Source organism: Ascaphus truei, chromosome 3 (genome assembly GCF_040206685.1).
Source record: "Ascaphus truei isolate aAscTru1 chromosome 3, aAscTru1.hap1, whole genome shotgun sequence".
Taxonomy (NCBI): Eukaryota; Metazoa; Chordata; class Amphibia; order Anura; family Ascaphidae; genus Ascaphus; species Ascaphus truei.
The window spans coordinates 36,652,447-36,724,535 of record NC_134485.1 but is presented as its reverse complement, the minus strand read 5'-3'; positions in this window follow the sequence as shown (position 1 = coordinate 36,724,535).

The following is a 72,089-nucleotide window of genomic DNA, read 5'->3' as shown; positions in this document are numbered from 1 at the left end:
GATGATGAGATTCCACATATACCAGGATTCAGAGGGCAAAGGCATCTAAAGGTAAGAAAAATATTGTATGTATATGTAGGAGATGTGTGCAGAGGTATATTTAATGGAGACCAGGTAAAATTAAATCCTTGCTTTATTGCACCTGTTCCTTTAACAAGGCAAAACATATAAAAAGAAACAAAATAAAGGCCTTCTCCACTGTGGAGAATAACTAAACTTTTACTCAAGCCCTTTCTAACTGGGTGGGTAGCTTAGCTGGTTACAACACTAAACATAGATATCTAAATAAACAAATGTCCACCAAGAAAGTCTCTTATCTGTTTCTGTTGTTGTTGCTGTAGGGGAAGGCCTCTTTGTTCTCCTGTGTCAGCATCCTTGTGTGCTATGACACTCTCTGTGTCTAGGTATAGAGGTCTTGTCCCCCTATCTTGCTGACAGCATACAGTCCTTCTGTGTGCATCAAGACATATTTTCCTCAAGTCAGACCAGTTGTGGACTAAGGAAATCTCTGCAGTCCTCTTTCTCCTTATGTCAGCCCAAATATGAGGTACGGAATCTCTCTCCTGTTTCTCACATCAGGATTTTTCTAAGAGTCCTAATCAGCCAGGTGGAGTCTGGTTGATTGCCTGTGTGCAATTAACAAACACTGCTGGATTTAGAGGCCATTTCTCTCAAACAGTGATAAGTCCCTTTTAGAGTGTCATTTTTGTTTTTCAGGTTTTCTGATTGTATTTTTAAATTTTATATTTTTGCTTGCACATTGACTGCTAATGTATTTATCTGTGCCCCTTTAGGGTATAGATAAATACAGTGACAGGCAATGCATATTTTGGCAAATGGTTGTTTTTAATTCATTGTTATGTGTTGTATTTCTGTTTATTGTTTTGAGTTAATTGTTATGAATTTAAGGTTTGTTTTTAATAAATGTTTGATTTGTTTAGGATTTGATTTCTTTTATTGATGTGTTGTCTAGGCTTTTTATTTAATTTATTCTTCTGGTGTTTAGGATTTTTAGTTATTTTATTCTTCTGGTTTTTAGGCTTTTGATTTCTTTTATTGTTGTGTCTTTTGGTGCCGTTTTTATCATGCCCATATTATATGGACATGTAATACCACTGTGCCAATCAATGGGTAGTGTGGGGATTGTTTCCCCAGGTTGGGTGGTTAGGCCACCTGGGTGGGTAGCAGGGGAGAGGGGTTAATCCCTTAGCTACTAACCGCTATGGTGAATAAGGGGTTAGGGGCCATTAGATTTTATTTTTTATTATTGTCTTCTTGCCAACTGAGGACGTGGAGGATGGTGATGAGGATGACCTTCGTCCTGGCATGGGTAAGTGCAAGTTTTATTTACTTCATACTGGCTTGGTAATGTTTTATTTTGAATTGGCAAATTAGCTACTGTATTACAGTATCTAGAACAGAATAATATAATTTTTTCTTCCCATTACAGTACTGTATGTGTTGGGGTAGAGGAGGTGGGTATTAGGGTTGTTGTGTTTTTTTAATGTTTTTTGGGTGTAGAGGGATTGGATAAAGGGACTAGTTGCCCCAAGGTTGGGTGGTTAGGCCAATCGGATGGGTATTGGGAGTGGTTAACAACTTCATTACCATAGCAGTTCCCACTCCTATGGTAGTGAAGGAGTTGACCACTCCTGTAACCTTCCCGGCAGGCCAAACCACACACACTGTGGCAACTACCCCTTCATCCACCTCCTCTACCCCCATTAAACATTAAAATACAATACAAACATCAATACATTAATTGATTGCCAATGTGGTTATCCAAATAAACAGGCTGTTCAGGTGTAACCCCTTCATTGCCTTAGCGAATAGCCACTAAGGTAATTAAGCTGTTTTTATTTTCATTTTAATACTTGTGTGTGTGAGGAGGGGGTCTCTGGAGAAGAACCATGTTGATTTCATGTGCGGGGACCCCTTCTTCCTGAGATAGAGGCCCCGTTATAGGGTGCCGGTATGCCCATGCAATATTTAAATGTCCTGCGTCATGTGACCTGGATATTTAAATGCATAGGAAATACTGACACCCTATACAGGGACCTGGATCTCGTGAAGCAGGGGGAAATCATCACTGTTCTGCTCCGAAGACCCCCTGCTCTCACACACTAGTATTCAAATTTTAATAAAAACACTGCGATCGCCTGCGAGAGCTGTGAGGGAGAGGCGGGTCTCCCTGTGCATCTCAGACTGCGATAAAATAGAAGGGGGGAGAACTTGGAAAAAAATCTCTGATAACTTTGTTGCTAGGCCATACGATTTTGGCATTTTCCTATCACACGGTTTGAAAGGGGTTCAATTTCTTTCTGAATATCGTGATAACTCAAATGACAGACCGTTCAGCGAGAACATGCCAAACCTTGCGAGATAACAGCAAACTGATCGAAGCAACTAGAATAGACCCCTTAGTGTTTTGAGTAAAGTGTAATAATGCAGTAGTACAATACTTCTGATGAAAAGTACAAGGTTGTTAAACAAAGAAAGGCAGAGTTTAAAGCAAGACATTTCTACATTGCGTCTTGTATTGAAAGACCTGGCATGCAAGGGCACAGATACTGTACAACATCATCTTAGTACTGTAATGTATGCAATAAATTAATTCTAAAGCACTTTTGAACAAAAACTGATCCTAAAAGCATCAGGTTAAGTACAGTACAGATGTAGCTATCCTTACTGTTCTCTATGCCGCAAGACACAAACTGTATATCCCTGGCATATGTTTGCCATATGCGGCTCCCCTGTGGCTCATGAGTATCATAGGCGATGATATTCAGTGAGCCACCTGCCGGCCACACATACTGAACTGCACTAACATAAATAACCTCACAAATAAATGCCGCCTGACTGCAGTCGAGCCGTGGACGAGCCAAGGCTTTTCCCGCCTTTTTGTTTTTTGTCGTAGAATAGGTACTTTGCAGGGATATACAGTACTGATAAATCTCAGACTCAGTGCTGACACGGCTGTACTCTCACACCTCACAAAGAGAGTAAGTCTAGCTACATCTGTTTCAATACAGCACATAAGGAATACAATATTTTCATCCTTTCATATTTTTTTATCTACATCTGATATAAAGAATTTCAGTCCTTAGTCACAAACTAATATTGAGAAGAAAACGATACTGGTCAAATGTCAAAAAGTTAAGCACCTTGCCTCTGGGCTCTGCAGATGGGTTGTATAAAATGCTGGCATTCACAGGCTGCTAAGGGCAAGCTGAAAGTGTATAGTGTGATGAAATGAACTATATTTAATGAGCCTTTCGAATAACAACTTATAAAATAGTATGTTATTTGATAGTTCACACAACACAATTGCCCTTGTGAATGTATGGTATAAATCTTTAAAGATTGCACCATCTGTATAAAGATGATTTGTTTTTATTCACTGTACAGTTTAAAAAAAACCTGTACTGACTCATATTATTTATACTGTTAATACCAGTTTGTGTAAATAACAATAATAAGGTAAACATTATTGAGCTTCTTAGAAAGTAATTTTATTGGTTACTCTAAATCATTGTGAAAGGGACTTTAGCAGTACATATGGCATATCAATAACAAATAATAACAAATATGCATGTATTATTATTTAGTGAAACAATGTTGGTCATATTGTTCAACTGTCTATTTAAATATGGAGGGATACTCTCTTTTTTAATAGACCAATAAAGAATTGTTACAAGTCCTTGCAAAAATGTGTCCTTCATTCAAAACAAGTCAATCAAGCCTCATTATTTTTCATCTCAAATCTCTCATCCAAGCCAGTATTATTATTGCCAAACTGTTTTTGCTTTTGCTTTGACTGTCTATCACACCCTTTGTGTGAACTTCTGGACTATTAAGGGAAACATAATGCAGACATAATGGAAGTAAAATGCACCATTCATTTAGGTTACAACATTTCTTTACATTTCTAGGATGTCTTAAGAAGTTATGTAAAAAATGACTTATTTATTCATTAAGTTATTTTACATATCACTGTCAGTTTAGTTTTTAATTGTACTGAACATTGAATTGAATTTCCTAATCCAGGATTACAGTTATCATATGATTTTTCACACTTGTTGACATTATACGTTTGTTATTGAGTTTTTCTCTATATTTCAAGTTACATTTTTGCATATGTAAGGCTGAGATTATAGTCCGTGCCCAGGCACTCACACATGACAAGCACAAATTGCATAATCCCTATGAGACCGCCCCTAGTGTCTTTTCACGTGACACTGCATAACGTCCGCATCACGTGAGCGTTCCAGCCAATGAGGGCGAACCAGCTTTGTGACACGTCTGCCATGTCTCCGTCATGCCTCCCGATGCCTTCCCAATCGCCTGCAGCTCAGTTCACATATCGCTCGTGCAACAGGCGTTCACGAGGCTATGAGTTCTGTCACGCGCGCAAGTGAGAACTATAATTTTAGCCTAATTCTTATTTAATAAAGACACTGTAGATTTTCATTATTTTATCTAACCTTTACCCAATATCACACCATTTTTCCATACTGCATTTTTATGAATAAGACCTAAACAGTATGTTAAATTATTATGTATCATTCAATACAGTTTGTAAATATACTGTATAATGAAACCGGCACAATTTGTTTAAATGTCTGTGCTAGTACATTCAATACATTCTTGATTTGTCCTTGTATACAATTATCCCATTCTACCTATGTGGACACCCTTATAAATGTTAAGTGATGGTAGTATTGCTGGAAGAAATACCCACTGAATCCGTTGGGTACTCCTGGAGATAAGAAATGGGTTTAACCGTCACCCAAATTCATTATTATTGCTAATTTTGGACATTTGATGTGGAAAAGTCTAAAATATACAGATGCAATCCGCTTTATCTCAAACCGGCCGTGTACAGTGTTGCAGTGTTGCATTTGAAGTGGGCATTTTAAGTGGATATGTAGTTAGATAGTAGTGGACTTGAGGTGGACTGGAGACTGGAACTTTGGCAAATTCTTCAACACAAGGCAACAAATGGTATGACCCCACTATTATCCCATGCTTGCTAATCTGCACAATGAACCCTTTATACACTTTATTTAGTGCAGCCTCTCCAAACACTTGACTGCCTCTCCCACTCCACCCCCCAAAATCCCTTGCAATCCTTGAACAGACTTTAGTATTACAAACGCAGCAGAACTTTTTGCCAACGCAAAGGCATACCTCTGCTGTTTACTCTGCTCATACTCACTTGGCCCACAACAGCTTTATGCAACATTATATACCTCTGTGATAATGATGTGTGAAGTAAAAAAGACAGCGCACAACCTCTCACAGTGTAAAATACTACAGATATAATCATAAATATTAAAGTGGTATAATATGCACGTATAGCAAGGACAAATCAGTTGGAAAGGGCATGTTCAGGGTACATGTTAAGCTCTGTACTAATGAACCTGCTACTCTGTTCTTTCTTGTGGCCTCATGTTACTCTCTCTATCCAATACAAACTCCTCCCTCCTGGTCCACACCCAAAATCACCATACACCTAGGATTACTCAAAAGCCTTGCACTATCTACTGAATGTTGGTGGAGAACTCTGAAAATCAGCACACCAACCACTACTCATCCCTATGGCAAATATCAGAAATTTACTACTTGAAAACTACTCAAAATTCTATTTTTACTGTTACTCTCTTTAGCAGGTGATATTGAACGTAACACAGGCAATCCCTTTTCAACTCTGTCCCATAACCTGAGAATACTGCATTCAAATTCCAAAAAGTTCAGTCACACATATAAATATCCAGAGCCTGCTGCCCAAACTGGATGAACTAAGGGCATAGTGCCTTATGCATAAACCCAAAGTCATCGTAATCCCAGAAACATGGCTAACTCCTAAAACCCTCAATGCAACTATCGCCATTCAGGGATACTACATTTCGAGGAAAGACAGGTCAAAGAGAGGAGGATGGGTGTTATTTTATATTACAAACACCTTACAATTTACGCTCCTAAATTGCCTCCCAAGCTACCCTCTTTTGAAATCCTTCTTGGCAAAATCTGCCTCTCCTTTTCTAAGCCCGTTCTTATTGCTGGAATCTACCGGCACCCTAAAGCCCCACTACAATCCCTGACTGATACCCAGTTTATTGGCTCAATTTCCTCTCAGAATGAGAAGAGTGAGCTGCTAGTTCTTGGCGATTACTACAATTGGCTCAACCCTAAAAACAACAAAATCCAGATACAACTCAAGTCCCTTAACCAAACGCAACTCATTTCCCAACCAACACGGACAAATCTGAAATCTCAAAACCATTCATTGCTAAACTGGATTCTCAACTCTAGTCATAGCCGAATCCAATCTTATGGCATCCTACCTGACATTTTCAGTGATCATGCAATAGTGTACTGTGTAAGGAAAATCAGACCATCCAAGTTAAGCCCTGAAGTTCTCCTCACTAGAATATTTAGAAAATTTAACCCACGACAGTTTCTGGCTGAAGTTACCAGCTGCCCTTGGTACAAATTCAACTTAATTCCCGACCCCGATTCTGCACTCGACTATTTCCAATCAGAGTTCTTAAAACTCTGTGATACCCATGCTCCACTACACAGAATAAGAGTATGGGGGCCACCTTGCGTTGGTTAAAACAGATCTTATAGCACTCTTCCATCTTAGGGATCTTATTAATTTCAGATACTGTACCTGCAGAATATGTGCACAAGGCAAACAATAGTCCAAAGTCCCTAATAGAGTCCAAACAGATGGAAGGGAAGATAATCCAAATGCTCCAATCACTGGAAGATCTCCAATCCGGGGGTCCATGACATAGGGACAGAAACAAAGAAAAATAATAGTGTAATACGTAATGTTAAAATGGGACAAACAACATGAAACACTTAACAGAAGACAAACATAAAACAATCAAGCTGAAAGAAAAATAACTATTTAATAAAACAAACGGAGCCTGCTGCAGCGGGTCATAAAGGGGTTAAAACCCAAAACCCTACTTACAGCAGGACTGGAATAAACAAGCATGTGTGACCAAGTGGGGCAGATGCCTGCAGCAGTGGGGGTCCTCACGGGCTCCCTTATGTGTAGTTTCTTTCCCTCTAGCTTTAAAACACTCTCCAAGATGGACACCGAGTAAGGGAACACCACACTCTCCTGCTTGCCAGCACTGCAGCTTCGATGATGCTGCTTCCTGCTTCACTTGACTGACACTTCTCACAACCAGTGTTGCTCCAAGGTACCGTGACCTTTGACCCTACGCGTTTCGTGACTGACGTCACTTCCTCAGGGATTGATTCAGTGAAGGTGAAGTCCCAGTATATACACTTCACTTATCACTGATTGGATAGAAATATCTAATACCAATTAAGTTTAAAACTTCAGCTCTAGACAATACAACACAGACTAAGACTACCAAATACACACATACAGACCTACAAACATATTAAAAATGAAGATGAATTCACATCAAAGACTGCATAGATAGCAGTAACAAAATATTAATGCAATAATAATAATAATCCTAATATAATAATCTATAAATATATAAATAATAAAATATTTAATTATATTAAAATAACAAACTCATAATTATAATCATTGCTACAATTAAACATAAAAATGATAATAACAATCGTACAGAAAAAAGGTCTTTCTTATCAAATAATATAGGGTCTCTTAATATAGTGTATAGTGTATAGTGTATAGTGCGCCTATAATATATAATATCTTTAACTGTGCATGCAATGTCTTGTATGTAATGTACATGTTTTGTTTGGGATAATGCTTTGTCAGGTCCATGCTCAGGACATGTTGTATCTGGATTATATAGTGCTTGCTATTAATTATTCAATCAATAATTATAGTGCACTTTTTAATTACATTATATTCCCCTGGTTTCCTTTTTTCTGTAATAATTTTTCTTATACTGCACTCTCAATACCTGCAGTTTCATTACTCTATAAAACATACGTTCATATCTGCTGTTATTAAAAATATATCCTGGGCATTCTGTTTAGCACAGATGTCTCGTTGTGTTACTGGAATCAGAGTTGGTCACTCATAATGATGACCTGCTTGACATAGCTTGTCATCTGAAAACAATCACAGTAACAGATTTGAGTAGAAGTTATGGTTGCCCACTACTTGTATCTGTATATAACAAAGAACAAATAGGTAGCGCTAATAAAATATATGGTAATACAATGAAGAGCTGGCAGCCTAGAGATAACTCTGACCCCAGGTCAGATATAGTGCAATGGAAAGGGTATTATATCTCTGGCGCTCGGCAAGGCTGGGTAAATATAAATAAAAAGAATAAATACAACCAGATGATGGTGCTGGCAGATCCAAAGATGAACTCCACGAGGGGGTAGTCAGATATGAAATATAAAAAAATGAAAAAACATAGTGTAATACTTTAAAGTTCCTAGTACACGCACAGACTAAACAAGACTGACAACTGTTGCTGAAAATGGACAGGTGACTGATATACTGTATAACACATTTAATAAATCACATAAAATAAGCACAGTAAATAAATGGCAATGAATAGTCACAATGAATGATTATCAAGAAAGCCCCAGCAGGATTATTTCAGTGGGACCAATGTCACTTTCTAGATATTCATTCATTGTGACTATTCATTGCTATTTATTTACTGTGCTTATTTTATGTGATTTATTAAATGTGTTATATATGAGTCACCTGTCCGTTTCCAGCAACAGTTGTTTGTTTAGTCTGTGCGTGTACTAGGAACTTTACAGTATTACACTATTTTTTTCATTTTTTTTATATTTCATATCTGACTACCCCCTCGTGGAGTTCATCTTTGGATCTGCCAGCACCATCATCTGGTTGTATTTATTATTTTTATTTATATTTACCCAGCCTTGCCGAGCGCCAGAGATATAATATCCTTTCCATTGTATCTGTATATATTACTATGCACACAGTCCCTGAATGACACATTGGAATACTGAAATGCCCTACAATAACTAATCAGCACATACTGTAGTATGAAATTAAAATCATATACAAAGTTAGACACACATTGCTTAAAAATCATGGATAAATTAGATGGCATATTTAACACATTGATGCATAAATGAAATAATTACAGGTGCGCCGACGAGTATTCTAAAACTTGCCTTCGAAAATATGGGGCTATCACCAACAAGACCAGGTACATGCTGGGTACATGCTGCAACATTTCAGTGACATTTCTGCAGAAATAATAATGGCCCATCGGATTAACACGCAGGGGTCCCTGGCAGTCCCATTCACTTTGAATGGGACTGCCAGGGACCCCCGCTGTGCTAATTCGATGGGCCATTAGTCTGTCTGCAGAAATGTCACTGAAATGTTGCAGCATGTACCCAGCATGTACCTGGTCTTGTTGGTGATAGCCCCAGATAATTTTAGAATACTCGTCGGCGCACCTGTTCCTTGTATCAATATGCAAACCGTCCCTAAATACAGTATATTCAAATACTAAAATGCCCTACAATATACAATGAGCAAATAGTATGTGATTACAATCATATACAATGTTAGACCCATAGTGTATACAAATGATAATAGGCTATTCGGATGTCATACCTAACACGGCGGAGCACAAATAAAAGGTGTATCCAACCGCTATGCAATATTCCATTGCAACATGTTTACAGACAATTATAATGTAAATATATAAATAGAGTTCTTATATTTGGTTGACAACTTCTGAATAGTTCTGAATATTCTGATTCAACCACTAAGCAATATTCCATCATAACATGGTTAAAAATAATTCAAATGTAAATATATATAATAAAAAATGTATATACTATTCTTATGTTTGGTTGAAAACTTCTAAATGGGGATAAGTAATAGTCATTAAATGATTCCATGTACAGCTAAACCCCGTTATAACGCGGGTCTCGGGGTCCACCCCGAGACCACCGCGTTACTAACGGGGTCGCGAAAAAAAAAAAATGGCCGCCACGCTTTAGCGCATATTCATCCCGCGGGACAGGAGATGGGAGCGGGCATGTCCCTCCGCTCCCCGCTTCCCCCTGTCACCGCGGGACAGCCCACGGGGCAGGAGATGGGAGCGGGGATGTCCCTTCTGTCCCCGCTTCCCCCTGTCACCGCGGGACAGGCCGCGGGGCAGGAGATGGGAGCGGGGATGTCCCTCCTGTCCCCGCTTCCCCCTGTCACCGCGGGACAGGCCGCGGGGCAGGAGATGGGAGCGGGGATGTCCCTCCTGTCCCCGCTTCCCCCTGTCACCGCGAGACAGGCCGCGGGGCAGGAGATGGGAGCGGGGATGTCCCTCCTGTCCCCGCTTCCCCCTGTCACCGCGTGACAGCCCGCGGGGCAGGAGATGGGAGCGGGGATGTCCCTCAGGTTGCCGCTTACCTCAGATCCCGCTGCCTGCATGGAGGTGGTAGCGGGGGGTTTCTTCTCCCCACCGCTGTCCCCGGTGCTCCCGCTGCCTGCGCGGGAGGAGGGGGGGGAGCGGGTGGTGGTGCTGGTCGCGGCCTTTCCTCTGCTCCGACCCCACCCCCCATCTGTGTAGAGTGAGAGAGTGTGTGTGTGTATGTGTGTGTGTATGTATATATGGGAGAGAAAGTGTGTGTGTGTATATGGGTGTGTGTATGTGGGTGTGAGTGTGTGTAAGTGTCTGTGAGTGTGTGTAAGTGTCTGAGTGTGTGTGTAAGTGTGTGTAAGTGTGTGTAAGTGTGTGTGAGTGTCTAAGTGTGTCTAAGTGTGTCTGAGTGTGTGTGAGTGTCTGTGAGTGTGCGTGAGTGTGCGTAAGTGTGCGTGGGTGTGTGTGAGTGTGTGTGAGTGTGCGTGAGTGTGCGTAAGTGTGTGTGAGTGTCTGTGAGTGTGTGTAAGTGTGTGTGAGTGTCTGTGAGTGTCTAAGTGTGTGTAAGTGTGTGTGTGTGTGAGTGTGTGTGAGTGTCTGTAAGTGTGTGTGAGTGTGAATAAGTGTGCGTAAGTGTGTGTGAGTGTGCGTGAGTGTGCGTGAGTGTGCGTGAGTGTGCGTAAGTGTGTGTGAGTGTCTGTGAGTGTCTGTAAGTGTGTGTGAGTGTGTGTGAGTGTCTGTGAGTGTGTGTAAGTAAGTGTAAGAGCCGGAGCGGGAGGTGGGAGGTTTGACAGGGAGGGGGGGCGTGGCTTGAGCGGAGGGACCCGCTACTCTCCCCCCCCTCCCTCCACGGACTGCAGGAGGGAGCTGCTACTCTCCCCCCCCCCCCTCCCTACACGGGCTGCAGGAGGGACCCGCTACTCTCCCCCCCCCCTCCCTCCACGGACTCGGGCTGGAGCACTCATACATACACACATACACACACACACACACAGGCACTCACGCACTCATACACACACACGCGCGCACACACATGCAGGCACTCACGCACTCACACACACACACACAGACAGGCACTCGCACTCACACACACAGACCGCTAACCCCCCCCCCCGCCGCAGTACAGGGCCCGCCGTAGCCGCAGCGCAGGGCCCCGCCACCCCCCCAACCCCCACAGCACAATGACTTCCCACCCCCTTAACTTTGTGAAACAAAAGTCACAAGACGTTGTACAGGCAAAATACATCTGTTAAAGTGCAGTTGTCTGTTTATTTCTATATAATAATTGTGTGCAGTGTGCAGTGTGTGTGCAGTGTGTGTGCAGTGTGTCAGTGTGTGCAGTGTGAGCAATGAGGAGTGTGTGTGCAGTGTACAGTGTGTGTGCAGTGTGTCAGTGTGTGCAGTGTGAGCAATGAGCAGTGTGTGTGCAGTGTGCAGTGTGTGTGCAGTGTGTCAGTGTGTGCAGTGTGAGCAATGAGCAGTGTGTGTGCAGTGTGCAGTGTGTGTGCAGTGTGTCAGTGTGTGCAGTGTGAGCAATGAGCAGTGTGTGTGCAGTGTGTGTGCAGTGTCAGTGTGTGCAGTGTGTGTGCAGTGTGTGTGCAGTGTGTGTGCAGTGTGTCAGTGTGTGCAGTGTGAGCAATGAGCAGTGTGTGTGCAGTGTGCAGTGTGTGTGCAGTGTGCAGTGTGTGTGCAGTGTGTCAGTGTGAGCAATGAGCAGTGTGTGTGCAGTGTGTGTGCAGTGTGGCAGTGTGAGCAATGAGCAGTGTGTGTGCAGTGAGTGTGTGCAGTGTGTGCAGTGTGTGCAGTGTGTGCAGTGTGCAAAAAAAAATGTAAAAAAAAATTTTAAATTTTTTTTTTTTTTTTTTTAAACGGGAGCCACGGGAAAACCGCGTTATAACCGAATCGCGGTATAACGAGGCGCGTTATAACGGGGTTTAACTGTATTAGTAATATGTAAATACATAAATTGACGTCGATTGATGAAGTGTTCAATTTAGGGGTCTATAATTAGAAAGGTTACCTATTAATGCTTGCACCTCATGATGGTGTATACATGTAGGTCTGATGAACCTCACAAATAGGTTTAGTGGGATTGATAAGACAGACATGCAACAGCACAGAAAATATTTAAATAGGCTGCCAAAAGCTACAAGAAACTGCAATTGATGTAGAGGGCTACAGAAAAGGGGGGATAACAAAGGTGGCCTAAGTGAATGCCCCTATATCAAAATCTACATTAAGGCCCAATGGTGTTAAAGTTTTAAGTTTATATATCCAATAGGTCTCCTTTTGAGCTAATTTTACTGTAGAAGCTTAAAGCCCCAACCACCCCCCCCCCGCCCCCCACACGCCAATTATCAGGCACTGCTTCAATCGACCTATATATAAGGCCTGTTAGGTCTCCCCCATGTTTCATAAAAAAGTGTTTTGACACATTGTGTGACATTAATTGCCTTCTTACATTGGCCATGTGCTCAAGTATGCGGACCCTCAGTGGTCTACTGGTGCATCCCACATACTGGAGACCACATGGGCACTGCAACATGTACAGTACAAATTTCGTGTGGCAGTTAATAAATTATTTCATTTTAAAAGTCTCTCTTATCACTGATGATCTATAGTTGAGTTTGTCTGTCGACCCTTGTGTGCACGCCTTGCATGATAGACATCTATAAAAACCATTTTGTTTGGATAGCCAGTTAGAGGACTTTGTAACTATCGAAGATTTAAAAACACTTGGAGCCAATCTAGTTTTAATATTTCCATCCTTTAAAAAAATAGCCCTTGGGTGTTGTGGTAAGTGGTCCTTCAAAACTGGATCTTGTTTGAAGGAAATGCCAGAGTTTATTAATGTTTTTATTTTATTTTATCAAAATCTCGATTGTATTTTGTCACAAATGGAACCTCATATTCATTCTGCAGTTTTGACTTAGATTGTAATAGATCCTGTCGGTTAAAAGAGCTTACTGTTGTTATACAATTTTCTAATGTTTCTTTATCGTAGTTCTTTCGATAAATCTGTCTTTTAGTATGGTTTCCTGTTCTCTAAAGACTTTCTCATCAGTACAATTCCTACGGATGCATCTAAACTGTCCTAGCGGAATGTTGTCTAACCATAAATTAAGTGGCAGCTACTCTTCAAAAGGTAATTATTACAATCTACCATCTTAAAATATGTCTTTGTTTTTAGTGTATGGTCTTCAATATAGATCGTTAGGTCCAGAAAATCTATGGACTGCCTGCTCCATTGTGAAGTGAACACAAGGTTTACATTGTTGTTATTGATGTGTTCTATAAAATCAGTTTGGCTCTGTTCTGTTCCCTGCCAAACATAGAACACGTCATCGATGTAATGTCGCCATAGGACCAGGTCTGCGCTGAATACGTGGTTGGACCAAATATTGTTCTTTTCCGAGACATCCATAAAAATATTAGCATAAATTGGTGCAAACCTAGTCCCCATCGCTGTATCACACCACCGTAAATAATAAGTGCCATCAAAACTAAAGACATTATGTTCCAAAACAAAGGATATACTATCCAACAAAAACTTCCTTCTGTTCGATATGCATATCAGGATGTCCCTGCAATGTCCTACTCACATCCTCACATCCATAAACATGCCCTATGGAAGTATATAATGAAGTGCATGTCACTAGGATGAATTCTTGTTTCGACTCTATTGCTGCCAGCATGTTCAAAACATCTGTGGTATCTCTGAGATGGGATCTCATCGCCATCACATACGGTTGGAGAAAAGTGTCAATATATTCTGATAGAGTTGAGGTGGGAGATCTTATCCCAGAGATGATGGGGCTACCTGGTGGTGTCGTCTGGTTTTTTTTATGAACCTTCGGCAGAAAGTAGAAAACTGCCATGACAGGATGCTTATTATTCAAGTACTCATATTCTCTATCTGTCAGGATTCCAATTGACTTGCCTCTATTTAATAACAATGAGAGTTCATCCTTAAACGTAGTGATCGGGCCCATGGTAAGACGTTCATTTGTTAACTGATCAGAGAGAATTCTGTTTGATTCTCCCAGATAGTTTTCTACTACCATTATTACCACCCCACCCCCTTTATCGGCTTATTTGAAAACAAAAGATATATTGTCAGTCAGTCATTTTCGGACTTTTTCCTCTGAGCTTAAATTATCACGAAAACTACTTTGATTTGTAGTCATGGTCTCAAAGTCCTCCTGGATCATCTGTTGGAAGACTTTGAGAAAGTGTCCCTTGCACCCACTAGAGTAGAATTTGGATTTAGACTGCAGAATACTATACCACTGCAAAATTCTATTTTTCCGCAGTGACGTAGTTGCAGTCGCAGCATGCAAATAAATGCTGGGAATTTACACTTCATTTTGTGCAACCCTGAAAACAGTAAGTTTGGCTACATCTGCACATATTAATATTCATCTTACACATTATATAATGTTTCAAATATAAAGTAATGTTTAGAAATTATAAATATAAATATTTATCTTAAACATTGGCTGTGATTCCTTACACATAAGGCCATCACATACACGATATACTGTAGAAAGTCAATAATTTATAATCTACAGTAACTATTATTATTATCATCATTTATTTATAATGCACCAACATATTCCATATCACAGTACAGTAGGGTTGGAGGATGAAAAATAATAAAATAAACATCAACATACATTGCTACAGTAGGTAAAAGGGCCCTGCACTAAGGAGCTTAATATCTATCAGGAAGGGTAAGTGGAATCATATAATACAAGGGGATGAGAAAGTTGGTGTGTTTCGGTTTGTAACAGAACAGCTGTAACATCAACAAATGGCTGTCATCCTTTGACTGCCACCTTTGGGCACTACAAATGTAGGCTGAAGAGGTTCTGAATTAATTCAGCTGTACTACAGTATGCAAGTCCTATAGTCCAGAGCAAAACAATTGCACAGAGAAGTGCTACACAACACATCAAGCAATCCAAGATGTTAGCTCTTAGTAGGTTGTTTCTGTGCAGAGGGGAGCAGCTCTTGGGGACCATTTTCAGACATCTGCCTTTGGGGTGATGCAGATGTTGGCTGAAGAGGTTTTGAATAAATTCAGCTCTGCTATGAAAGTCCTGTAGTCCAAAATACAAATTTCAAAGGGCTGGACTGGAGAACCACAGCAAACCATTCCAGAAGTTAACCCGAAGTATACTTTTCTGTGCAGAGGGGAGCAGCTCTTGGTGAACCCTTTTAGACGTCCGCCTTTAAGGCAACACATATATACTGTAAGCAGCTAATGCTGGTTTTCATCGTTTCATTCTTTTAAAGAAACATTTAGTTCCTTCAATCAAACTTTCCTATTTTATTGTATCCACAATATAACCAATCATCATTATGTATGTTTTGTTTTAGGTATTATTTGATTTCAACATAATTGTCTTTTATCTCACATTGTATTGCATTGCAACATATGTTGGCTCTTATTAATATTCTTGCAACTGACATAGCTTTTATAAATACATAGTTAATGAAACCAAAACATTGATCATATTTGTCACTTTAGCATTGGTAAGGGTTTAGCTCAACCACATAAACACAGTTCAATTAGTATTTTGATAATGGAGAAAAACACAAATGCTAAGAGATTTTAAATGGAAATTGTGACATTTGCTGGGCAATAATCTTATATTGTCCTTTACTAGAACCAGGTGGTTGTTTATTACCATTGCAAACAGATGGAAGTCCTGCTGTAGAATTATTTGCTGGTATGTAAATGAGTTTAAATAATTTAGACATGTTCTGTCTAATTTGTGTTTTATGTAAAATGAAAAGTTAAGCCCTTCCACTGAGAAAAATGTATATCTATGTGTTTTTGTTTCACTTGGGTGAATTTGAAAATGGCAATATTTTTAGTTGATATTTTCTTAAATAGCATACAATAGCTAGAGTTAGCTTTCCTGGACACATGTACTGTATTGTAAGCTTCTTTATAAATGCAGAAATTATCTCCTGTTGCTACGTTACAACCAACCTGTGTAAAATGATAAAATTGTAATATCCTCTTTCGAGTTGACTATTTCATAATAACAATCAGACATTGTTGCAATACATTTTCATATTAAAAAAAACAGATGATTGATATCCCAAAAACCTAAGCAATTTCATTTTGTAAATATTTTATTACTTCTACCCCTTGCCAATGCAGTAAATATTTCAATGTTATGATACAGACAGACTTTTCATGTGTACAACACAAAAACAATATTGCAACTGAGGTATTGTGCTTCATTCTTTTTTTGTTTTCTGAAAAAAAAATATTGTTACGTGCACTGATGTAGTTGTGTTAAAAAATGTAAAAACATATTTCTGAAGTGTATTTTCACAGGTTTTTTTTAATTTGTCACATGCTGTGCTAGTATTCTGAACTAAAAAAAAAAAACTTCAGTCAGCTTTAAAGTGGTGGAGAAGACCAATGCAGAAAGTCATCAAGAAAAGTAGTGCAACCCCATATTTTTTTTAATACCAGTGCTAATATACAAATTTAACTTCTCTAACTCCCCCCAATTGCTACATAAATCTCTCATCGCGTTGACAAGTTGCAACAAAATAATGACTTTGTGATAACTTTTTGGTTTTAGGTGTCTGGTGGGTGGGCTCCTGCACCATCTCCTCTCATTCTTGAGGTGGTAGATATTAAACCCTTGTATGTCTTATTGGTTACTACAACAAGAAGGAACCGGCACTCCAGAGGTCTTCATACAAAAAAAATAAATTTTAATCCACACAAATCAACGTTTCGGTCAAACACACTGACTACACTGACAAAGGTCAGTGTGTTTGACCGAAAGGTTGATCTGTGTGGATTCAAATTTTTTTTTTGTATGAAGACCTCTGGCATGCCGGTTCCTTCTTGTTTTAGGAGGATGTGTCCTGTATTATAGGTCTCCCTAGCGGGGGATGATTGCTGTGCACCTGAGGCAGTTACATAAATCCAGTGAGTGCACCTAATTATTTCTTCTTATTGGTTAGTAAGGCATTGCATGGCAACAAGTAGTTAGGATAAGGGGAAGTATCAGGATTATTGACTATTTTGTTTTTATAGCAGACAAAGTTATGCATAATACATGCCTTTATGACCATTACGGTTACTTAAGGGGTAATTCCATATAATCCAAAGTGTTTAATCAAACACCGAGATTGTCCGAGAACCCATATTCAAGTCATTTGAGTTTTTTCACAATTGTCTGCTTCTGAATATATTGAATACTCTCCTAAGTGGTTAATAATATTGTGAATTTACATTTGTGTATATTTTATTTTCAACTAGTTGAGGCTTCCCAATTTGATTTTTCAAAATGTCTTGTTTGTCACCCAGGACTTGCGGATATAAAGATTGAGAACCACAGGGCTGTTATTGCTGTATTGTAGCTCTTCGAATAGCATGTGAATGCATAATTTTTGCATGCTGATTTTAAATATTTAAGTTCCAGAAATGTTTCCTGTAGCTACTGTACTTGGGGTATCTCTTCAGTCTTTTTTCAATAGGGTGAAGAGGGTTTCAGCTGTTTTCAAATGTATTTGTGAAAAAACGCTATAAGTTAGTTTGTTGAATAGGAACCTATAGATATCGCCAATGTTATTGCATGCTCAATAGGGTGAAATAGCACGACAGCCACAACCCCTTATTGTGCATGACTGATTAAAAATAATAGCACTTACCACAATGGTACTTTGTGTATGTCCCGCTGCAATGCTTCAGTGGGTGTAATAAAGTTTACTACATCTGTAAGGGAAGCACATTGAAAGTACACAGGAAAATATTGATAGTCTTTCAGCAACTTACATCCTGTTACAGATACAGTGGCAGCCGATCTGAGTCTAAGATGGCTAGATCCGCGGTTCTCAGATTATCCCGGTTATGTGCGTTTTTTTGTCGTTTTCGCCCGGAGTGAACTGCGTTATTTTCACGCTCGTGATATTAGCATTTTATTCTCGCTGTCTGCAATACTGCAATGTCGTGTAAAAACTTAGGGGGGCGTTTGCGAGCTGTTGTCTTGGAAGTCTAATACCTTCGCGGTTCAACCTAGGTCAGTACTGTACACAGTCTGTGTGTGCGTGCGCAGTAATTGTAAATTTGCATATTTAAAGTATACATGCATTTGCGGTGATGTGCTGCTGTACAGTATGTCTCATTTGAAAATTGTTGAAACGCATAGGCATGTACTGTACTGTAACAGTGTCACATTTTGGCATATACAGCGCTCTCCCCTCGCTCAGGATAATTAACTGCACTACAGGGTATTGCAACTTCTTATCTTCTGTGCAATGCAGTACATCTCTCCCACACCATTCCTTTGAACGTGTGTCTGGTTTCAATCACATTCCTGCTTGATAGCAGGAATTTACTGCGCATGCGCCTGTAACTTCGCCCACCACTGCTTGCTTGAGTGAGTGAAAAAAAAAATTATTGTAATTTTTTTTTCTCCCCAAGCCTGCAAAAACCATCTTACTGTGTTACGATATTCAATCTGTGCTCTAGCTTTTGTCTGCGACCCTGTGCGTTTGACTGCACATGGTTGATTTGTGTGCTTTTTACGTAACGTATTTGGGGGTGTATTATTATGATGAACTGCCTTTTGAAATTAAAGTATGTCTTTAGCTTTGAACTTCATGCGGCTGTCTTTAATTTTTTGACCCAACCCCCCCCCTCTCCACAGAGTCGTTAATTTTTTGAATCTTGCCATTGTGTTCTTAATCCGTCCATAGCCGAGCTTCAAAGCCTAACTGCGCCTGCGTGTGATCCTTTTTCAGATGCGAGCTATTTAGCAGCTTAGCTGCTTACTGCGCATGAGTCACCCACCCCCCACCCCCCTCTCCACAGAGTCGTTAATTTTCTGAATCTGGCCATTGTGTTCTTAATCCGTCCATAGCCGAGCTACAGTACAAAGCCTCACTGCGCCTGCGTGTAATTCTCTTTGAGATGGGAGCTTTCAGGCTTTGTTTACGGCAATGTTTTGGAAAATCGCTTCTCGAATTTTATTTGCACAGAGCATCACCTTGATATTATAATAATAATAATAGCATGTTTTTGTATAGCGCTGTTAGTTACAGTATACATTACGTAGCGCTTTCCAGAGAGATTTTGCAAGCACAAGTCCCTGTCCCGTGGAGCTCACAATCTATGTTTTTGGTGCCTGAGGCACAGGGAGATGAAGTGACTTGCTTTTTATGTACTGTATTTGGGGGTTGTATTTGGGGGTTTATTGATCAAATTATTATGATAAACTGCCTTTTGAAATTACTGTACTCTACTCTACAGTATGTAATTTCTTTGAACTGCTCAACTTATCCTTTATTCCTCCTCCTTTATTCCTCCCCCCACGCACACACAAACTCTTTTCGACAGACACCTCCACAGAGTCATTCATTTTCTGAAGTTAGTCATTGTGTTTTTAATCCGTCCCTGGCCGAGCGTCAATCGCCTCACTGCGGCTGCGTGTACTCTTAGCCTCTTTGAGATGGGAGCTAGCTGCTTACTGTGCATGAGTCACCCAACCCCCCCCCCTCTCCACAGAGTCATTAATTTTCTGAAGTTAGTCATTGTGTTTTTAATCCGTCCCTGGCCGAGCGTCAATCGCCTCATTGCGCCTGCGTGTACTCTTAGCCTCTTTGAGATGGGAGCTAGCTGCTTACTGCACATGAGTCACCCAACCCCCCCCCCCCAACCCTTTGAGGCTTTGTTTACGGTAACGCTTTGGATAATCCCTTCTTGAATTTGAAATGTAAATCTGATTTGCACAGCATTGTGAGAATTGAGAGTAAATAAACCATTAACTTATTCATGTTGTTTTGTCATTCATTCTTATACTGTAGGGGTGGGGGTGGGGTTGTTGTCAATGATTATGATGATCAGGAATGTGAATAAATATTTATTTTATTTTTTCAGGAACAAAAAAATACAAATATATAAATAATCATGAATAATACATAATGCAGTCTTTATTAAGTTCTTCTGGCACATTGAAATTGGATAAACATTTAGAAAACATTTGTAAAACATGGACAAACATGAATTATGCACATTTATAAGAATATTATTTAATAATATATATACTGTAATATATAATATATATATATACTTGTTCCTCATTCCTTGTACAGTACAGTAGTTCATTGAGAGAGGAGAGGTTTTGTGTACATCAATACTGCTGTTTATATACTGTACATTTTACTGTACAAACAGATTAGACTGGACACAAAACCCCACCTCCCGCCAGGCCACCCTTTTTTCCTGAAATGACAATTAAACAAAAAATTAGTGCAGTTATGTGCGTACTGTATTGTGGCATTGTGTGATATGTAGTACTACTGTAGATGGCTGGTGCTGCTTTCTCTGGAAAGAAAAAAATTGAACAGTTAGTAGTCAGTTACTGTACTACTGTCAAACTAGTCTATACTGGAACCACTGTATACTCTGACTACTGTTAAATACTATGTACTGTAACATGATGGCTGGTGCTGCTCTCTCTGTAAAGAAAAAACTGTAACTACTGTATACTCTGACTATTGGGAAAGAAAAAATATGTGCCATACTTACCTGTATCATACTGTACATACAATACTACAGCACAGTACTGCTTTCCTGATGCTTGCCCATTATGCGCGATGACAATGGGCAACACAGTGGCAATATGGTCTATATATTTATTGCAGCGTTCCACGGTGAGTACATCGTTCCAAAAACTCATTATGCCTTTCAACAACTCGTCATTTTTGGAGGGTTTCGCCACTTCCGGATATGGTCCTTCAGCTGATGCCAGACCATTTCGATCGTATTGAAGTCTGGCGATCTGTCATTGGAAAAAAGGGACAATTAGTTTAAGAGATACAGTACACAGTAAAAACAGTGGGAAAAATGTGAGACACGGTTACCGCACTTACTCCGCTGGTGTCTTCACCCAGTTGATACCCCGCTCAAGGATATGCACTGTTGACGCGGTGTGCTTCGGATCGTTGTCCTGGTAGAAGCGGTGACCATTCGGGAACTCGCGTGTGATATATTGCACTATCTCAGAGACAATGTTGTCTTGGAAGAAAGCTTTATTCATGATTCCTATAGCAAGAAAAGAAAAGTGCTCAAAAAACTGCACAATAGTACAGTACAGTGCATAAGGCTACATTATATTTGATATATTTTACCTTGAAAGATGACAATGCATCCTGGTCCACGCCTAGAGATGGCACCCCACACATGCAGCTTCACAGGGTGTTTTGGCCGCGGCTTCAAAGATATGCGGCCTTTTTTGTGGAATGCAAAGCTTGCAAATCTCTCCAGCGACACAGTAGACTCATCAGTGAAGATGCAATCCTGGAAAGTTTCCCCACTGTCGATCCATGCCTGGGCCTGGACCACTCTTTTGATTTTGTTTGCATCCCGTATCATGGGGTATGCTCTGTAATGACAAGGAATAAATAATTTTAGCGGTACAGTACAGTTTCCTAAACAACACTTTTACCTCCTGTACTGTCCAGTACTAACCTCACACGTCCATATTTCCATCCAATGCTGCGTCTCATCTTCTTTATGCTGGTCTCGGATACAGCGAGATTGTGATTATCCTGCAGTGTGTATTTGACCCTTAATGCACTCCTCTCATCATTCTCCTCACTTATTTTGTCCACCAGAAGATATGTCTCCCTACAATGTAAAGAAAATATATTATTTTGTTAATATGCAGCAATATAAAAATTATATACAGTATACTGTTGTATTGTAATATAAATATAAAAAAATATATACTGTTATATAAATATAAAAAAATATATACTGTTGTAATATAAATATAAATATACAACATATACTGTATATACTGTTGTAATATAAATATACAAAATATATATACTGTTGTAATATAAATATAAATATACAAAATATATATACTGTACTGATATAAATATACAAAATATATATATACTGTTGTAATATAAATATAAAAAATATATATACTGTTGTAATATAAATATGCAAAAAATATATACTGTTGAAATATAAATCAATAGAAATAACAAAAATATTCAATTTAAATTAAAATTACAAATTTTTTAACGTTGTATAAATATACTTACGCGTTAGTTACCCTTGGTGCCCTTTTGCGGTCTCTGTTTTTTCCGTGTGCATGATAGCTCACGGTGGTTGCTGGCACAACAAGGCCAGAAGGAGCTAACCAGCGTTGGATAGCAGCAATCCGGTGTCCGCTTGTTTACATCTCCTTAATTCGCATACATAGATCCTTGAAAATCTTTTTAACAACAATTGCTGCGAGTAGAAAGAAATACAAACACAAGAATGTATAGTCGATGTTTAGTCGATGTGTATTCAATGTGCAGTGAATCCACAAAATGGGTGGTGTATTTATACAGTAATGACTCACATTAGAGTCACGCCCACTTTCAACACATGTACCTCGCTGCCATGCATAAAAGGTTATACACTTTGAATAGCCCTCCACTCGATGATCTTTATCTGAACTTGCCCTTGCCCTTGTCCAGATACTGCATTACTGTATGCCATCTGCTTCCATGGATCAACCCCGATTCTACGGACGCAGGAACACACTCACCTCTGCCGTGCCTGTCAAGCAGAAAAAGCGAAAGGCGGTTGCCGTTTCCACGCCAAGGCAAAAGCGACAGGCTAGGGCCAATAAAGAAAACCTTCTGCTGACCCCAAAGGCTAAGGGTTTTCATAGACGTCAGCCTTATATGTCAAGAAGATATACGGTGATGTACTCTCGACGCAAAACGATTGGCAGCCAACCCATTGAATCCGCAGACACTTAATCACATACGCTTCGACGACTCTGCCGCCGCTGTCCCGGAAATCTTCAGCCCATCTTCTCCACCCCTAGTCCTCGACGCTGCCGCTGCCCTCACGGAAACCCACAGGCTATCCTCTCCAGTTCTATCCGACGACGCTGCCTCTGAAATCCACGGGTCACTTTCTCCTTTGCTCTTAAACGACTCTGCTTCTCGCCCGGAAATCCAAAGGTCACTTTCTCCATCGCTCTTCGACGACGCTTTCGCTTCTCCTCTACCGGATATCCACAGGTCTCCTCCTCCACCCTTCTTCGACGTCGCTGCCGCTTCTCTCCATGGAACCCCCATCTCATCCTCCGTTGCACCCATCCACCCAGATTTCCAGATGTCATGCACAAGAAGCAGCTCGTTAGACCAGATGCTAAATGGGATAACTGTGGATCTCCCCGGGAACTGTATTGTGCTAGCAAAGATAGATTTGCATCTAGAGACCATGCAAAGGTGGAGCAACGGATGATACATATGGATCAACGGATGCTAGATATGGACCAACGGATGGATCGACGGATGGAGGCTGACATAGCGGGTATACATTATTTGCTCGGTGTTAATGCCCCTGTTTCCCCGACGCTGGAGCAGGGGGGTGACATGGATGTGATGAATGGGACCTTCGACCCCCTTCCATCACCAAGCGCACCCCCTCCACCAGAAGATGTTGTGTACATGTATGCCGTTGAGGAAGACATGACAACCCCGTCAAGACCACGCCAGGAGATAACACAGCAACCAAGACCGGAGGAAAGCTTCCTCCCAGACAACCTACCATCGCCCGTCGCCTCAAGCACACCCGCTCCCAAAAGACCTACATTCGCTCGCATCGATACGGTGCCCGACATCACCCTGTGCGATCTGCCACCGGCGCTCAGGGAGAAGTATAGGGTGAAGAGTGCTGGTGCACCCCACAAGTATGCCTTGTTACTTTTTAAGCACCATGTTCCCTACTCGTTGTACTGTGACTGGGCCTTCAAAGTGAACTACGAAGGAAATCGCGTAAAAAAGGCGCTTCCTGACAATTTAAGAAAGAACATTCTGGATGAAATGCGGTGCTTTTATCCAATTACAGATCCTGTAATGAAAGGCGTTCGAGACTGTATTAATGGCGTTTTGCGCCATGCAAGGAATCGGCCATGGACGGACAATGCGGAGGACTTTCTGTAAGACCATACGGTTGTGCTGAACTGCATTGTACTCTACATGATTTGACCTGTCAAACTTAAATAAAGAAGATGTTGTTGTGTGTTTTTTAACTTGTATTTATACAGAAATTTTTATTTTGCAGTACACACACACAGGACCTGCACAATTCCAGTCCTTGAGGGCCACAAACAGGCACGGTTTTCAAAGGTTACCCTGAAAACCCGCCCTGTTTGCTGCCATCAAGGGCTGTACTGGTGCAGACTGTTTTGCACACCATCCCACTGTACAGTATATGTTTCGACTTGCCGTTCTTTAATAAAGGAGATGTTGCGTTTTGTTTATTTTATGAATAAAGAATTTGTTTTTAAAACATGTGACTGTAAACCATACTGACTGACATAAATGTTTTCACAACTGTAGCAGTAAACCATTCACTTGTTCATGTTTTGAATTGCTGTGCACTTAAAATGTTTCAACATTGTACAGTATTTGTAAATAAATGTTTTTGTACTTACTCCACCAATAAAACAACATGTTTATTTGTTTTACATTGTTCCATTGGCTTCTTTGCTACTGTAACAAAATACAGTGTTTCTAGAATGTACACTACTGTCCTGGCACACTGTACTGTATACTGTAGGCATACTCAGTATAAGAGTAGTAAAAAAAATAGAAGACACATACTGTACTGTACTGTATGTACTGGCACTGTAATACATGTAGAATAAATGCATAGTTTTAATTTTTTGGGGTTTATTACACAGTATACTGTATATAAAAAAGTATTGTATACTGTATATAAAAAAATATTGTATACTGTACGGCCGGAAAACATCAGCATACTGTTTCAGGTACAGTATTCTATCCTAATCAATAACAACGGCCACTAAACTGTAGACTCCGGTACGTGGCATTTTATATCCGATTCAGCAATGTGCAGGCATTGTTACACAAAGCGATATTAGCCATAGAAATCCCTCCATTAGCCGTTTTCATTTCTGAGGAAAAACAAAAAGAAAAGTTTTACTGTAATGGTCAGCCCCCTAAAGACACTCCCAGCCAGTCCCACCAATAATTTTCTCGGGTTCACATGAGCACGCGCCTACCATCGATGTAATGACACGCATATGCGTTTCAAGAAGGTTCCAATGCGCATGCGCCTAGCGTTCCACCAATTGTTCAGTATCTGCAGTACAGTACTGTAGAAGCCGCTCAGCCAATGATATTGCTTCCTGGAGAATCGCTTGAATTTTGAATCGCACCGATATTGATACTGTATTGTCATAATAAAAAAAAACACAGAAAATAATACGGCAACAATACTAACAATACTCACCATAGAATTTCCCATTCAGCTGGCGCCGGCGCCGGACCACTGCCAGTCCAGCATTCTTTATCATCCACGTCGATAGTTTGCAGCGGGTCTAATCCACCTGTAGTCAGCTGATGAGGCTGGAAATTGCTTAGGTACATGCAAGCTTGATCGAAACTGCACGCGAAATCCGGCTCAGGGTTGTCACTGACGGTGGGACCGTCATTGGAAGCCGGTGCTTGTGCATTGCTTGGTAGCGACTGTCATTTCTTAGTTGGTTTTAACACGACCCTTCGCCTTTTTACCGTCTTCATGATCATAGATACAGGAAAAATCCGGTGATACACACCAATACCCTCCAACAAATTGTGGCTCAATACGATAAAAACAGGGATCGCTACATAACCTTTTCCTTATTGCACGCTTCCATGTATGAGGAGCTGGCGAAAATTTGTAAAGTCATAATTTTCGATAAAATACTGATAAATTTGAACAACTGTTGCCATCTTATCCTCTGTTGCATTAATCGCGTCCCATATCAAATACGCGTTACTTCTGTCGGGTTTTTGGAAAGAGGGCTGCACTTGAACACTCATGGTGGGCGGCGGGTCTCTGGAGAATACTGTAACCGAAACTTGTCTTTGTCTTTCTTTAATATGAAAAGCCTAAATTGATACATTTTTGCAACCTCTTCCTTCAGTCTCAAGGCCAAGTTACAATAGCACACTGTGGTATCTTTTTTAAACAAAACATCTGCAAGTCGACACATTACTGAAGCGCATGCTCATTACAATTCATGAATATCTGCCATGTGGTGGACACGCGAAGAATTGCAACCTATTAAATCCGAACCATTCTCAATAAACGCATCAACCGTGCGTCAGCCGCGCATGACCCATGGTGGGAATGCAAAATGAACGTGGCATGCGCCAGGTGAAGTGCGTCGCATTCCAGGAAAAAGCCATTGAAAAAACGGAGATATGTTAGACTCAGATGTGCCGCAGCAGTACTAGCCCAAATTCTATTTAATCATACAAATATTGCTTATAGTGTATAATAGCATTTTGAATACATTCACAATTCCTATTGTGAAATATTGACACATTTGATTCATACGATTTTTACATGCAGTAGACATTCTCTTAGACTCTTTTGTAAAGTTTATTGTCCAAAGCTTGGTGATGACATTGAAGTTGAGCTATTTTTTCTTTTATACTTGCCCATGCATAAATGATTCTGCCGTTTTATCCATTATAAATGGACTGCCTTTGTTTGAAAATAATGAAATGGGTCATTTGTGGTATGATGATGTATTTATGTATATCTTTATTTCTATAGCGTCCACAGTGTATTAAGCCCTTTACAATTCAAGACAATTCAGTAAAGAGAATTATAATACAATAAGTGCAACAAAATCAGAAAATAGGAATGGAAATCCCTTACCCAGAGAGCTTAAAATCTAAGTGGAATGTTGGGAGATTTACAGAGATAGTAGGTGAGGGAATAAGTGCAGTAGATGGCAGTGCTTGGCCACAATGGTTGGTAAGAGTGACTGTGGGACAATAGACAGGAGTCAAGGCTTGTGGAATGCTTTATTAAAGAGGTGGGTTTTCAGGATTGTTTTGAAGGTGGGGAGAGAAGGTGATTTGATGTATTCTGAGTGTTAGAGAGTACTAAAGATAAGGTGTAGGGAGGGAAAAGGGTTTAAAGTGAGAGAGAGCTGTAGAGGTGAAAGCGGTGGAAAGGAGACTGTTATGACGATATACAACTACAACCTTAAGTTTGCTTCATATAAAAGATAGAGTTCAATATTTATAAAAACTGAGAGGAGTGTGGTTTGACTAATGAAGGCACATGCAGTTTCTTAATCCATGGTAGTTTATTTGTCTTGATGTCAGGAAGTCTTGAGTTAACTCCTCAGTCCCTTAACCACACAATCCCCAACCAATAAGACTCAGACTCCAAAGGTAAAATGGCCACAGTATTTACTAAACAATATACCCAAAATACCAACAGTGTCAGATTTCACCCACACATGATATTAATCCACCTGCATCATATGACACCCAAAATCCACCAGCCTAGTAGGAAATATATAAATACCACAAGCCAAATTGGAATTACATCACCCGACAAGCCACAGCCCAGGAATACCTTCCATCACCTCGTTGATCCATTTTTACTACATGCAATCTGAACACTACACCAACTGCCATAAAATGGGCAAATGTAACCCCTAAAATGTGCCTGGTCCTCCATAAAGCAAGACCGGCTTCTACACCATCCTGCAGACCCATATTAAAAAGGTTGAGGGTTAAGTCCAAAAGATGAATGATATCCTCCCTGTACAAACCTGACACTCACCCTCCAGATTCCCTTACCTTAGAGAGATTCCCCCAAAACTTTCAACAACATTGGCTACACCTTTATTCAGCTTCCTCTTCACTCTACACAACCAAGACTTTCTTTGCTCCCAGCCACGGCTGACTTGCCGCTACTTCTGATCTAACTACTTTCCTTTTACATACTCTCTCTTGGTGACCTTATTACATCTCTTGGGTCCAAATATTACCTGTATGCTGATGACATACAAATTTACTTTTCAACCTCTGACCTTACTGTACACCTGCTTTACAGACCAAAGTCTCTGAATGACTCTCTGCGACATCATCTTTGATGGCCCTTCAAAGACTCAAACTTAACATGTCAAAAATGGAGCTTCTCAAACTTACTTTAAATCCTGGCCCTACAACGCCCTTCTACATTACTATTGGCAGCACTATTATACACCCAGTATCACAAGCATTCTGCCCAGGTATTACATTTGATTCCTCTCTCGCATTCTCCTCTCACATTCACAATGTAGCTAAAACCTGTAGTTTTTTCCCCCCATAATGTTGCAAAGATACGCCCTTTCTTCTGTTGCTCTACTGTTAAAACTCTAACGCAGGACCTCATTCTCTCCTGTCTTGACTATTACTGTATAACCTTCTGCTGTCCCACCTTCCTGCCTCTCACCAGTCTCGCCTTCAATCTATTCTAAACACTGCTGCTAGTATCACTTTACTCTCTCCTAAATATGTATCAGCATCTCTCTTGCTGAAAATCCTCTCCTGGCTTCCTATCAAATCCCGTATTTTAAACATAATTTTCCTAACTAGTAAGGCTATATACTCTTAAGCCCTTCCTGACATCTCAGCCCTGATTCCTTTCTATACGCTGACCTGACTCTTGCGCTCTGCTCAAGGATGTCTTCCCTTTAACCATTTTGTATCTAAAGCCTTCTCCTGCCTAAAAACTCTGACTCACTGCCCCGCATTTCTGGAATGCCTTTCCCCTCAACATACAGTACTACTAGCACCCTCTCTATCCATCTTTACGACCCATCTTAAAACACAATTATTTAACGAAGCATATAGGTAGCTTCGTGGCTGATACTATACACCTCATACATCGACCTTGGCCTCTTGCAGATGCACTTACCACAGCACCCTCCTACTGTCTCTGTAAATTCTACATACTTACCACTAAGTTTGTAAGCTCTTTGGGACAGGGACTCCTTTTTCTATTATGTGTTATATTATTATGTCACATGTATTACTGCAGTGAAATTCTATGTACATAGATGGTGCTTTATAAATAAAGATAAACATACAGACGCATAGGAACTGAATGACAGATAAAGCTGAGCTATATCCCTCATAGTTAAAACAAATACACTGTTCCAACCTTCACCAGGTAATTTCTCCTCACATACAATACCAAAACCGCCAGTTCGGCTAGAGCTTTCCTCATCTCTAACAGCTCAGGAAGCGTCTGAGCCCAATGCACACGCCAAAGGACCAACTACCATATCTCAGTCACATGCACAGCTGCTGCTGCTTTCCATATGGCAGGGAAAATTGCCCTCTTCTCTCAAAATTGGTTGTAGGAGTAAACGCGCCACACACTAAAACTCTGCAAAGGAAATTAACTAGACTCTATGTTAGGGACAAGTTGGAAAGGGCAGAAACTGCATTTGTGTTAAACCATCCATTTTGTCTGTTCATAACCTATTAAGATTCTGTAGTCAGTTTTTTGCTGAAATATAATTTCTAATGTATTCAGCTTCTGCCAAAATTACATTTCCTCTTTCCTTAGGATTTTGCTAAGATACTTTTTATGTTGTCAGCTTCCTGCTGTTTTAATAACCTGAGGCGGAAGGAATGAAACACTGTCTGTGTGTCAGTTCTTTCGTTTTCCCGGGCCTGTACGTTCATCAAATAGGAGATAACAGTGCTAGTGCGTGATTAAGCTTCCCGGGGGTGTCTGCAGCAGGGCGGTGCTGTGTGTTCGTATCCAGTCACAAGGCCTCAAGCCCTTTTGGTAAAGGAAAGGTTCCTTTCACTCTAGAATGACCAAATAATATTTTTTAGCTCACCTCCCAGCCTGTGGGAATGTAACTCCTATAACGCTCTGACCCCAACCTAGCAATCTTCCTTATCACTTACTCTCCTAAACCCAGGTCAGTGACATCAGTAGCCATCCCTGTCCTAAAATAGTGCATCCTGAACCCAGCTGTTGATTCTCTGGTGTACTGAAAGTTCATAAGAGAGGACCCATCAAAATTAATGAAAAACGGACCCTGGATTAGAGTCTATTAACTATGAAAGCTCTTATCACAGTTAGTGGGCAGAATTTTTCTTGACCCAAATCCACTAAAGATACCAACACACATCTGCTGATACCTTTTGTATCTCCTAACCAAAAACCTCACTGATGCTTGTTCCACACCCACCTCATTCCACCATAAACCTCCTGATTTTAAGCATTGATGCCAAAACTAAGTCCCCGACACTTAATGACAAAAAATTCTAACACAAAGGAAGATCTTCCTAACCTCATCTCAAACCTTGCTACCAGTACTTGTACAGACGTTCCAGCAGGCCCAGCAACATCGGCCATCTTCTTTCTCCAGATGGTGTCACGCTTCTGCATCCTAAAAGCATCCACTTTATTACACATTTTATGGTTACATCCCTTAACTCATATAAATTACAGAAAGAAGGATATACCAGCCAATGTCCTTTCCAAAGTACCAAGACATACATTGTTACAGTATCCCCGAAAAATATGCGTCCATGCCCCCAACATGATCCTCATATACCACCAGGACTCCTAAGTCTTCCACAAATTCACGCCATTTCCTCAAACCCCTCATATATCACACTCAAGTTGCTGAGGCCAAAGACGGCCGTATCACATTCAACACTCTTCCAAACCCAGACTCCAAATTTGATCTGGGCAAATTTGCCCTTCTGCCTCTGCCTCTGTTGCTAGCTTCTGTAATAATCCCACTTTGGAATTAGACAATGCATCAGCAATGTTTTTTTCCAACCCATGGACATGCTTAGCTCTAAAATAAATGTTCCCCGAAAGACAGAGAAGCACTAATATTCTCAGCAGACACACTAACAGGAGAGAGATGGCTGTCATCCTATTCACAGCCTCCATGACCCCCATTTTATCTGATCTGAACAGCACTCTTTTGTTGTGTAGACACCCACACCATCATTCTACTGCCACTACTACTGCAACAAAACTTCAAAAGGTCAGATTCTTAACCAATCCTTCTTCCAACCACACCAGAGGCCAGTTGGTTGCACACTCTCTCCCATTAAAAAAACACTCCCAAACCCCACGATCCAGAAAATGTAAAAGTTCTAGAGCACTGTTGGACACTTTGAGTTAAGAAAGACCTGCCATACAACCAGATTATCCTTTATGGCTTTTGTTATCTTAATAAAATGAAGAGGCTTTTTTTTACCCCCACTTAAGAAAAGGCCAACACTGGAAGAAAAAGCCTGATGCCTAACAGTGACTGAAGTTTCTTCAAGTTTTTAGCTAACCCCTTCAATCTTCCCTCGCAATTATACCAGCTCTTTCATAGGCAATCTACATACCATATCCACAGTGTCAATCTTAAATAATATAAAAGACAGCAACAAATGGAACGCAGACTCAATGCCCATCTTTGACAACAATGAGCACAAACCACAACTCCTCACAGCTCTATTTCTCCATCAAAGGAAGCATAAGTCACTCTGCAGATCACCATGTCAATAAAACAGGTGATGGATGATCCGGAATGCGCCTAGCTCCTTTTTGGGGAACACCCTGAATGGTTTATTTATTTATTTATAAAATATTTTACCAGGAAGTAATACATTGAGAGTTACCTCTCGTTTTCAAGTATGTCCTGGGCACAGAGTAAAACAAATAATACTTGGTTACAAATACAGTTACATAAATGAACAGGGTATACATTATATACAAGACATTGCATGCACAGTTAAAGAAAATATATATTATGGGCGTATGAAACAGTTACAGACCAGATTAAAATGTGAGACAGCCTTAGATTTGAAAGAACTTAAACTGGTGCTGGATGTGAGAGTCTCTGGTAGGTTGTTCCAGTTTTGGGGTGCACGGTAGGAGAAGGAGGAACGTCCGGATATTTTGTTGAGCCTTGGGACCATGAACAGTCTTTTGGAGTTTGATCTCAGGTGATAAGTGCTGCATGTGGTAGGGGTGAGGAGCTTGTTCAGACAGCTGGGTAGCTTGCCCATGAAGAATTTAAAGGCAAGACAGGAATGGTGACTCATGTTAGCAAATGGAGGTGTCTCAAATTGTCCTTCCATATGACCAAAACCCACTTCCTTCTCCAATGAACCACGTCCTCATGTTCCGACCTATCACAGAATTAATTGATTGCTCCGTGTACAGCAAACCATTAAAAGTATGATTGGTGCTTGGGCACATGACCAAGGGTCATAGATCTATGTCTTTGAAACCACCCTTTGGCTTCTTCCCTGCTGCTATCCTTTGCTGGAAAACTTCATCGTACTTCCACTAGGTCATGCCCACATATGTCTTGAAAGTCTCCCATACCGTAGCCTGGTATTTAAACAGTACAGAGCCAAAGCTAGGACTTATCTACCATCCGGCTAGTGAAGATGACAAAGGCCTCCAGCTAATTCCAAAAAGTTCTCTTTCTTCTTCTAATGCTTATCATCTCCCTTCATATCTATTCTCACCAGAAAAATCTCTGTGCATCGGGAGAAATGTCTAGATATCCACCTACTCCCCTGCCCACCTTTTATCTTTTGTAGCCAATGACAAGTGCATACCAAGCAGACTAGTCCAACACAAGTGGGCTTCCTTAAACTGATATCAGGAAATTACTTTGGCATTTCAGTACAGTAGTATACTACTGGTGTCTATTCGAATCAGCTGGGTACAAGTTATAATTTTAGCTTCAAAGCCTTCAATATTGAATGAAACACTTCTTTGATAGAGAGAACTTATTGTCCCTCAATGTCTGCTTCAGGCTAGGGTCATTAGAGTATTTATTTAGCTTACATCATCTAGTTAATGAATATAAGTGTGTTATATAAAAAATAGCAGGTTGCAAGCACTTCCCATATTAGTAGTTGTCCCTATGCGGCAATATTATACAACTGTTTATTTTTGAACACTAATGAAGCATGTCTTGTGTATCCATACTATCTATCTGTAAGCTACCTACAGTATGCAGTTGTACAGCCTAAATTGGTGAATTAACCACCTACTTAATTAAAGGAATACACTGTCCCTGTAAAGTTTGTTTCAAGTGAAGATTGTTAGATCACTTGGGGCTATCAATATCCAGTAAATATACAGTAAGTGGGTTAGTCACTGCCAACATATACTATTCACTCAATTTTTAATTACTGAAAAATTAAAGAACAGTGATATATGTTTTGATCATGTTGTAATTAATGTCAAATTTTAGGAGTAGTGTGCATTTAAAGTGAATTCTTTGCAACAGCATACTGTACTGTACCTCCTTAGACTTAATTTTTTTTTTTTGAACTTCACTACAATTCACAGACTTGCACCCCTTTTGTTATCATCGGGACAAATCAAATGCAAAGAATTATATTATAAACAATTCCTATATCTGAAAAAAAGGCATACATATATATCCATAGATGATTTAATATATACAGTAGATATATATTTTTGCTTTTTCTTAATGGAATAATACAAATGAAAAGAAAGATACAGATAAAAAAATATATCAATAAATATTAAACACACCAAGAGATCTTACTTGAAGATATATTGAAGAATGCATCCATCATTTTTGTAGAGTGTTGAGAGACTCTCGATTATATTGCTGGAGGCACTACTTTTTCACTTGCTTTTGTGCTATTTTTAGTGTCTATATTGAGTGTCAGATCTGACTCTATTTTGTGAAAAAATAAGGCTTATGTCACTCAGAGAGATACACAGCCTCAGTTAATATATTATGCTGTGTAAAAAAACCTACAATATAACAAGTCTGCAGAGGCAGTGTTTAAAATTGTAGCACAACTCTGTGTTCATAGTCACAGCTACATAAAGCCACAGCATGTCAATGTTAAAGTAGGGAAAATGGAATGGTTAGGGAAATCGCACAGCCACAACTTCTCTTCAGATGTAACTCCGCATCAGGAACAGAGTCACATTACATTTGTATTTTCATAAGGCACACTAGCAATGATATAGCTTATCTGCTTCTTAAACTATTTGTTTTAGAAACACTCAGCTTACTTTTTACCATGACAGTATGTGTCCAAACATCAAATGTACTAAACTGTCATACACTGGGGATGAGAAACCCAGAATTCAGCTTTCTTTGAACATTTTGAATATTTAAAGGAAACTGTTTTTTTTTCCCCAATATACTGTATTTAAAAAATGAAACGGAAATATATTTTGTCTTTAAATCTTTCATTGCTTTATAAATTTACCTACAGTATAGACATATTAGAAGCACTTTTCTTAAAAACGTTTTGAAATATTTATTGATACAGCATATTTCTCTGCGATACACCAGGTGTCAAATACCTAAATTCTCAGCCAAACATCCTTCAACTCGTGCACAGAAGCTTTTAGCACTACTGTACTTAAAAATCCTGATGAAGAAAACATATACTTTTAGGCAAAGAGTCTTTAATACACAGACAATCCAGGGCTTCATGCCAAATTCAGGATTCACAGTCTAAGGCCATGGATGGCCATGGATTAGCAATATGCAATGTCATTCTTTTGCAAGTTCTAACACTAGTGCACCTGCAAAAAGCTCTCATAACGTCTCTAATGGAGGGAGAGCTGTCTTTATAGGCTGGTAATTTACAGATGCCTCACAAGAACTGCAATTTAAAATGTAAGGATGAGCCAGCTTGAAACCAGGGAGCAGGGGCCACAAACATCCATATTGTTTTCCAGTACAAATGTACAAACACACACACACAGGTCTAACACTACTGCACCCACAAAAGTGTAATACTGCTAGTATTCCAAAATTTAAAACATATGTAGTATGTTGTGTGAGGTAACCGCAAAGAAGTGTTACCAAATATAGCATAAAGAAACTGGCAAAGTATATAACATTTTGTAATCAGATGATAGTTAAAACAGTTTGTATCTCTGCTGTCAATCTTCCTTACTTCACCATCTACACAATATTCTGCCAAATGGAAGACTCTTTACCCTCAGATGATGGATTCTCTAACGTCATTTTCTAAGTAAGATAACAAATATTTTGACAGATCATAAATCCAAGCAACGATTGTTTAATGTACTGCACAATCAGGTAATACTCCAACAAGATGAAAACAGGAAGTTCATAATGGAAACAAGGTTATATACTGGGAAACATAAATACAGCAAATAGTAATCGTTAAAATATAGTCATTAATGTCAGTTGTCTGAACATCTTTTGAATTCACTAGGTCTTAACTTACTATGATTGAAATAATGCGGTATACAGTAGATGTAGTCAACGTTATTGCAACCGCCAGTGTGTCAACGTTGCCTAAATTACATGGTAAATTACACAACCTGATGCACTTTTACTTTCCTTCAGACATAACAAGAAACATATAAAGTACTGTGATACTCTATAAACTTTGTACTTTAAGAAGACACAGGACAACAGTTTAATAAACACTTTTTTTCTCTAAATCGGTGTCTGGGATCATTACTGTAAGCACCATAATGGAGGGCTGTAGCAATGTAAAATGTAAAAACTGTTTCACAAGGGTTTAAAATCCCCCCCCAAAAAAAATTGGGGGGCCAGATATCCTGAACCGAGCTGTCTGAGACACTCATACCATAAGTTCGTGTAGCCAGGTTCCCCAGGTTTACCCTCACCTCCGCTTTAGAGGGAGAGTTTGGGAAGGCTGCAGAGTGTGCAGGGAGCGCTCCGGTGCATAGGAGGCTCCGCGGCGGCCGAGCGTTCAGGGCGCTGCCATTTTGGTACTCGCGCATGCGCAGCGAGCCCCGTAGGCGACGGCGACAGAAGAGAGGTCGCACATGCGCAGTGAGTAGCTGCGGTAGCGCGCGAAGCACGGACCAACCAGAGGAGGTTTAGAGAAGGGGACTACAAGTCCCATGAGCCTCAGCCAGACCAGGTGACACCAGGGAGCCAATAGGGCGACAGGAACTTGGCAGGAAGAGGATAGGAGGTTGTGCAGGAGAGCACGCTAGTCAGAGAAGACCAGGAATGGGAAGAGGTAGGAGATCCAGGTGTAAAGAGGCAAGTAGCCTCTACACTAGGCCCGAATACCCCCATGCCCAGATAGGCCCCTGAGTCCCATTGAGCTTGTAGTCAATGTGGGGACAGGCCCTAGAATAGGAACTTGCCCTGTTAGTGTGTCTAGTTAGGGACACAGAGTTGCTGCCAAATTGCATCAGAGGTTTGGGACCAGACCTCTACAAAGACAAGATCAGCCACCCGGGTGGGATTGCCCCGGATGAGCCCATCGACGTGTCCCTGTCATCAGATCCTTTGCAAAAATTGTTTGCAGGCCTGAGCGCAGGAGCGCTCGGCAGGTAACATCTACTAAAATGCACCAACTGTAACATTGCTCATCTTAGTGGCTGCGTAGTCACACACACACACACACACACACACAAACACACACACACACACACACACACACACACACACACACACACACACACACACACACACACACACACACACACACACACACACACTTGGGGATTGCAGTGTGGTTCATTGGACATGGTGTGCGGGTAACACGGTGAAGGGTAGCGTCCTGCGAGACGCGTTATCTATTGTGTCTTATCAAGGAGGAATACTGACAGGTTATGATACATGCATGGTTATGGTTACCGCTAGTAAAGCTACTGTTTCTTTTACATGCTGTGTGAGTAGTATTGTGTTATTGTCCTGCGAGGAACAACTCCCGTTCTGCTGGGAGCCATCGCAGGTGGAGGCGCAGCATTTGGTAAGAGATAATCCATACATATACATTGCCCCAGGCTCTCCGTGGCAGAGGCTTAGGCCCTGCGAGCCAACAGGTTACACAGCATTGGTAGCTATACTGTACCCAGTAGGAAACTGGGCTACATTTGGAGGCGCTGCTGAGATCAAGACCTGGGGTGCCCAAAATTCAAATTCAATACAAATTATCTTTTGAGAACATGACTCTCCCCTCACGTCAGAACTTACGCGACTGGGCGCGGCAGACGCACACGCCCACGCGATGAGTAGTCGCAGTGAGTCAAGTACCTATGGCCTTACCCCTAGAGATGTTGCAAACTGCATTAAGGCAAATACCAGGATTTTCCAAAGCCCGTCTGGTGGATGTTCAGATAGACAAAGACCCTCAGTGAAATACCCTGCTAGTTGATTGTCGTAGGGACCTAGCTCTCATGGAGCCGCAAGCACCACAGTTTTTGCAGCTCCTTAATTCCCCACCAGGTGGAAGCCCGTTTATCTAACCATTAAGGGAAATCCAAACCGAAGTAAACCGGGAAGAGTGCCACACGCTTGTATCAGTCACCGACCCAGAAAGTGAGGCGGGTAGTTGTCGGTCTGAGCTCAGCCGTCCCGGTTCCGTTGTGTCAGAAGAAGCGGAACTGTGTAGAGATATGTTACAAAAGCTCATGGAAAAGATAAGCCAATTGGCCTCCCCACCAAGTTTACCGCCATTAGTCGAGGTTCTTACCCTGGCGTCTCAATCTCATAATTACAGGAAATTTAAATCCTTCTCTGGGACCCTCACCACACCTACTAGAAAAGAGGGGATAGAACCTTGGAAGGAACACACCCGGAGCGTGATGGAGGAATGGTCATGTACAGAAGCCCTACTCTGGTCAATATCCATCGGGAGCAACACCCTGACTTAACCTCCCGCATGGTAGTGGAATTCCTGACAGAAGCCTATGGAGTGGAGGAAGACGACAAAGCCCTATGGGCTAAGTACTATGCCATCAACCAAAAAGAAGGGGAAGAATTGTCGGCTTTCATCCATCGTGTGCAGATAGCTTTGGGACCCTTGCTTCATCGTAAGTTCGTCCTAGCCTCCCAAATGGATGAGTACCTTCGTAAGCAGTATCTGCGGGGTTCCAGCCCAAATCACCCCATCGCTAACATGATTCGAGACAACCTCGCACGAGGGAGTCCGCCCACATTCACTGGATTACTGCAACAAGTTAAGGAACACGAGGCTCACCTATTGCTCCATTCCCCCCAGAAATCGAAAAGACCCTCTACATCCAAGAGCAAAGGACCCAGCGAAAAGAAGGAGGAAACCCCGGTCAAAATAGTGGCGGACCGGCCGAAGTATTCTAGGAGGGCATCCCCTCCCTACAACCGTCGTATGCCGTCACATGACCTGGCATGCTACAAGAGCGGAAGAAAAGGGCATATATTGTACGACTTCCCTATGAGAGAACGTCGTGACCGGAGCCTGTCCCCCAAAAAGTTCCTTCCTAGCGTTATGGTCTGTGGGGTATATACAGCAGATAGGAAGACTCCGGAGTCCTCTGAGAAGAAGGGGCTCCTACCGACCAATGACCCAGTCAAAACCACTGCCGGTGATGATAACCCCACCCCTGATGGGAACACTAAATTTGGACCTGTAGCCCTCATACGCGTGTTAGTGGATGGTATCTATTCCTCGGGGTACCTGGACACGGGGTCACAAGTGATCATCATATATCGAGGATTTTATGATCAACACCTTCAGAAGAGACCGTTGAAGAATGCAGAGCATATGAAAGTGAGATGTCTGAGCAGTGAAGACTACCCCATCAATGATATCGTATCGGTGTCCCTGGAGATCCAACAGCTCAACACTGGGAAATCCCATCCCATGGAAGTGGAAGCTCTAGTGTGCCCGGAACCTCAGGATCTACCCAAATACCCGATCATTCTAGGAACTAACGCCGACATTGTGCGTGCCGTCATTCGAGCCTATCTACAAGAGACCAATGAATTGCCTATGTCCAGCCTTCAGCGACAACTCGTCAAGGTAAAAAAGGACCCTCATGTGTCTATACCCGATAACTATGGATTGTTATTCTGCGGGCGAGCCGGGCTGACTGAAATTCCGCAAGGATGGGTACAGCGGATGTCCGCTTGGTGTTCATATACTGATCGAAATGAAGCGGAACACCTATTCTCCTTGGAGAGCACCCCCGAGGAGTATGTTCGAAGAGGATATAAGATAATACCAGAGATACGAGATTGGGCATCCGCAATTCCCCATCGAACCTATGTGTCAGTGCAAAACCTGTCCCCCTTCACTATTGCTATTGATGCTGGACAAAGATTGGGTCGAATATATCCGGTTAGCTCGGTGGAAGAACCGTTCCACGTCTACTCCGCGAGAGCCCATGATTCCAACGGAGGGCTGGATTTCGACTTTGGATCTTCCGTGCTGCCCGATGAATGGAGAGAGAGACTGAGGAGCGAATTGGAGAACCGAAGATAAGTATTCTCCACGGCGAGATGGATGTGGGGTGCAATCGCAGTGCTCAACATACTATCCGCCTGAGTGATACGACCCCATTCCGTGAACGCTCCTGTCGCATTGCCCCTAGGGACGTCGACGATGTACGGACTGTGATCCACGAGATGGAAGAAGCCGGGATTGTCACGGAATCAAGGAGTCCCTATGCTTCCCCCATTGTGGTTGTGAGAAAGAAGAATGGGACCGTGACTGTGCGTGGACTATAGGACCTTCAATAATCGCACGGTGCCAGATCAATATAACCTTCCCCGTATAGAAGAGATTCTGAATTCCCTCAATGGGAGTCAATGGTTTAGCATGCTGGATTTAAGATCCGGATACTACCAAGTACCCATGAGTCTAGAGGATCAAGAAATGACAGCTTTCATCTGCCCCTTAGGGTTTTCTCTATTCACGCGTATGCCACAGGGTATTTGTGGTCGCCGGCCACATTCCAGAGACTAAGGCCAGGGATATGGTGCAGGGAGGAGCGCTGGGCAGCGCTGACGCTCATGCTCTCCTGCTCAAGCAGGAGATTTTTCTTGTCCCTGCATGAGCGTCAGTGAGCGCGCTTGTGTGCCGCGTGGGAGGCTTTCGGGAGGCGGACCTGGAGGCAGAGCGGGAGGCGGGGCTAGCGCGCCATTTTACGGCTCCGACGTCACAGACTGCCATTGGCTTATGGCAGACACGTGACCATCCCTGCGCTTCCCTCAGCGGGAAATCTAAAATTTGTCTGTCGGCTGAAATTCCACATGCCTCCGCATTGGAATCGGTGGATTGGTCAGCGCACGGGTTTTTTTCTCATAAAATGAAAAGAGAGGATAAGGAACACGTGATTAGTGTTTATTTAGCCAGACAATATATTATGCAATGATATAAGGTTGTCTTCTAAAGTATATAGTAAAATGCTTGAATTAAAAACTTGGATAAAAACCTGAATAAAAAGCTTGGATGAAAAGCCTTTAATAAAAACTACTAAATATATTTTTTAAAAATGGAGTTCTGTGATTGATTGGACTGATCTAAGGTTGGGGGTGGTGGGATGGAAGGTGGAAAATGAAAAATTGCAGGGTGGTGGGGGCTGGTGATTAGCAGGCTCTTATGCAGCCTGCTGTCTGACAGGGATAGGGATGCTGATTTGGCAGTATACGGGGGGAAGTCTTACTTTAATAGAGTGCTACCAGAAGCAATAACTTCCTCCTCCTCCTAATGAAGGTAGTATGTAGGTGAAGCTAATTTAGCAGTATATGGGGGGCAGTCTTACGTTAACAGAGTGCTATCAGAAGCAATGACTTCCTCCTCCTCCTAATGGAGGTAGTATGTAAGTGACTTCTCTCCCGGGTGCCCGATTTAGAGAAAAAAGGGCCGAACACGGTGAGTGGGTAAAAATGAATTTATTAAGTGCAGGAAAAAAACAGCAAACAGGAAAAACACTTACGATACCGTTTGGGCAACAGCCCAGCTTCAGCCCGATCGTCCGTTCACGCTCCTCCGACCAGTGTGTCTCCCGTGATCGTCAGGAACCTGACGAAGCATCACTGCGAAACGCGTAGTTCCCTGCCGGAGCCCATTGCCTGAAGGACCCAGCCAGCTTGCTGACATCCGGTAAGCCCCCTCCTTCTGGTCCCACCATCGGACGCGATCACGGGAGACACACTGGTCGGAGGAGCGTGAACGGACGATCGGGCTGAAGCTGGGCTGTTGCCCAAACGGTATCGTAAGTGTTTTTCCTGTTTGCTGTTTTTTTCCTGCACTTAATAAATTCATTTTTACCCACTCACCGTGTTCGGCCCTTTTTTCTCTAAATCGGGCACCCGGGAGAGAAGTCACTTACATACTACCTCCATTAGGAGGAGGAGGAAGTCATTGCTTCTGATAGCACTCTGTTAAAGTAAGACTGCCCCCCATATACTGCTAAATTAGCTTCACCTACATACTACCTTCATTAGGAGGAGGAGGAAGTTATTGCTTCTGGTAGCACTCTATTAAAGTAAGACTGCCCCCCGTATACTGCCAAATCAGCATCCCTATCCCTGTCAGACAGCAGGCTGCATAAGAGCCTGCTAATCACCAGCCCACACCACCCTGCAATTTTTCATTTTCCACCTTCCATCCCACCACCCCCAACCTTAGATCAGTCCAATCAATCACAGAACTCCATTTAAAAAAAATATATGAAGTAGTTTTTATTAAAGGCTTTTCATCCAAGCTTTTTATTCAGGTTTTTATCCAAGTTTTTAATTCAAGCATTTTACTATATACTTTAGAAGACAACCTTATATCATTGCATAATGTATTGTCTGGCTAAATAAACACTAATCACGTGTTCCTTATCCTCTCTTTTCATTTTATGAGAAAAAAACCCGTGCACTGACCAATCCACCGATTCCACTGCAATTCCAAGAAGATTCCGGGCTTTATCTTCTCTACAGGTCCAGCTGCAGAAAACAACAAGGGCAAGTATACACTACCCTTTATTTGGTTATACATCACAAAACAGGCCACATCACAAGCCTAACAAATAAGGAGCGCCCCAGCCTCTACTCTTTTTGTCACATGCCTCCGCATGCCTGCGGAAGCGTGCGGAAGCGCCATCTAAAGCCACGCTGATAGGGATAATGTTTCCTCTCAGCGCGGCTCAGCACTGTCTTTTTGACCATGTCCGAGGCCTAATGGAGAAAACACTAGGAGATATGAACCCGAGAGAATGCCTAGTGTATCTGGACGACATCATCATATTCGGAAAGACATTGGAGGAACATGAGGCGCGGCTCCTAAAAGTGCTGGACCGCCTAGAAACAGAAGGCCTCAAACTGTCTTTGGAAGAACCTCAGTGACCTATGTGGGGCATATCGTGTGAGCATAAGGAATAGCCACTGACCCGGCCAAGGTAGAAGCAGTAGTAAACTGGCCGCGACCTGATATTGTTATGGAACTGCGCTCTTTTCTGGGGTTCTGCGGGTACTATTGTCTGTTCGTGGAAGGGTATTCACATCGAGCAAAACCACTCAACAATCTCCTTAAAATATATCCGGAGGACACCGGACGTAAGGTGAAATCTGCCCGTCAATCGTTTGGTGACAAATGGACACCAGAGTGTGATCAGGCCTTCCTGGGCCTAAAACAAAGTCTGACGGCTGCACCAGTGCTAGCGTATGCTGACCCAGAACAACCTTACATTCTGCATGTGGATTCTAGTCTCAATGGACTAGGCACGGTGTTACACCAGAAACACTTGGCAGGGCTTTGGCAGGTAGCCTACATCAGTCGCAGTCTAACACCCAGTGAACAAAATTATCCTGTGCATAAGTTAGAATTCCTTGCATTAAATGGGCTAAGCTCCATGATTATCTCTACGGAATTGCCTTCGAAGTACGGACGGACAATAATCCCCTTACTTACATTATGACTTCAGCTAAACTGGATGCGGCTGGCCATCGTTGGCTGGCAGCGCTGTCCAACTATAATTTCACCCTGAAATATAAGCCTGGCCCTCTGAATGTTGGAGCCGACGCCCTGTCTAGAAGACCGGGACTGAATGCTACTCCAGATGATGACCAGTGGGAGGAGATTTCCGGACCCGGAATGTGGGCTATGTGCTGTACGGCGGCCATCATTGATGATCAAGTGGCGTTTTCCAAACTAAGAGTGGCAGACTCTCTAGGGTGTGTGTCCAAAGCCATCCCGGCTGCTTACTGTGACCCTAGTGGAATGCATATTACCCCAGACAAAATTATATCCTGGAAAGCTATGGTTCGATATCAAGTTCATGATCCGATAGCTGGCACCATACGCTATGCTATCCAGAAGAATCGGCCAGACCTGTTGAAGCACGCCCCTAATGATGTGGTGGGCATTCTTATGAGGGAAGCTGACAAGTTCGAGATAAGCAATAATCTGCTGTATAGAGTAGTGAACTATCACAATCACCCAAGCAGATGGCAACTGGTCCTCCCTGAGATCCTACAACACATGGTACTGTGATTGTTACATGATGAACATGGTCACTTAGGCATCGATAAAACCTTCGGGCTCGTGAGAGATAGGTTTTTCTGGCCAAAAATGAGAGATGCAATGCAACGTCATTGTCGACGCTGCGGCAGGTATATTCAACGCAAAACAGAAAGTGAATCCCTGCGCTTCTCCCTTTGGGATAGCAATCAATGGGGAATATAAATATATGTATGGTGTGAATACCTATAAGAAAAAAGGAGACTTTTAGTATACATCCTTTGATCAAATAATACCAAGCCTGCTAACCACGTCAAGGTAAGTCTCATTAGCAGGTCCCTACGCTAAATGCATACTAGTGTTATGTGGAATAAGCCCGGAAGGGGTTAAAATATCAAAGCATATGCTTATATAACCTAGTGCAATTAAAAACTGGTATATACCAGTACATATACTCACATGTAAGTGAAGTGAAATAAGGGGACCTTGCTAAGAGATTATATACCTAGAAGAGGAGGGGCTTGCCTGCCACAAACTGCTCAATAAGCAGTTGCAGGTGATTGGCTAAAAATATTCAATTACACCATAGTAGTGTTGCCCTCTAGGAGCGTGCTGCTAAGGATAAAAATTGGCCCAACAAATAATGTAAAACAAATATATAATCACTGCGCTTCTCCATGTAAAGAGCATGCAGCTAGTGAAGGAAATGGCCATACAAATGTGCAAAACAGAAAGTGAATCCCTGCGCTTCTCCCTTTGGAATAGCAATCAATGGGAAATATAAATATATGTATGGTGTAATTACCTGTAAGAAAAAAGGAGACTTTTGGTATACATCCTTTCATCAAAAATGCCAAGCCTGCTAACCTCGTCAAGGTAAGTCTCATTAGCAGGTCCCTGCGCTAAATGCATACTAGTGTTATGTGAAATAAGCCCAGAAGGGGTTAAAATATCAAAGCATATGCTTATATAACCTAGTGCAGTTAAAAACTGGTATATACCAGTACAGATACTCACATGTAAGTGAAGTGAAATAAGGGGACCTTGCAAGGAGATTATATACCTAGAAGAGGAGGGGCTGGCCTGCCACAAACGGCTCAATAAGCAGTTGTAGGTGATTGGCTAAATATATTCAATTACACCATAGTAGTGTAGTCTCCTTTTTTCTTATAGGTTTTTACCTATAAGGGCAACACTCAACACTTGCCTCTCTCAATGGCAAAAGAAATCCAAGCACATTTACGCCGAGTGATGTGACTCAGCTAAACCCCATGGCCGGGGGAGGCTTGGAGATCAAATATTGTACTGTAGAATGCCTTTTTCCTTGGCTTTGGGAGGCTGAGGGGGTGGGGAAAAGTGCAATGAAGTAAAGCCGTCTTTTGCTAAAACTGTGTTGAGCACGCAGCAGGATTACAGTAGTATGAAAATCATTTGAACTGTTTTAAAATGTACACCAAGGTAAGGAGATATGTATTAAACAAATACAAATAACAAGCAAGTAATCACTTACAAGTAAGAAAGATTCAGTCTGATAAAAATTCAGCCGGGCTCTTTGACATCAAATCGGTAGTGCGGTAGAATAGAGAGGGGGAATGCTAAATTGGTGTGCTTCAATCCCGCGCACAGGGATCAGCAGTTAACACCTCATAGCTACCTACTTCTGGGTTCACGCTTCACTGCGGTACCCGTATGAGGAAAGCCCCCTCGCCCCCTCCCTGAATTCATTTTTCATTACATCTTTCTCTAACTTTGTCATTGGTGCCAACATGTACCAAGACCGCTGGGTCAATCCCAGCCCTGCCCAACAATCTGTCTACCTGATCCGCAATGTGCCGAACCCAAGCACCCGGGAGACAACAAATTGTTTGGTTCATGCGGTCATGGCAACAGATTGCCCTATCTACCTTCCTAATAATTGAGTCCCCTACCACCACAATCTTTCTTGGTATCTGAACATCCTGAGTCCCCACTGTGCTGGAGGAACTATTTCCCTTGCTGCAAGAGGAATTAGTCTCCCCCAGCCTTGTCATTTCTGCCCTGACACTCCCAATATCTTCACGCAATATGACAAATCTATTGGGATGGGTCAGCTCAGAAATGACCTGCCTCTCCCTATTGTCCCTGCTTCCCCTTCTAACTGTTACCCAGCTACCTACCTGCTCATCACTAACTGCATCAAGCTACCACCTGCTCCTCACTTACAGCACCACCATCTGCACCACTAGTCAAAGCTAGGGCCTGCTCAGTGAGCTCTAAACCCCTTTCAAGATTCCAATGTCCCTCAATATTACAAGTTGCCTCTTCAGATCAGCAATCTCTGACTCTAAAGAGACCACCCGCTCACACTTCCCTCAACGGTATGCTCCTTGGAACAGCTGCTCCAATTGCACATACATGTGGCCAGATGTGCATTGAGGGGCATCCTGCTTATTCTAGCAACTATGAAGTTTTTAAGTACTAACAATACACTGTACTTCAATATACTACACCTAGTTTAACCGCTTCCTTGCTCAAACTGCTTCTGGATCTAACTGCACACTTCAAACAACCAGCACTTGAAATCAACCACACAGATCAGTATACGCAAGCTCAGAATTCGTTAGAAGCCTCTGTTTAAATAGGGACACCCACTGCAGGTGTGTTAGGTTAGCAATTAACTAACCACACCCACTCTGCCTCAGGCAGGAGAAAGGAAAAAAATTACCATGCACTTTAAAATAAATGAACCCACTGCACACTCCCCAAATTCAGCCACCCCTGCTAGTATACACTAGTATACACAGCACTTCTCTTTCCTTCTGGATATAATTGCACACTTCAAACAACCAGCACTTGAAATCAACCACACAGATCAGAATACGCAAACATAATGTGCCTTTTATTTCCTTCATTTTTCTGACTTGAAATTAACATTGGCAGTGAAGTCATTCTTGAGAAATTACAATGCAGGACGTAATTTATTTATTTAGTTTTTAATATTTAATTTTGGAGTTTCTTATCCAAATTAATTACACATTCAAAGTCTAATTACTGTATACTGCAAAATGCAATATCATTGATAAAAGAAAACAGTAACATACAGTAGTGTTTTCCATTATCCAGGAAGCGGAATACTGTAAAAGCAAAAAAAATCTTGTTGTGAAATTTTAGTACAGGCTATGACATGTGCAGTAATTGAATCGATCACATACTATTTAGTACTACATTGTATACTGTTGTGTGTTGTCAATAATATTAGCGTGGCAAAGTTTTAAAAGCGTGAAGCTGGTAATACTTAAGGACTATATAAAAGTATAAAAGGCAACGTTTAAAAAAAACGAAATTAGAGTTCCATCGAACTTCCTCCTTATCTTTTGCTGCTCGATTTCAAAGTTTATTTTTTTGGAAACAAAATGATGCCATTATTTCCAGTACTGCGCATGCGTCAACTTGCGCTGTATGGTGCATGTCTACAAGCATAATGTACACTACTGTAGTGTCATTGGGAATTAAAGCAAATACTGTATAGTGTAACACTGTACAGTACATTATATTTACCTTCATTATAAACTTTGCCAACCGGGTGGAGATGAGCCAATGTCAGAGGTGTATTGTGCATAGAAGCTGGGGTCACTTATGTCATCTGCATTACAGTTGACAGGTGACTGCTTGTAGTCAAACGGGGCCAGGTAGCAATGATTGTAATCAGGTGGGGTCAGATAGCAATGATTATAATCAAACGGGTTCACTAGGTTTTCAGTGACGGTCGTCCAGCTTTTGCAATAGAATTAGCAAGCCGGGGTGTATTGTGCAAAGAAGCTGGGGTCACTCATGTCATCTGTATTATAGTTGACAGTTGACTACTGAAGCTGGTAGTCAGATGGGACCAGGTAGCAATCATTGTTGAAAGGTGTGGTCAGGTAGCAAGGATTGTAATCAGGTGGGTTCACTAGGTTTTCAGTGACGTCAGTGACGATCGGCCCGTTATTGCAGTCATATTGGCAAGCCGGGGTTGGTACATTACAGGGATGGGAAATATGACTCTTAAATGGATTAAACATGACCTTTCTCCTTTTGAAGTTGCCATCAGCAAACATACCGGAAAAATCTGCGAGCACACACCAATAACCCCTGTTATCTCCCTCAGGATGGGCAGTGCGAAAAAAGCAATCCTCATTAGTTAATGCATAATAAACGGTTTATTTGCTGGTTGCAAATGCAAATAAACAGAGCGTTTGTAACCTGAAAATAAACAGTTTAATATGGAAAATGTCTTGTGCAAGACTTTATTAGAATAGTGTGGCAAACCGAAGATATCTAGCTCTATCATTTACTGTACTCTAATAAATAAAAAGGGATACTTTAAAAATACTATTTAGTCATCTAAACATTTTAGGTGAATACTGTAAGAAGTGGGTCACATTGAAATAAATGGGATATCATATGAAATGAGCGACATAAAGGGATTGGCTCAGGGGCATAGTTATAGCTTGGGCAGCCTGGGCAAAGCTCGTGGGCCTGTGCCCTTATGGGGCTCTCTCTCCCCCTCTGTTGGTGGCCCAGCCCCCTGCCCACACATTAAATTCCTGCAGCAGGCAGGAAGCACAGAGGGAAATCCCTTCCTTTGTAGGTGGCTGGGGCCGGGGTCAGGGAGCAGGCCCTGAGATTCAGTAGGCAGGACAGAGGGGAAATTCTGTCCTCTGAAGAGCCTCCATGGGTGGGGCCTAGATCAGGGTCAGGGCCTCGAGTAGTGCAGCGTAGGGCTGGAGCTGCAGCCTGCGAGACAGGATGGGAGAGGGAGAGGAAGGGTTAAAGCACAGGGGTAAAAATAGACATGAAAGGGAAGGGATACAGGAAGGAAGAGACACAAAGAGATAATGAAGTACAAGAGAGAAATACATAAGAGGGAAAAGAATGACATGAGAGAGCAAATTGAGAGAGAGAAAAGATAGAGAGAAAAGAGAGAGAGAGCCGAGAGAGCAAAGAGAGAGAGAGAGCAGATAGAGAGAGCAAAGAGAGAGAGAGAGAGAGAGAGAAGAGAGATGGCGCAGAGAGAGAGAGAGAGAGAGAGAGAGAGAGAGAGAGAGAGAGAGAGAGAGAGAGAGAGAGAGAGAGAGAGAGAGAGAGAGAAGAGAGCAGAGAGAGAAAGCAAAGAGAGAGAGAGACATTAGGTGGTTCAGAAAAAAATGTTTGCCCGCACATGTCTAGCAACGCCACTGGGTGGGCTACATTGCCTTAAGATTAAAGACACACACTAGCCCACTAGTGCTGCCTATCATTACTGCTGAGTACTATGGACGACACTAAACGTCATTTTTTGGGCTGTGGCTCATTCACGGCTCAATCGCGGTCACCGCATTCACAAATGCAAATAAATGCCAGGGATTTAGACTTAGTTTCTTATGGTCACGGGATAGTATGTTTTGCTACAGCTGTATGACCCTAAGGTTATCAGTTCACAACTCTGAGCATAACGGAGAGTAAAGGGTAACTCTGAGCTGGTCTTTGTCTTCATTCTGTGGCTGCAAGTATGGAAATGGATTCCTGATTTTCTTCCCCCCATGAGACCTACTGTATGACAAGCTATCTCAACATTGGTATTCCAATTACATTATGGTTCGCATATGAATTTTTGTTCACCTTTTCATTTTTGTAAAATGTCTTCTTTTGGCTGTATGTATGTTTTATGTAAAGTACTGACAATGTTTTCTTTAAATGATAAAAGTAATTAGTTCTGTCCTTGTCAACTAAGAAACCTTTTCACTTTTCCAAGATCCACTTATGTTTAGTGTATTGCCCCCTTGGTGACATCTTGTTAGTATAAAGGGTTAACAGCCTTAATTGGATAACTGTGTGGGATAACTCAGGTTACTCCCCTCTCCATTATGTGATGCAGGATGACTATGCAGAAAGGGATATCCACTCCTTTGTATAGCTTGCGACCAGTGATGTCACTATAGGGAGATATATGGGTATGTATAGATCCTCCCAAAGTTCTAGAAACAGATTCATACGAATTCAGACTGAAGACTCACTGTGAGTCCTGTAAATAGTTTTTTTGTGTACAGTTATGTGTATTAAAAATGTCCTGTCACCATTTATTGTTTTCAGTTAAGGAATGTGCCCTATATAGTTAGCGCTTATTTTAATGACCCAAGATTGTTCTCATTTGGAGAGGAGTAAACATGCTCAGCAGGGAGTTCTCAGAGAAGTAGCCCTAGAGCACAATTTGATCGGCTCCAACAGAAAGTTCTAATTAAACTTCCAATCCAATTTGCATGAATGAGGTAGGCACTATATAGAGTCAGATGATCTTTGAGATGAGGCACTATTGACCCTATGCAGGAGATTGCCAATTTAACTCTTATTAAGGGAAACAAGACTAAATACCTCCCCAGCATAGGAGTGAGAGCTACCAGGAAAAGAAGCACAGGGCAACCATTTTATTTACTTTCACTTAATGTCTCAAGTGAAGACTGTTTTTTGTATGGAAAGCATTATCAACGGATGTGAATAAAGCTCGTATTTGTACTATAAAAGTTTCTGGCACTCATCATTATTCTATGTACATATCCATGCCCTTCCTGCATGGACCCAGCACCCTGAAAAGGTATGAGAGACTGAGCACAGCCATGTATACTGTATATCCAACTCGATGAAAACTACTTTAAAGCCAGGCAGGGAGCAAAATATGGTATGATGTGTATCCCCTACTTAAACTTTCAGCAATAGGCAAAACACGCAATTTTAGAGAATTTCACAAGCGTTTTTTGTACTGTATATCCTCTAATTTTCTTATATTTAAAAAAAAATCAAATACTGTTTAATTTAAAAAAAAAAAAAAAAAACATTAAAAAAATGTGCAATCCATGAATTTCAGTATGTGAATTCACAAGAATTCAAAAATACAAAAGAAAACATTTTCATGGAAAATTCAAATTTTGGACAAAAATGTGTCCAGCTGAAGTGGGGAGCAGTCAAAGCATCCGGTGCTTGTCAGTAAAAGCATGATTGTGACACTATTTTTATGAAAATCTATGACCGGAAGATCTGCTGAAAACTGTTCAGCTCACAGAATATAGATGAGAAAATTGTCTACATTCATAATATAGAAAATGAAGAGGTATTAAATCACAGATGTTAGTAATTATAAACATGTTGTCATTTTTTTAAACTGTTAAAATAACTTTTAATTTTATGCAAAAAATGTCCCATCTTTTTTCACTGAGAAAGTGATTACTAAACAGTATGTTGTGCATGTGCTTTGACGTCACCTTAAGGGAGGGAAGCACAACCAATTACTGTAGGTAGCATGTGCTACTGTATCTTTAAAGTGACGTCTCAACACAAAAAATCAGAAGGCATCACAAGATACAGCCACCAAAAAATTGGTTGAGGGGTCATTTTCTGCCCAAATTGATGGATGTTCACAAGGTTCACATAGTACATCCACCAATCAGATTGTTAGATGTAGCTTGTAACTGTCAAACGTGATGTCAAAGACCTTATATAAGGCCTCATTTTACAGGAAGTGGACGACGAGGCAACATCTACAAGAAAGAAGAAAAGAAGATCTACTCACCGGTGACTTCTCTTCAAGCAACGAAGGATCCTGGAATTCTTCTCATCAAACTGGATTCATTTTTGTGACATCGAGTAAGGATTCTATTTATGTTTTTTTTATTTAGAATTTCCTGATTATTTTTTGGTGTGCCATCGGGCATGGGTTTGTTTTTGACCAAAAGCTTTTGGAATAAAAACAATTCAAGGCAATTTCAAATTCTATTAACTATAAAAGTAAAGGGATCATCTATCAAATCACCTGTATTTATGGCAAACTGTGTTTTGGAAAAACCTTCAGAGAATTTAGAAGATGCATTTTTGAACACATGAATTACTTTAAAACTAAATTAGAAATGCCGGTGGCCAGACATATTAATAATAATCATAGAGGTAATTACACACAGCTATTATTTACTGGCACTGAACTGGTTAAAAATACCGTTAGACAAGGAAACTGGGAACAATTTCTTAAAAAAGAAGCACATTGGATTTACTGTTTAAGCTAAAAACATTATCTCATAATGGTTTAAATGAAGGATTTACTTTCAATCCCTTTATCTAACATCCCTTGATAAAGCAATGCCCATTACAGAATGCTTGGACTATCCCTTTTATCACAGCTACCAACATAATTTTTGGGGCCCAGAACAAACTTGCAGAATGGGGCCTCTACAAATATATGGACATAATCACCTTGAGTCTATTTTGCCCCAGCATGTCTCTCCTTTCCCCCCTCGTGTCTTTCTCTCACACACCCTTTGTCATTCCATCTTTTCCCCTTCTCTTGTATTTTTCTTCTTTCCCTCCTCAGGACCTTTCTCTTCTCCCCTCAGCATGTCTCTCTTCTTTCCCCACCGCAATATGTCATTCTAGCCTCTCCTCCCCCAGCATGTCTCTCTCCTCTCCCCACCCCAGAATACTGTATATTTTGCTCTCCTCTCCCCCCCAGCATGTCTCTCTCCTCTTCTCCACAAACTTTTTCATAATTTTCCTTCTTCTGTCTTTTTCTTCTTTCCCCTAATGTGTTTTACGATTTTGGTTCACCCTAATCTATTTCTTTCCTTCAATGTCTTTCTCTTCCCCCTTGACTCGTATTTTCCCCTTCATGTAATTCTATTTAATGTTTATCTCTCTTTCACTCCTCTCTTCCCCAGCATGCCTTTCTCTCCACTCCCTCCCCCCACAGCATTTCTCCCCCCTACCATGTCTTTCCCCCTCCTACTCCCAGCATGTGTTTCTCTCATACATCTCCCAGCATCTCCCTCTGTACCCTTCCATTATTTTTTCTCTCCACTAGCATGTTTCCATTCTCCTCTCCCCCATCATCCCTCTCCCCCCTCACATCTCTATTCACCCACCCCAACATGTGTCTCTCATCTCTTTCCCACAGCCTGTCTTTCTTTCTATTCTCCATCTAGCCTCTCCTCCCCCACCCCGCCCCCCAAGATTGTTCTGACAAGCATTACATAGAGACACATCATAATTGTAATTTACTACACAAGGGAATAGGCTTATTTTTCTAGCCAGTCCTGTTGTTTAGTAATAGCTTTTGTTATTTACTTTAACTATCTTGATACTCCTAACAAATCTACCCATAACTCAGATAAGTCTGCTATCAGTTATATGGCAACCTCATTAAAATAATACACGCAAATTCTTCCCTACAATAATAACCATCTTTCCATTCTTGTACTGTAGATTGTAATGTAGGGGGTGAGAGCTAGGATAACTGTCCTGGGCTCCGCGACTATGGAATCTTATCAAAAGGTCGTCTGCACACGGCTGCCGGGCCTCTGGTCCCAGTTGCTGCTGCTGCAGCGGGCCTACCCTGCCGGTATCACTGGGCTTCTGGCTCACTGACCAATGATGTTATGATGTTCCTTTTCTAAATCTAATGCTAGTGTACCACTGCCTAACAACCCTCTGCTCCAATGGTCTTCTTGGAGAAGGGCAGCTCCAACACCATCAGCTTTTTTACTTCTTTTTACAGTGGCTTATCTGAACACCGTATCCAGAGCTTAATAAAGCGCCTGTGCCATAAATATTGCTAATCATATTGCAGGAATACTTTGGACATCTCTTGAATTTTACTACAGTTGTTTCTAGGCCAATTTGTGTGGTTTGTACAAGTTCCTTGAGCACCCTCTCTTGTTACGTCTTATTCAAGACCTCATTGACTGCTGTTTTCTGTCTACAACTACAACTTCAATCTATACTGAAGAACATATAGCAAATATCTCATAATATTGATCTAGTAAATACTTTTTTGTAGTGGAGGAATACATATATATTGAATATTCTCTTTTATAGCAAATTGAAATAAGGATTTAGGCAGAACAGCAGTAGTTCTATAAATTGAGCTCGAATAGCACAATTATTTAAAGGAGCAAGAGAAATTGAGCAATGCTGACTGTCATAACTAATCATAGGACATTGCGTTTCTAGTATATAAGTGATGGGTAAGGAAAAGTGCAAGGGTGCTTGGGAAGTGAATGGTGGCATTCTATTGTAGACATTAGTAACACTATAAGAATAAGTGGACAATTGGAGGATCATAAAATTGAGAACAATCTAGAAGTACAGTACTGTATGTAATAATCAATTACTACATAAAAAGAAAAAATGGCCTCAAGGAGAATAAAAATATATTAAGATCCATTGGAGAAACAAAGGATGATGTGGATATTCATTATTGGATAAACTGTACATAAGTGATGTCTAGTTCATAAGTTCTTAAGTCATTAGTTGGTTTTATTTGGGTGTAATGTGATTCCTTAAGGCTTGAGCAACAGTAATACTTTTTTTTAAATTAATTTATTTAACAAAATGTTAGAAATTCAAAGACAAAAATAGATACGAAGAGTAATTATGACCTTACAAGTACGGTACTCTACTGTATAGTATATTAGGGCAGCTTTAGAAATGCAAAGTGCACGGATGCACGAAATGCATCAGAGGTTCTTCTCAAGTTCCCTGCTAACCTGTATGTTGCAGTTTGCCGAATAAAGTAACCATTTTTTAGCAATCCTTTTTTCCTCTTGGAACGCATTATTTCCTTTGTTTGGCACGCAGTGCACCATCCATACCATACCTATTGGGAGAACTCTTCCTGCAACTTTAGAAATGATTAATGAGATCAACCAAGCGCTTTGGATTTTCTTGTCATCATTTTATTCACAATCATCAGTAACCATGGTTTAACTTCAGAGAAAAAGATAAAAACCCATACATAACAGTTTTACATTTTGATACTACAGAAATACAGCATGGCTAGCATCAAATGATTGTATTTTTTGTTTTGCTATTTATCTTAACGCTACCAAACTTGTAGAAGGGACAACTGGGACAAACTTACGGGACACAGCAATATATTGGATATAGAGAAGAAAACTGTTCTAAAATGTGACGTGACAATTTTTTCAAGAAACATAACTTTTATGTGTCATTCAGTTATTCTTGGACTGTATAGTTTTTTCTACAATACAACCTATTCTTCAACTTGAATAACTAAAACCTTATAAAATGCCTAACACAGTCATCACAGGTCATAAGCAAATACCAATGCTACCTTTTACCGTACGTCTTATTTATTTCAAACGTTTTTATTGTTTTTTGTGGTATCACATCAAGACTTTGAAACAGGAAGAACAATGTACATAGATTACATCTGAACTATAGAACTATCTTTTTTGATATTTAAATATATATTTTGTACATATTTAAATATCAAAAAAGATAGTTCTATAGTCTTAAGTTATTTCAATAAAGCCAACATAAACTCCATCTTAACTTTAGAACATTTAAATACTTCTGGGCTTCCAATCGGGAGGCAGCTACCTTCAAAGTCTTTAAGTGCTTTATTACTTGTGTAACGGGTCTTCCCTGTGAATACAGACGCTACTACTGCTGTGTATACCTGTGTGGCTCTCAGGAGACTAAGCTTCCGCTCGGGGAGCCTGGGGTACATACATATGACAATCTCGTGGTGCAACGCCTCCACCTGGGAGGATCCCAACGGAGTGGGAGGAGGCCCTCACAGGAAACAATCACGGTAAACACACAGTTGTAAAACAGGACAGGCTTTACTGCATATATGCGCATAACTTATACTCTACTGTACATATCATTCAACGTTGCATTTGGGTAAGGTATAACATACAACCCGCTCCCACCACCGTGTATCCCCACACTGTGTCCAATCGCACTATACAAGACCCTTGGCCACTCTCCATGTAAGTCTCCCCAAGTGATACCCTCACCCTTTAGACGTGCTTTTTGCATTGCTGTACAGTGTTGGTGCACTTGAAGATATGATTCCTGCCCGGGGCTCCCACCCCGGGTTCCGCAGACTACGAAAGCGATTCTGCCCGATCCGACGTCGTCCTCCGCACCGCGTTGGGTGAATTCCAGCGTGGATAATATCACCTTAGTCTCAGTGTCTTTGGTGGCATTCTGAGCCCCGAACCCACCTCGCAGGGCTGCACGGCTTCAGCGCTGTGTCCCTGACTATGCAAATAGCTAACTAGAACTTTAACTTTAACTAACTTTAACTATGCAAAGTCCCTATCTAGAGCCTGTCCCTATAGCACAACAAGCTACACAATGGCTCAGGGCTGTCTGGTGCCTAGGGGGCTGCTGGCCTAGTACAGGGAGTCACTGACACCTGCACCCTAGCTGCTCCTGACGCCGACTGACTAGCATGCTCCAAGCCCGCGAAATGTATCTATCCCTCAGCAGGGAGATACTACAGCCCTATTGGCTCCCTGGCATCATGTGGGGCTCTCCTGAGGCTCATGGGACTTGTAGTCCCTTCCAAGAGCCTGTCCCTGGTAGGCTAGGGTTCGCGCGCTATCACTACGCATGCGCAATGTCCCTGGCTGGCCGCCGCATGCGGGGATTCACTGACCATGCGCAAAGTTGCGCAACATAGCGGCGCCCTGCTCGGGAGCCGCCGGGGACCTCCGGAGCACCGGAGTGCTCCCTGCTTGGCCCCCACCCTCCAGAAGTGCCGGCGGGTCTGTCGAGTAACCCCCGGCAGCGGAGGTAAGAGGAGGGGGTGTCGCGGGACAATGGGGGAACCTGGTTATATCCTCCCCCTGGTAAAATCCCCAATGTCCCCGCTTGGGACACATACTTGATTTAACTATGTACAAAAGTTATATAATGAAAATGGCACAACATCGTAATATAATAAAAATGCAACAATCAATGCGATCTTTCTTGTCATCTCTAGATCAGATTGCACATTTCAGTGAACATCACAATGATGGACTGCATTCTGCTGCGAGACCACTGCTGAGCCTCATAATGGGGTGCCCCAATTTGATCATAGGTTACCCGATTTGGAGGGTACCTGACTGTTTGGCTCTTACGGAGCTGTTCTTCAGCAACTCCCTCTGGGGAATAATAAGTACAGTCCTGAGGCTCAGCCTCTTCCCTTGAGGAGAGAAATGTCTCTGAACAGTCTCTGATAGGCACAAAGAATGGGCTCTGTGGATCCAAAGGCTGGCCTGTTGGTGCCACCTTAGTAGGCGTTGACCTACGGGGCCCTTTACCCGTGGCTCCTCTGGGAGATAACCCTTCTGTGGAATAGTCCCTTTGAGAGGGTCCTTCCGTAGGGTCTTCAGGAGTTTCAGAGTGGGTTTCGTTATTTACTGTCTCTTGACCCATCTCTGATAAGTCGGACTCACCGTTGATCGGTGTGGCCAGTATTTCTGCTTCTTTGTCTCCCACTTGGGGAATGGGGAGACGGTGATTACGATGCCAAACCTTTACCCGGCCGGCCGTGTCTTTGATGCGATAGACCGGGAGGCCAGGCATCTGTGACTCTACTTCATATACACCGTCTCTCCACCGGTCCGCCAGTTTATGTTTTCCAGGGACTCCCAGATTACAAAGCAACACAGCGTCCCCAGGACGTAGCTCCCGATACTTGACTTTATTGTCATATCGTCTCTTATTGCCAGCATTCAGTACGCTTGCTGCAAACTGTCCTTTAGCCTTTGCACATACTTGAAATGGGTAGCATTGTGTATCCCATCCGTTGATACTCGAAGACGCACATCTACTGGGAGTCTTGCCTCCCGCCCAAACATAAGGAAGTATGGGGAGAATCCAGTGGACTCATGGCGAGTACAGTTGTACGCGTGTACCAAAGCTTCTACATGTTGACTCCATTCCATTTTCTGCGCACCCTTCAGGGTTCCGAGCATGTCCAACAAGGTCCTGTTGAATCATTCAGGCAAAGCATCTCCATCGGGGTGGTATGGAGTCGTCAGGGATTTGGCGATGTTCAGCATTTTGAGTAATTCTAGGATCAGAGTGCTCTCAAAATCTCGCCCTTGGTCGGAGTGAAGTCGGTTTGGAAGACCGTAGTGAACAAAGAACTTCTCCCATAGTATTTTTGCGACTGTGATGGCCTTCTGGTCTTTTGTGGGGAAGGCCTGAGCATACCGGGTGTAATGGTCGTGATGACCAGCACGTTACAGATGCCTCGGGTATCGGGTTCAATACTCAAAAAGTCCATACACACCAGGTCCATTGGACCTGAACTCTTGAGTTGGGCCATGGGTGCTGCTCTGGTAGGCAAAGTCTTGTGTTGGACGCACCTGGAACAACAGTGGCAGTGCTGTTCCACCGCTTCCCGCATCTTGGGCCAGTAGAACTGAACTCGGACTAACCCTAAAGTCTTCTCTACACCGAGGTGCCCATGTTCATCATGTAGAGACTCCAACACCATATATCTCAAGTTTTGGGGTAGAACCAGTTGTCGCCTATCAGGGTGGTTGTGATATTGGACTACCCTATAGAGCAAGCAATTGTCTATCTCGAACTTGTCCACCTCACGCATTAGCAACGCGATCAGGTCTCGGGGAGCACTCTTCAGTAGAGCTGGATTCTTTCTTTGAACAGCTTGCCTAATAATGCTGATTACTGAATCTCTCATTTGATAGTCCACTAAGTCTTTCCATCTTATGACTTTGTCATGGGTTATGTTCATTCCCTTTGGATCACAGTAAGCGGCGGGAATAGCCTGCGACTGGCATCCTAATGAATCTGCCACTCGTAGTTCGGAGAAGGCCACTTGATCATTGATGACGGCCGCTATGCTACATACACTGGCGACACACTTTATTCGAGCTCGGCTAGTCCCACGAATTCGGGTATACCCGGGTGTATTGAGGTTTGTGACTGTTTTCTGCCCGAGTATATTGGGTTATTTTCTAGGCAGGGATTGAAGCATTTTATTCCCCCTGGCTGCAATACTGCACAGTATATATATATATACTGCATTACAATTCATGAATTTATGCCATCTGGTAGACACGCGAAGCATTGCAGCCTATTAAATCCTAATCATTATCATTTAACAGATCAGCCGCCCATCAGCCAGGCATGAACCCAGGCTGGGAAGGCAAATGCAACGGGGCTTGTCAGAGGTGAGGAGCGGCGCATTCCAGGTATCTGCCAGGTACATACCGGGTATTTGCTCGAATAAAGTGTGTCGGTGCAGTATTGCTCGCATCCCAGGCCCAGGGATCTCTTCCCATTCATCATCATCGGGAGTAGCACTTAATCCTGGTCGTCGTGATAGAGCGTCAGCTCCAATGTTCAAAGGCCCCGGCTTGTACTTCAGAGAGAATATGTAGTTACATAGGGTTGCCAGCCATCGGTGCCCTGCTGCATCCAACTTGGCGGACGTATTGATGTACGTGAGGGGATTGTTATCCGTCCTTACCTCAAACGTAACACCATAGAGGTTATCATGAAGTTTCTCTGTGATCGCTCATTTGAGAGCCAGGAACTCTAGCTTGTGTACAGGGTATTTCTGTTCACTGGGTGTCAGACTTCAGCTGATGTAGGCTACAGGCCGAAGACCATCGGGGTGCTTCTGATGCAGGACAGCGCCCAGTCCATTGAGACTGGCATCCACATGCAGAACGTATGGTTGTTCTGGATCAGCATACTCAAGCACTGGTGCTTCAGTCAGGCTTGTCTTCAAGTTCCGGAAGGCCCGTTCACACTCGGGCATCCACTTATCGCCAAACGGTTGACGGGCCGACGTGGCCTTCCTTCCGGTATCTTCAGGGTATTGTTCAGAGGTTTAGCTCGACTAGAGTACCCTTCCACGAAGCGGCGGTAATACCCACAGAAACCAAGGAATGATCACAGTTCCGTGACATTCTCGGGACGTGGCCAGTTCACTACCGCTTCTACTTTGGCTGGATCGGTAGCAATGCCTTGAGCAGACACGATCTGTCCCACGTAGGTCACCGAGGTGTGACAAAGCCGACACTTGTCGAGGGATAACTTCAATCCTTCTTTTCCAAGACGGTCTATCACCTTCAGCAGCCTCTCTTCGTGCTCTTCCAGGGTCTTCCCGAAGACAATGATGTCATCCAGGTAGACAAGACACTCCCGAGGGTTCATGTCCCCAATTGTTTTCTCCATCAGTCGCTGTAAGCGCAGGAGCTCCACATATACCTTGGGGCATACGCGTAAATTGGTACAAGCCCAGGGGGCAGACAAAGGCTGTCTTTTCCTGGTCCTCTTCACTCATAGGTACCTGGTAGTACCCAGATCGCAAGTCGAGCACACAAAACAATTGGCTCCCGTTTAGAGCATTCAGGATTTCTTCAATGTGAGGAAGGTTGTATTGACCGGGTACCGTAAGATTATTCAGAGTTCGATAATCGACGCACAATCTTACAGGTCCATTCTTCTTCCTTACCACCACTATGGGTGATGCATAAGGACTCCGAGACTCCGTCAATATCCCAGCGGTCTCCATTTCCTTCAGGACGTTCCTTACATTGTCCACATCCCTGGGGGCGATGCGACGAGAGCGTTCACGGAACGGAGTGGCGTCACTCAGCCTAATGGTCTGTTGGGTGCTGCGACTGCGGCCCACATCCATCTCACTGATGGAAAATCCCGTCCTTCTTTTATTCAGCTTGACCGTCAGTCGATCCTTCAACTCAGTTGGCACCGTCGAGTCTCCGAACTTGAAGTCCAGATCGACTAACTGCTCACCCACTGCAGCGGCGTTCACCTGGGGCACTGTTTCTACCGGGCTGACGGGATATATGCTGCCCAGACTTTGTCCTACATCAATGTCCATTGGAAATGGAGAGATATTTTGAACATACGCGTAGGTTCGTAGAGGAATTCGGGTCGTCCACTCTCTCACTTCGGGTATTACTCTATACCCTCTCTGGATCTCTTCCTCGGGGGCACTCTCCAGAGAGAACAGATGATCGGTCTCATCTCGATCCGGATAACGGCACCAGATGGCCAGGCGTAGCACTCCCCCTGGTAAAATGGTCGTCAGTCCACGTTGACGATTGTAGAGGTCCCCGTGACGCTCTAAGATATATACTCTGTTGCACTCCTCTCTCAGTACAGGGTCCAGGAGTGGATTGGCCATCGGCAATTCATTGGTCTCTTTCAAGTAGGCTCTGATTACGGCTCGCACCATATCCGTATTTGTTCCCAAGATGACCGGGTACTGACACTGTCCTTGAGGCTTCGGGCATACCATTGCCTCCACATGCATGGGATGTTTCTTGCCGGTATTCAATTGAAGTATCTCCAGTTGAACTCTCACAATCCCATCGATGGGGTAATCTTCATTACTCAACCCCCTCCCCTTCATATGTTCCGCCGACCGCAGGGGACAGTGCTTAAGGTGTTGGTCGTAGAATTGTCAGTATATTATGGTCACTTGGGACCCCGTGGCCAGTAAAGCAGAGGCATAGACTCCTTCTTTTTATATATATTTTCTTTTATAGTAGTACAAATTGAAGTTTTGGCTGCCGATTCCCAGATATCCTCCAGGTCATCTTTATCTATTTCCGTACTGAGGTCCTCAGCCCATTTTTTCATATATCTGTGATTGACGGCTACTATTGTCAGTGATATTCCCGAGTAGATCTCCGATATCAGACCCTTCTTATATATACCGCTTGTACATAACTTTTCACATTTTGTTGGTTCAGTAAATTTAGTTTTTTGGGATATAGCTAATATAAAGAAGATCTGATCTTAGCTGATCTGAAGAAAGCTAAATAGCAGAAAGTGATGGGGATGGAATTTCTGTTGAAGATCTTGGAATGATATTATTGAGCTTTTTTCTATTAAGTCTGCCACCTTGTGGACATTGGCCTCTTTAAAATGTTTAAAATCATTAGAGGCACAACCCGGAGGAAAATCCGGGTTACCAAAAATAGGAGTCAACATGGAAGGAGAAGTTGTCAATTTGTGCTTTTCTTTATTCTTGGTCGATATCTTCCAAGTACACCTCATTGCTCCCAGGCCTGCCTTGCCCGGAACGATCTCCCCCCCCCCCTCCTCGGGACCATAGTATCGCTGCGAGAGGGAGGGGAGAGACATAGGAGGACTCAATCTCCAACCAGCTGCACGACACTGGATTGTTACACCAAACCACCGTTTGTTTTAAGTGGGCTGAGTAATAGTATTTAATAATATCTGGTACTCCCAGGCCTCCACACGCCTTAGATGCTAATATTACCGACCTTGCCACTCTTGGTCTTTTATTTCTCCATATAAACGGGAAAATTTTATTTTGTAAATTTTTGAGTTCCGTCAAAGGTACATTGACTGGCAGAGTTTGGAAGAAGTACAGGAGTCTAGGGAGAATATTCATTTTAACCGATGCTACTCTTCCCAGCCACAATATTTGATACCTGTTCAAACACTCTAGGTCGCCTTTCGTACGTCTTATTTAAAATATTAGTATGCATTGTTATGTTTAACCAATAAGCAATACTATAATAAATGGAATTCTTCAAATCACAAAAAGCTGTTTGCTGGTTTAGGAAATAATGTCCGTAGCAATATATCTGCAATAAACCACAGTGCAAATAAAAATTTGAATGTCAGTATTTTTTTTTGTTAAATGTGGGTATTAAAAAAAAAGGATCTTTTACAGTGGCACAAAACTGCAATAATAAAAACATAATGCACATTCTGGCAGGATAAGTCCAGTTTAATTAAAGAAAAAATAATGTAATCTTATTCACATAAAATGCTGACGGGTATTTTATCAATCATACATTTTCATTTTGTTTATGCAGGAAGCAAATAAAAATCAAGTTGTTTACTGTTTAATTCTGCAAGTTATTATTATAGCTATTTACTTTAGAAGTCTGCCTTTTCTAGAATATACATCACGCGCTAGAAAGTAGACATAACAATGTTGTACTTCCTATATATAAACTGTAGTCACTGATGAAATGGCTAGAAATTAAGTAATCACAAAATGCAAAAACAGAAAATTGAGAATATAGAGCTTGCAAGACCATAGTAACTCAAGATGTAAGAAAACTACAATACTGGAAAGAAGACTATTGAAGAAAGCAACAGTTTAAAAGAGCTGATGCAGTGACTTCCAAAGATTGTGAAGAAGAAAATCATCACACTCAACAATAAATCACTCTGTTCTGAAGATAAAAAGAGTTAAGGAGTTATATAATAAATTACACAAGACCATACTCTAGATAAAACAGGGAATAATCAAGCAAATGAAGAGGGAGAAGAAACCACCAATGATATTCCATTTGTCCTTCCAGAAGTAGCAAATGCAAAAAAAAATCCATTGTAGGAGAGTGAGAGAAAAAATGGTAGTTTTGTTTTATTTTGGTGTGTTTATTGTTTAATTTTTTTATGGAGAGATGCAGAGACAGAAGGGGTCCTGCTGGTGCCCGATCTGTGAGACTGAGGATGGAGTTTTCAAGAGGCACTGATAGAAGTATTGAAGGAACAGTATAAGCAGCAGAAGTTGTAAGAGTAGCTTTTCCTGGTCCCAGCAGTATACTGTAAGTAGCAGTCTACACCCCCTGTTCTGTTCCTGATTCAGGAGCGTGCTGCTCTTACTGCTGTTCAGCCTGTGTTACAGAAACTGTTTGTCTCTGAGTTGAGAATGACATGAAAACCCTCCAAATAAAGAATTCACAGCATTTTTATTTAATGATGTAATTTGTTGGCTAATGGTTTAATTTATGTGTTGCCTAGTGGATGTATTAATTAATTGATGTGTTGGTTACTGCTTTTATACTGTTGTGATGGCTTGTTTTGATTTGTATTTTTTTACAGAATGTTGGGTGTTTTTATTTAATGACGTAATTTGTTGGCTAATGGTTTCATGTATGTCATTCTTTTTATGTAATTGATGTCACTCTGTACCCCTGCAATAACGTGCTGCGGGATATGTTTGCACTTTACAAATAAACAATAATAATAATGATTGTTACTGAATTTCTCCTTCAGAATCATTCATTATAAGGCTGAGTCCATGCTCCCTGCTTGCTCGCTGAGGCGCGCTGAGGCTCAGGGAAAGCGGGTGCTTTCCCTGGCCTTGCGGTTGCTTACCGAATGCGCCATCAGCGGGCCGTCAGGGGGCGGGCCGGGGGCGGGTCGGGGGCGGGCGCGGCACTGGCCGGGGGCGGGCCAGGGACGTCACGGAGCTGGTTCGCCCTCATTGGGCAAACTGCTCACGTGACCGGCCTGTCGCGCCGGCAAGCGGCGGAATTTTAAATTCTCCTAAGACCTGCGCTTCCGCAAGCGCGCGGAAGCGCAGGTGAGCTCCTACTAAAGCCGCTCTAATTGCGGCTGTAGGGGCTCAGTGCTGAGCGGGAGCATGCGTCAGCACGCTTCCGCCAGCAAGCAGTAAACATGGCCGAGGCCTAACTCAGTGCTACTAGACCATGTGGCAGTGGTCAGTTATTCAAACAGATAAAACTCAAGAGTGTTTTTTACAGTGTAATATTGATAACCAAAGAAAATATAAAGAAGTATGTCTTTGGGTCTTCAGGGAAGGAACAAAAACTAGTTATTTACATATTAGGACATACATATACAGTATTCAACAAGTCAAGCACTGTGCCAACCCAAAAATTATAGTGCTGGCTGGCCGGGCTCAATGACAAGTGCCAATACTAAACTAGATGTTATGCTGGTTCTGTTTGGCTGGCACAGAAGTTTGGGTGTTGGCTTGTTTCGGCCCACATCAGACGTTCACAAATAAAATATGAATATAATGCCATATTTGCACTTTGTGCAGTGAATGATGTGATGGTGTGGACTGTGGCCACACTAGCCAGTTCCACCAATACTAATTGTGCTAATTCAGTAAATTGGCAACCCCTCTACCGTGGGGACTGATACTGGAGAGGTCTTTAAATGTTGTACTGTACTAGTGTAGTGTTGGCACTGGTGGTATTATAATCTAATTAGGAATCAGATGTGGATTCATCTTAATAAAAGTGAACCTTTCCTACCATGGGGGTTTATAGTCCATAGGTCGCATGTGATTGTATCAACTGCTCTAAACACTCTATCTAACAACACACACGCAGGAAGACAACTTGACCACTCCATGCCACACTTGCAAGTGCAAACTGTGTTTCTGTTTTAGCACCCCAGTACTCAAGAGGAACAGAGTCAGGAAGCTGGAATAAAGTATCCTAACCAATGCCCTTAGTACTAGTTTCATTAGAGATGGCTGCTGATTTTGCACTACTCTGAACCTTGCTTATGGGGTATTGCACATACTGTAGTGATGATCTTCCTTTACTTGTTCTAGTGATTCTGCCACCACCACTAATTATACCACCAAAAGTCACTTGACTTGAGATCTAGGAGGAAAAAGTGGTGTAGCTGGTGATGATGATGACCAACGTGTTCTCTATTTCTGTGGGGATTGTACCACCTCTGTGTGCCTATTAATTAATTGCCATCCTTTCTCAGTCTGTCCTCCTTTTCCATCAGTGCCTGGACAAAATAAAGTAACGTCTCCTAGCAATTTGTCATGGTCTCTTCACCATGGGGCAAAATGTACTTCATTCTGTCTTTGAAGTCAGAGTCTAAAAGTGTAGCACTGATTGTATTTATGTCTCCAGTTGATACATACATCACAGGCATAATTTCTCATTGTCACCATTATGCTTCATATCAATTAATGTTTTTTCAAGGAGGAAAGTTAGAGGTATGATCTTGCTTATAGTAGCATCATCACAGCTCACAAGAGCAGTGGCTTCCACAGGGGGCCACAGTAGCCTACAAAGCTCTCCTATCAGATGCCATTGTTGAGGCTGCAGAAAGGCCACACCAAGCTGCCTGTCATGAGTGATGAGATAATCATTGACCAGTATCTTCTGCTCATGGAGATGCTCAAGCATATATAATGTTGAATCCCAGCATGTAGACACTTCCATTTTTAGCTAGTGGTGAGCCAGGTTGTTTTTCTTGTGCAGCATCCTACGTAGAATGGGCATCACAGGCTTTGCAGGATCTGCTAAAGTGAGCACATATTTTCTTGGACTGACAAAATGCCTACACTGAGCTAGGAAATGACAGACTATTTAATTGCGTACGTGTGCAAAATGTTGTATCATGTTTCCTTGTTTTGGTGCTGCAACCAAGTTGGATCCATTATCCACCTCAAGTTCACTGGGAGTTATGCATCACTATCTCATCCTGTTATTTTTCAGAAACTGTATGGACTTTTTCTTCAAAACTGTCCTAAACCCCATCTTGCCGTGTATTTACATTTTTTATGTTTTTTTTGGTGTGGGGGGGGGGGGGGGGGAGGTTAGCTGTCACTGGCCATTGGGCCTTGGATTAATATTATGTTTTTTTTTTGCTTGATCTTCAGCCTTTTTGGGGCTTAGATCTATGGAACTTAAACCCTGACAATAAGGACAGTCTTCATCCAAGATGGGGTAAGTTACAATATTTTTTTACAGCTTCCCATTGATCACCAATGTGGCTATTTGAGCTCCATTTGAGAGGGCACATGTATCCACAGTGACAATCAATAGGTTTAAAAAATATATATTGTATTTTTAATGGTCATTGTTTTATTACTTTAATGTTTGTAGTTTAACTATACAAAAGCCCTATTATTCACATTGACCTGTTAGTCAACAGGGGAGGGTTATGTTTGTTGATATAATGATTCCCTCCTCCAGTACTCCTCATAGACCTGTAGTGGCACACAGAGGAGTCAAGTTCAGATCCAGAACTGGTTAGAAATAGAATAATCCATCATGCCAGCTGCTATCTTAGGTGCGTGTATAACCCGGCCGAGTCAGCAAGTCTTTGCTTGTCAAACTTTCTGTTTACAGTTCAAGAATTAAGTTATTATTTTTCCCTAGTGCTGAGACTTTCCCTGTTCCTTTTTATCAGGATTCCAGTTCTACTGTACATATCTTCAGGTATTTCCTGGTTTGTTATCTTGTATTCCCTTTCCACTAATTGCATCCTGCTTAATTTTTGTTACCTGCTAATTTTGCTCTTTGTTTGCACCAAGCAATTCTTCAGCTAATCTTGGTTTGTCCTGTGGTTCCTCTTACCATTATTTCCCCCCTGTCCTTGTTTGTTCCCTTAGCTATTGTAGCCTTTTCCCAAGTTTTGTTATTATTTAGTGTAACAATAAACCCTGTCATGTGTCAGAAAGGAGCCGAGAAGTACCAAGAGTGCCCTGAGTGACTGGTGAAATCGTCCAGGGAATGGCAGAAACAAAAAACAGTGAGCAAAAGAAAGACAAATTCTTGAAATAAGCTAAATATGCCTTAGCTCAACCACTCCATTCTGACAGGGATTACTCTGATCTCCTCCATGAACAATTAAATAACGTGCAAAAAGTGAAGGTCGAATTTCAGATGTCTGTTCGCAGCTTCCCTTGAGAGTGAAACTTGGAAAACAAGAAAGCGTCGCCTGTGCAGTGAGTTTGACGACATCATGACTGATCTTAAGATGACAAGTGTTTCTTTTACGGCTATGGAGGAGATGCAGATTCACTTTGACAAAAGGATTGTTAAACTGAAACCGAAGTATGAGCAAGCACAGACAGAAACTAGAATCTCTCAGATAGAAGTCTGCGGTCTAATCACAGAGGTGTGTAAATTTAAGGACGCTAATAATAAGATCCTGAATATAGATAGATACTGGAAAATAACAGAAATAACAGGTCTGAAAGAGGATGAGGCTGCAGGCCAGCGCAGTGCAGGAGTCTTCACTTCAGAAAAATATATCAGCCCTGCACAAGCATCTGCATCTCATAGACACCAACGCCCATGAATTCAATGGCACAGTGGAAGCTGGGGATATCACCCAACTGAAAAGGAGATTGCAAAGATTCATCTGCCAGAGATAGCAGTAGCTAAATCTTCACCTTCACCTCAGGAAGCAAAGAAATGTATTAATGAAGAAGCAACAGATTCTTTGTTGAGAAGGTTCAGACAATTTATGACAGGGTTCAGTATCCCACTGAAGCATAATTACTGTCTTCACAAGAGAAGGCCAAGTTGCAAGGGAGCCCTTTTGAAATTATATTCAAAGATGCACCACAGACTGCTGGAAGAAAAGGCGAAGGGGCTACTGAACTTCTGATGGAGAAATAAAGAAGGAAAGCAGTATTCCATGGGCCTCTTTTTTTAAAAATGTGTAAAGAGGCCTTTTTAAACTGATCAAGAAGAGAAGTTTGGTGAAGAAAAGAGTCCTACCATGTCCTCTACTGATAATTGTGGTTCAATTGAAAATCAAGGGGAAACTGAAGAAGTTATAAAGAAAAAGGTTGACAGCTCTGTATCTTGGAAAGCTTTAATCTGTGTTGAGGGTTCTAAGAAATGGGCAAGGAATACTTCTGATCCAGATAAAAAGCTCAAGCTACAGAGGCAGGCCGAGTTAGCTGCACAAAAAGCCAGAGAAAAGGATTGAGCAAAGTGTGAGGAGCAAGAGTGAATACTTGAGATACTGTATGACAACAACGATTACAAGGACATTGACACCTGTGTCATACTCAACCACGACTACACATCGTGGCAATGATTTGATAAAAAGAAAAGGTAGCACATTTTTGTGATTCATGCCTCAAGGGCCAGATAATTGCAAAAAACGGGAAAAACAAAATCGCTGGTTGGAGGGAAGATGGTACTAAATAATAAATTGCAAAAAGGAGAACCAGGTTCATTGATTGGAAGTCAGTCAGTCAAAAAGTCACAACAAATTAAGAGAAGTTTGGAGACTTCTTCTATTGGATGTCAAAGGAGGCAAAAAAGGAAAAAGAGATTGAAGTTGGAGTTCTCCGTCAGTAACGCTGGTGCACAGCAGCCTCACTGCAAGGACCGATCCACAGAATAATGTTTCACTGGAGAGTGGTATGTAACAGAGTCAGACTCTGTGCATGTTAGAGAGAGATTACAGTATTCATATTTCCAGTATGTGTAAGGTTAACTCCTCTAGATTGGCAATCTGCAGGTGCTGCTAATTAATTCAGAATCATTCCATAACTTACAAGGACGCAGTTGGAACAGTTCCCCAGGCTTGCAAAAACGCAGGGTCTGTAAAAGTTGCAAGGTGTAAAAGTTCTAGGAAGAATTACCTGGAAATTTCGGCGATGGATTCCCTGCACCTCAGATAAGAACTTATTGTTTATTACAAATGTATTGTATTCTCCTACAGCATATTTTGTTTGAACTAGTAATTAGCCTAGCTAACCGGTTGGTTTGTCAGGGCCTGTTCAATTTAGTTATTCTCCTAACGAGGAGTAGGCTTTTCTGTTTTTTTTTCTTAAAGGGGTGGAGTAACTAACTTTCTATTTACTTACTGTATGTGGAAAATAAACTACTTAAGGGATTGTTACTGTATATGAAGAGTGTGTGGACTCCTTACTGTCCCTGTAGCGAGGTTGCCTTGTCACAGTAGTTAAATGTGCTGTATGTAATCTTTCATTATCTATTCTATGTTGGTTTAGCTTATCTTGGCTATCTGTGTTATTAGATTGGCCATCATATATATAGGCAACATACTGCAGGGCGAGTGATAACAAAAAGACAATATTATTTTGGCATTAGCACTGTTACGGTAAATATAGGGGCTTGATGACAAGCACGAAAATTGGGGTAATTAGCCATTTTGGTGCTGGACCCAATATTTTTAGCGACATTGGTAATAAAATAGTTATTTTTAGCAGTACAAAGTTGGTGACTTACACGATAAAAATAACGTTATTTTTGTGAAAATATTGCATTTTTCTTTATTGGAATTTGATCACTCTAGGCCATTTTGAGGAGTCAAGAAGAGGGTAGGTGCTGCAAAAAAAATGCAGAAGAAAAGATACCAATAAATTTAATTTATAATAATAATCAGTCAGTTGGAAATTGTGTCTGAAATTGGCCTGATCAACAGGTGGGGCTGATATAGAATATGCCCCAAAGCTTGTAAAAAATAAATCATACATGGGAAATGGTAATCGCTGGAACACTATGGGTTTATGCACTAAGCAGTGATAAGTGCTTTTAAGTGAGATAAAAAGCCATCATAGCGTTATACTGCCTGCTGTGAGATTCACAAAGCAGTGATAAGTCTTTTAAGTGAAATAAATGCCTTTATAGCGCGATACTGCCTTCTGTGAGATTCACAAAGCAGTGATAAGAGTGATAAGTGCTTTTAAGTAGCCATTATAGGGGGCTATGCACTATGCTCCGAGCTTTCGCGCTGGCCTGAAAAAAATTATCACGTCCGATAAAAAATGAAGCCGACGGCGCAATTCACTAAGGCCCTCGGTCCATTTTCTATCGGACGTACCCAAAACTGGCTTATCGTGCGTTCAATGTTTTTTCTCTCTGCTAGCGCACTGAAACTTCCCGTATGCTAGATGATAGAAACAAAAGTCGCATGTAACATTGCAGGGGGTCTCCGGAGCTGAACAGCATTAGTTTCAGGTTCGAGGACCCCTACTTCAGGAGATACAGGCTCCGTTATGGGGTGCCAGTATCCCCTGCAGAATTTCAATGTCCCGGTCACGTTACGCGGATGCTTGAAAGTGCGGGGGATACTGGCACCCCATAACCAGACACAAAAACAAGGCGCACAACGCACATAGTGAAGTAAAGTAAAAAATGATAAATTTACTAAAAGGTTAATGGTTCTGCGTGCATCAATAATGAATTTATAATGAATAAAACAAGCAGTTGGTTAGTGGGGTTACCACACAGTAGGAACAGCCGGAGTGTCAGCTCTTCGGCGGAGGCGGTTCAAGCAACAGAAACAAAGCCGACATCAGCCAGGACAGGAACCCCCGTGGAGTCTTGGGTCACACTCTGCTCATCTCAGGGTAACCAGATGGTAAGGCTGGTAAGATGTCCCGTTGCGGAGTACAGACACCTCCGTTAGTCCCAAAGTTCCGGCTTGGAACAGTAGCAGTGCGCCGCTCAGTTTGATCGTGCGCCTACCCATGACATCACAGGATTCTCCTCTGCTCCGGAGCATGGAGGAAAGTCCAGGGTAGCGTCAAACACATACGTGGCATGCAATAGTGCGGGGGACGGGGAGGGAAAACCAAGTATAACTTTAACCTTTTAGTAAATTTATCATTTTTTACTTTACTTCACTATGTGCGTTGTGCGCCTTGTTTTTGTGTCTTTTTTCTACTAGCAGGAGTGTTGAGCCACCCCCTGAAGATGGCTGCAGACGCATTATAGTGACCTCCTCCACAAAGGTTTATTCACTCCTTACATGTGTTATTGTGTCTAATATCACCTAATACTGTGTTCAATGTTTAGCAATTGATGTGGGATTATGTTTTAGTTGCGCACTGATCACTTTTTTCTATTTACCCCATAACCAGGCCTGTATCTCCTGAAGTAGGGGGTCCACGGACGTGAAATCAATGCAGTTCAGCTCCGGAGACCATCTGCACATGTATGAAACACATTTATATTAAAAAAAGATTTAACAAACATCAATACATTCTGATTGGCTGGCCTCATTCCCTTTAAGTGACGTCATGTAAAAAAAAAATTAAAGTCGGAACATGGTTTGAACAGCCAATCAGGTGGCTGTTAACAATTTTGAGGCTAAATGTAACATCACAAGACCTATTTAAGGCCGTGACACCTCATTTGAGCCCAAGAAGACGACGAGACAACATCGGTTGGGATTTACCATGTGGTTTTTGGGATTGACAGATGAAGATAGAAGATAAAGAAGATCAAGAAATGGTGACAGATGAAGATAGAAGAAGGTGAGTAAAGAAAGAAAAAAGAAGATTTGGGTACCTGATCTTCATGGCGGATGGCATCGGATGCAGTTGGAGGCCTTCAAGGTACGTGAGGGCCATCGCTTCTAATGGTAAGTAATATATTGAATGTTTGTAAATGTCTCTATTTACAGGTTTCTTCATTGGATGTGTTTTTTTATTTTTTGGGGGAGGCACATTGACTGATAATATATTAATCTGTACCACTAAAGTCGGAACATGGTTTGAACAGCCAATCAGGTGGCTGTTAACAATTTTGAGGCTAAATGTAACATCACAAGACCTATTTAAGGCCGTGACACCTCATTTGAGCCCAAGAAGACGACGAGACAACATCGGTTGGGATTTACCATGTGGTTTTTGGGATTGACAGATGAAGATAGAAGATAAAGAAGATCAAGAAATGGTGACAGATGAAGATAGAAGAAGGTGAGTAAAGAAAGAAAAAAGAAGATTTGGGTACCTGATCTTCATGGCGGATGGCATCGGATGCAGTTGGAGGCCTTCAAGGTACGTGAGGGCCATCGCTTCTAATGGTAAGTAATATATTGAATGTTTGTAAATGTCTCTTTTTACAGGTTTCTTCATTGGATGTGTTTTTTTATTTTTTGGGGGAGGCACATTGACTGATAATATATTAATCTGTACCACTTTAGGGTACAGATTAATACATTATTATGACGATATTTGGGGGGCATTTGTGGCTTGGTATTGCTGTTGGTTTTTTTAATTTCAATTTCTTATGTGGATGTGATTGTTTTTTTTTTTTCTGCTTAAGGGTAATAAAATGTTTGCGATTGGTGTTCGTTTGTAGTTAATGTTGTATTATGTTAGCTAATGAGTTTTATGGTTATTTCAGATATTGTTTGAATTTATTTCTTTGTCTTTAAATGTTTACATTCATTAATGTTGTAGTAATTCATTGGTTTGATTGGTTAGTGTTACTATTCATTTTGAGTTGGTTTACTGTTGCGGCTGCGCTTATTCTAAAACTTAACCGGAATTGTTCGAGGCTGTTTGCTTTAACGATATACAGTCATAAATGCATCAATAGGCTTACAAAAGAGAGCAGTAAA